General features: G+C 35.3%; 1 protein-coding gene across 1 annotated transcript; it reads left to right on the forward strand.

Moving 5' to 3' along the window:
• The first annotated feature begins 954 nt into the window (after positions 1–954).
• On the forward strand, positions 955–49,106 carry LOC150103141 (peptidyl-prolyl cis-trans isomerase B-like). Its single transcript, XM_090398344.1, has 4 exons — positions 955–1,049; positions 12,442–12,646; positions 21,053–21,175; positions 47,931–49,106. Exons 1-4 carry the CDS (start codon positions 996–998, stop codon positions 48,152–48,154), a joined length of 606 nt encoding a protein of 201 aa, XP_090254470.1. The 5' UTR covers positions 955–995; the 3' UTR covers positions 48,155–49,106.
• Positions 49,107–69,197: the final 20,091 nt, after the last annotated feature.

The following is a 69,197-nucleotide window of genomic DNA, read 5'->3' on the forward strand; positions in this document are numbered from 1 at the left end:
GCTTCTTTGTATATTCTCCTCTGTAGTCTGCATGATCCATTTGGACTACTTTTCGGATTCCGCTTCATATTTAATGCTTCACTTCTGCAGTCATCCTTACACATACTTAATTTATCCGAACGGGACGAACACATAATGATCTTTTCACCATAATCATATCCATTATCGATCATATTTGTATCAATAATATACTTGAATTACTTAGTCACCCTTACACAGCGATTTTCACCATTCTTCCCATTATAATCTAGTTTACCTGACTAGATTATAATGTTATCATAATTAGTTTTCATACCAATAAATAAGTTCTCGAGACTCCTTATACCAAACGCATTTGAGTGCAGATCGTCCTTCTTATATAAATCCTGTCTTTCTTCAGATTCATTCCACATATCCAAAAAATTCACAACAATTATTTTACACAGCCTGTACAATGAATCGTTTCCTATCATAGCCATTCTTCTTCTTAACTCCGTGTTATCATATCATACCCAATAGGGCTTTCATATATTCTCTCAAACTGTAATTATGACGTGTACTCTATATTCTAAAACAAAATTTTTCCCAAAAAATAAAAAATCATATTGGAAATAATTCAAATCAAATAAATATATTATATATAAACGTGACAGATTATATACAATTATGGATAATATGAAACGACCACAGTCTGGATGGTTCATGATGTGTGATCATTCCCTATAGTTAAACCACGATTAACATGGTTAGTAACAGAAACAAGCACTAACTTTGTAATTCAAAAGATGATGCTAGATTTTGTGCAAGTTAGGATAAAGTGGCGAATCATCATTCATGAGAAGCTGAACCTCTTGTAGAATGGAACAGATAACAATATGAAATCTGCTCACCACCTAGTGGATATTTTAAATAATTATCTTGTTATTTGGTTATTATTATTAGTTTTTTAACGGTAGGTGGTGTGATACTGTGCCATCTGTCGCTTGTCATCTTTGTGTGTGTTATCTTCCACGTTCATGATGATTTGTGAGAAATTTATAGTATTGTTTGCAGTTTTTACATTTTCTCAGGTTAGATTTTTTCAAGTAATGCATGCTATACTTTAAACTCATATTGGTAGTTCATTTACTGCATACGATGCTGTAGACGTTAAGTGCTTATCTCTAGATGATAAAGGGTGTATCCTGCTTTCAAGTATCAAATTTCATATCTAGGTTAACTGCTTTAGCGAATAAGTAGTGGGTGGTTCATCTTTTTTTTTTTTTTTAACGCCATCTTGAGCTTTTTGTCTGAGCAACTGTAATTAGCACCTCAGCTATGGAAATCTGTGATGATAATCCGTAATGGAAATCTTCGTTTAACAAAAATTTAATATAATTATATGATTTATCAGTGCAGAAAAGAACAATACCTTGGAAATTTCAGAATTTCCAAAAGAATCAATTGCAGACTGGCTTTTCAGTTTAGCAGTTATGCTGGTTATTACAGATTGGCTGGAAAGACCTGGGTTGGAATTCCATTATTATTATTATTTTGGTAACCTCCATGGAGTCATTAGACCCTTGGGGAAACCTCACTCAATCAAAAAATGTCTGTCATAATGAACTTAAAAATTCATTATGACAGATTTGCACTCCTTTCATTCACAATGCACTCTGACACTGCATGCCACTCACCAACAACTCTCCGTGTAAAAAATCTACTTCTCACACCCTTCTTCACCACATATTTATACAACTTCCAGGGATGGCCTCTCATTCTCCCCATCTTAACAGCCACTCTCTTTATAATCCTTCTGTGTTAATCTGATAGAATCCCTTAACTAATTTGAGGGTCTCTATCATGAGAACGAGTGAATGGTTTAATGGATAGTAAAAATGATGAGTTAGTTCCAATGAGTGAGATAGCACGGTTGTGCAGAGTGATACATAGGGCAAAGCCGAAGCTGGAGGGTTTGCAAAATTGTTTACCGAATCATTTTGATGTGCGGAGACTTGAAAAAGTGTTGTTGAATGGAGTGGAAGTGGATGTGCAGAATCAGGGAAACTAGAGTTATTAGGGGTGGGGGGGAGTAGATATGCAGACTTTAGGGAGGCAGTTGAGTGTATGAATGTGTATGTGCCTGAGCAAGTACGAAGGAAAACAAATCAGAATGGGATAGTTAGTATAAGGCATCAAAACAGGGGTGGGACTAACAGGCTTCTGCAATTTATGTATACTAATGCTAGGAGCTTTAGGACCAAGAAGGAAGAATTTTTGGCCTTGGTTGGCTCTTCCAGGCCACAGGTTATTGGCATTATTGAAACATGGCTGACAGAATATGATATAGCTAGTGGGATTGAATGTTAGGGGTATAATGTGCTCAGGAGTGACAGGGAGAATAAAATTGGGGGAGGGGGAGTGTTATTGATGATAGCTGATGAACTGCAGCCAAGGTTGAACTACAGGACAGAAAAGAGCACATTTGAGGCTATTTGGTGTGAGATTGAGGCTAGCAGAACAAAATATTCAATTGGGTGCTGCTATAGACCAGGTGATGGAATAGATGGTGGAGATAGTATGCATAAACAAATAGAAGCAATGAGTGGAGGGAGGGTAATTATGGGGGATTTCAACTATGGTAACATTGATTGAAAGGAGGAGAGGAAAAATGGGAGGAAGGAATTGGATTTTATGCAGTTATTAAGGGATAACTATCTGCGACAGCATGTAATGGAAAATACTAGGGGTCAGAGAGTGCTTGACCTAGTAATTACATCTGAGATAGCTGTAACGAATATGACCATGTTGCCACCAATTGGTGAGAGTGATCATAGGGTCTTGACTTGGGAGGTGGCTAAATGTGTGGAATTTTCAATTAAGGCAGGGTACATGTGGAATTACCAGGCTGGTAAATGTGACAAGCTTAGGAGTTTCCTTGGTTCAGTGCCATGGCATCTCAAACTGCAAGGGCTTGATGTTGATGGTGCATGGGAGGTGGTTAAGGAGTGTTTGCAGGAGGCAATGGCTGACTGTATACCTAGAGTCTGATTAGTAAATCAAGTAGGGGTTAAATGGATGAATAACATCATTAAGCTTGAGCTGCAAAAAAAAAAAAAAAAGAAACAACCACGGAGGGAATTTAAGGAGAAAGGTGACCTGCAGGCACATGAACGGCATAAAGTGCAAGCCAGAAGGGTAACGAGTGTGGTAAGAAAAGCAAAAGCGGATTATGAAAGAAAATTAGCCATGCAGGCTAAAGAGAATCCCAAACAATTTTTTTGATATGTTTCAAGTAAAAGAAAAAATGTATACAGCAGAATGATTTTAAAGAATGCCGATGATAGGGAGGTAACTGAATCAGTTGATATAGTAGAATTACTGAGCGAGCACTATGCAAGAGTATATCATTCAGGTGGTGACATTAGGAATGAAGGAACCAATAGCTTATAAGGGAATTGTGGTGAATGAAGTAGAGGTGAATTGTCTATTACAAAACCTCAATGTCAATACATCTGTGGGAATGGATGGTATACCAGCTCGTGTCGTACTTGAAACGGCTAAAGAATTGTCAGTGCCCTTGACCATTTTGTTTAATTTGAGTCTCGGGTCTAGGTTAGTCCCGAGCGGGTGGAAAGAGGGGAAAATAGTTCCACTGCATAAAGGCGGTTCCAAGACTGCTGTTGTAAATTACCTACCAATCAGCATATCAGGAATCGTTGTCAAGGTCTTGGAGAAAATAGTCAAGAGGAAAATACAAGAATGGATAGATGAAAATGGGATACTGTATGGGGGACAGCATGGTTTTTTGAAGGGCAGATCATGCCTCAGTAACTTGCTCATGTTTTATAACAGTGACAGCTGAACTGGATAGGGGTAATGGGTTTACAGTGATTCTACTGGACTTTGCTAAGGCCTTTGACAGGTTACCACATGGAATTCTAATCAGTAAACTGCAGCATATAGGGATTGATATAGGGTTGGTGAGATGGATAGAAGGGTGGTTGATGGAGAGATATCAGAGAGTGGTTTATTCAGGAGTAAAGTCCAAAAGATGGCCTGTGACTAGTGGTGTGCTGCAGTGTTCTGTTCTTGGACCAGTACTGTTTAATTTGTTCATTAACGATATAGGAAAGGATCTGAGAGGAACTGTTCATTTGTTTTCTGATGATGCAAAGTTGGATAAAGCAATAGTGAATGCACAGGATTCAAAATTTTGCATGATGATTTGGATAGATTGGAGAATGGATGTCAATTTAATGTGGCAAAATGTAAGGTTATGCATTTTGGGGTGAAAAGGTTAGCAGCAGTATACCACATTGGTGACATCTGTACTCCAGGAGATTGACGAGGCCAGGGATTTGGGAGTGTTGGTGGATAGGGAGTTGAAGTTTAGGGGGGAATATCACAAAAGCTGCTAAATCAGCTCATCACATCACTTGGTTGCTGTAAAATACTTTGACGAGCAGAGACAAACAGGTTATTGTTCCTCTGTATCGAGCCTTGATAAGACCCCATATAGATTACTGTGCCCAGATTTGGGTGCCAGGGTTTCTTCTTGATGGAGAGGAGGTGGAGAGGATTCAGAGACGACCAAGATGATAGCAGGTCTATGGAATGAACCTTATGAGAACAGGTTGAAGATTTGTGGGTTGCAGAAATTGGTTGACAGGTGGATAAGAGGTGATATGATTGAGGCATTCAAATTACTGATGTGCTTCTATAAGATTAATTCAGAAGATATTTTTGAGAATAGGACTGGTGGTGGAAAGACAAGGGAGCCATCCATTTAAGCTGGGCAAGAATGTGGTTAGCAAGGGTGTTAGAGCTAGGTTTTTCACTTGGGGAGTGGTGAATGAGTGGAATAAGCTGCCAGAGTCTGTTGTGGTTGCCATGACTGTAAATGAGTTCAAGGCAGAGTATGATAGATACTGTGTGAATGTTAAATAGTTGTTCTTGACATGATGTTAGGGCCTCCCTTGAGTCTACGGACTCCTTGGAGTTGCCGTAATAATAATAATAATATCTTCTCTTTTCTCCTATTCACCAACCTCTGTAATCCACATTCTCTCAAACACTTCATAACTAACACTCCAGAGGCTTGATATTACTTTGGTTATTCATCTTTAACTCTTTCTAGTGTTTCCCACATCACAGTGAAAATTAGATGACTAAATTTGATCACAATCCATGAGTGGTCTGACCAATGCCTTATATAGAGGCATCACCACCTCCTTATCCCTACATGTCAGTCTACTTTTTATCATAGCAGTAATATGATGTGCAGTCTTTGCAATACTTGCGATGTGCCCTCAGAACTTCAATCCACTCGCTACCATCATTCCAAGATCCTGAGTCTCATCCACTTCCTGAAGTACAGCTCCACAAATACAGTACATAGCCTTACATCTCTGTACCCCAAAATGCAAAGTACATGAAAAACCTTGCATTTATTAATATTAAAACTGCAACCCCACTCATTTTTCCAAGCTAAAAGTCTATTCAAATTTCCCTGTAGAAAATTAACATCAGCACTAATGATAATTCTAACTAACTTTGCATCATCAGCAATCATTTGAAGATCCCCAGTCAATCCACATGAAATATCATTAACAAATAAGTTAAACAGTAGGAGTTCCGTCCTTGAGCCCATACTGTTTAACTTATTTGTTAATGATGTTAAGGCACACCACTGATCACCTTCTTTTTCCAAGACTTCTCCATCATACATAACTTGCCTTGCTGGTATCTTTCAGAAAGCCAATCTTCAATTCATCTAACCAGTCTGTTATCTAATTTCACACACCTGCTATGTGGTAATGTATCAAATGCCTTTGCAAAGTCAATCATTGTACACACATGGGCAAAGAAATTAACACACCAAGAAGGAAGCATAGGATTCAACTGAAATTTTATTGGTGTAATGATACAGGTGAGTGATGCACATGATGTCAAAAATAAGAGCTGAAAGACAATTACAAAGGGATCTGTGGTACACAATCCGGTCATCATCAATAGCACGTTGCACCACCTCGTGCAGCATTACATTCTGCAATACGGTCCGGCATGGTGGCGAACAGACGCCTGATGTTGTCCTGCGGCAGACTGGCCCACATGTGTTGGACGTTGTGCTTCAAATCCCGGATATTGCGGCACGGTGGGAGCTAGCGTTTCAGCTGTTCCCAAACATACTCGATAGGGGGACAAGTCTGGGGAGTGGGCAGGCCATGGAAGTATCTGTACATGATGTAGGTAGGCCCGGACAACCCGAGCCATGTGGGGACGGGCATTATCCTGCTGATATAGCGCTCCTGGTATCCTGGCCAGGAATGGGAGAACGTGGGGCTGTAGGATGTCATCCACATACCGCTGCCCCGTCAATGCACCACGTACCACTACAAGGGATGGTCAGCTATCATAGGCTATGGCTCCCCAGACCATAATGCCTGCATTATGGTCTGGGGAGCCATTTCCTGAGGCGGTGGGAAATGGCTCATGGGCACACGAGTCCCTACATCTGTCTGTATAGTGGACTGGATCACTGTGGGATCGCTCCGTGCTTGCTGCACAATCCGTTGATCCTTTCTAGCATTGGTCCTCCTGATCTGACCGGTGCCACTCTGACGTGTGGCTGTGCTGGAACGTGTTTACAGCTCCCGACACTGTCGGACGGTATGGTCAGAATGGTTCATGTGCACGCCTATGCGGTGCGTTGACCAACCTCCAGTTTTCAGGCCGATGATCATGCCTATGTCGTAGTCTGTAAGTTGCTTAAATCGACATCTCTGGCGTCTACCTGGCATTATTGTCACTCTGAACTCTAGCTTGCGTTGGCTGGTGCTTTTCGCTTTAATTGGCTATCGACCACACTTCAGCTTTATAAGGCTGTCAGCTCATGCTTGCAGTGCCACTGCAGGGTGTGTGGGCATGCACTATCGCACCAAACTTGGATCATTTGCATACCACCCCGCACTAGCTATTTGCTTAGTTTAGCCGTTGTACCATGTTTTCTTCCAGGTGCACTAATTTCTTTGTCCATGTGTGTATATGAATCTCTTTTATTCAACACATTCGTCACCTTATTGTAAAACATAAGCAGATTGCTGAAACAAGACTTCACAAACCCATGCTGACCATCATAGAGAATCTTATGTCCATCAACCCAATCCTGTATTCTATTTCTAATCAATGTTTCCAACACCTTGATTGGAAATGGAAATTACAGAAATGAATCTTTTCTGGACCTTTTTTTTTTTCAGTATACAGTGAACAGATTTTGAACAGAGATATGAAAATTTATTTTATTCCAGAAACACTGAAGATTTTTCTCTCACAAAACAGATCAGGAGATTAACACAGCAGATAGTACACTCGTTTCATGGTTTTAGCTGCCTCAGCCTAACTCTAAACAAACTTAGAAGCAAAAAGATTGCCTCCATGCCAGTAGTAGTCATAAATTGGAGCACAATTCAGTTCTAAAGACATGAGCCGAATCTTCTGTCTAGACTGAGAAACCTATATGGATTTTCATTTGAATGTTTAGTTAATTGGTCATACAGAAGTGGCAGGAGTTTTCTTTTCAGGAACTGTTTTTTGATAATGCAAACCAGCTTGGGAACACAAATTAACAAGATGTTTATATTTTTAGATTCAGCCATAATTCCAACAGACCCTTCAGTTATAAACATATCAAGAAAAATAACTATTTTTTAATATATATTATAAACAAGTTCAGTAACAAACTCCTAATATATGGGGAAAATCTCAATGTGTAATGTGCAAATAATATTAATATTTCTACAGGTAAGTATATCAGCTAATTAAACTTGAACTATATATAATGAAAAAATTTTAATAATAACCCAGGCTTGTTTCAGATGGTTTCATTTACTAATATTCTTAATTTGAGCCAAAGAAGGAATGTTGCCTTAGTCTTCAGAATTGTCAGTCTCATAGAGAATGATATGTATACAGAAATACATGAAACAAGTGAAAAAAAAAGAAGTAAATATAGGTAATGAGAATTAGAAGTTTACTTTAATGGTAAACTCACAGGAAAGGTCTTTATTAGAACATTTGGAGGTGTCTGGCAGTATATCACAGTAGAGTGAAAATGAGGTAAGGAAGAGAGAGTAAGGAGATAATATCGTATAGCATTTTCATGATTAGAGGTGTGCTTGATGACTGTGTGATAAATTAGGCTTTCCTAGTGCAAAGATTAAAGCTAGTAATGAAACCATCAAATTTCAAGAAAGGGGAAAGAAAACAGTTGATAACTTTGGCTGGAATAAATGATTTAAAAGATAAAATTATGAAAAGTTACAAAAAATGAATACAAAAAGAGAGTGAAGTTTATGAGTTGCTTGCAAAGGTATGGTAAGAGTGTATTGAGAAGAAAGGCCATGATTGCAGATGAATCAATTGTGTAAGAAGAATGGTGTAAAGTTTTTAGATGTTTGAAGTGAATTTGATGGACAAACAGACTTGTGTATGCTTGACAGATTCCACTTGAATGGATTTGGAGTTGTTTGAAGAAAGTTTTATTCAATGAGAAAGTGGATGTACAAAATCATAAACTAAGGTTATTGGGGATGATGCATGTGAATGTGTGTAGGCTCCCTTTTGAGGCAAGTGAATAAGATTCAGAAAGATCATAGAATATTGAATGAAGTTTCAATATTTTTAAAATCTTAATGAAATACTCATTAAATGATTCAGGGGCGTGTGGCCCAAGGAGATTTGTACACATGTATACCAGCGCTAGAAGTGTAGGAATAAAGGTTAGAAGTTTTGGGCATTGGTTAGCTTGTATTAGCCAAAAATTATAAGCATTAATGAGACTAGATTAACAGAAAGATAGTGGCACAGGATAGAATGTATGTAAGGGATACTTTTTTTTTCAGGGAGGATAGAACAGGACTGGAGCAGGGATCTTGCAACTGATAGCAGAAGAATTATAAACAAAAGTAAGTTTAAAAAAAAGAAAGCAGAGTTGAAGGAAGTAATATATTTAAAACTATTTGGTGTTAGTTAAAAGCTAATAGGAAAAAATACTCTGCTTGAAAAGAAGTCAACAGACATCATAGTGTGAGGAACAAATAGCCATTGCACCCACCTTAAGATATAGGATCTCCTTTCGCTGCGACAACTTTATCAACCTATGGGGAATATTTCCAAGCATGCAGTAGTAATCAATGGGAATTTCGGACCAGTATTCCTGTAGGCATGTAATGAGGTCCTGGGCTGTTGTAGGATGGATGTTAATTGACCTCACCCAACACTCCAGTTCACCCCCCCCCCACAGGTAGGGTTGAGATCAGGGCTCTGTGGAGGTCAGTCAAATGTGGTGATGATCATGTCTACATACCACACAGTTACAGCAGCAGCCTTATGACATGGTGCATTGCATTATCCAGAATGTTCAGATACTTCTCGGAGTTCAATGTTCGTTGCATCACTAACAGAGATGTGAGGACAAACTAGGAAAAACAAGACCATACCATCACACTGCTACCTTCAAATTTCATAGTTGGAGTTAAATCTGGTAAGAGATGATCATCAGGCATCCACCACACTCACACCCATCCATCTGCTCAGTAGAGTAGCGTGATTCATTGCTCTACAATGCAGCTTTAAAGCTTCCATGCCCCACTATACATGCTCTTTGCACCAATGAAGGCAATGTTGCATGTTGGTTCAGGTAATATGGCACTTGCATATCGCAGCAATTCTATGGGAGCCCATGTTATGAGCCTCGGTCTGAATGTTTTTTGTGCAGATTCTTGTTCCAGTCAATGCCTGAAACTCCACATTCAACACGTTGGCTGACAAATGGCAATTTTTACATGTAGAATTATAGAACCACGTGATCGTGTTTGGTGATTCGTGAATTGTTCACTGCAGGTAGCAGTTGCAGTTGACCCCCTGTGCCTCCATCTCAGTATGATATCACTGATTGTTGACCTGGGATGGCCCAATTTTTTAACAATTTGCCAAACAGCCTGCAACATGGCATCTTATCACAACTCCTTTCAAACTCCATCATTTCTCTTCTTGCAGCCATTTCATCTGGACACAGTTGCACTGATTTTGGAGTATCACATTCCTTCAATGTATACCAGCTACAAACAGCTTGTTACATGGCAAGATGCTTTCCCATGAGTGTGTCTGACTTCTTTCCAAGCAGTGTATATAGTTAGGTTGCTGATATAGGCTGGGGTAAGCAAAAGGGGACATGAATAATATGCATTGACAGATTAGTTCACGAAGCACAGGATGAGTAATTATGGAGGGCATCAATTATGGGAACATAGATTTGGAAGGAGGGAAAAAAATTGAATTTATTCAGCTTGTGTGAAATAATTACCTGAAACATCATGTGATGGAAAGTATCAGTGATCTGAGCATATTGGATCTGGTGATAGCATCAGAAAAGTTTTCCATAATTGTGGTAACCACTTTGTCTCAGATTGGAGAGTGGTCAGGAAGCAGTTGCTGGGCATGTGGATTTTCAATTAAGAAGGGTTATATGTGGAACCACAAACTGGTGATTATGACAAATGCAGGAGACATCTTTGTTTAGTGCCATGGGTTGAAGAAACTGCAAGGGAAGGATGTTAGTGCTGCATAATGCATGGGCAAGGGTTAAGAGGTATTTTAGGAAAGCACTATCAAATTACATACCTTTGTTGAATAAACTAGTTTGGAATTAAAGGGAAGAGTAACATCATTAAGGAGCTACAAAGGAAGAATGTTGTATATAAGGAAAGTGGTCATGTCCATGAGCAATACAAGCACAATCATAAAGGTTGAAAGGCAAACTCAAATTATGAGAGAAAGTTAGCTGAAGTCCAGGGAAATCCCAAAGAGTTCTTTCACTATCTGGTGAGTAAACAGAAGATTAACTTTAATGAATGTTGATGGAAAGGAGATGACAGAAGCAGAAGAAACAGTTGAATTATTTAGTGATCACTTCAGTTGTGTATTATCCAAGTGAATAATGTACACTTCCATTGTCTGCAGTGATCAATGTTATAGAGTGAGATAAGAGAGGTAGGTGAACTCAGTGTTTCACATACATTTCATATATAGCAGATTCTGGTTAATTGGCCTTGGTTTTTTTTTTCGGTGTCTGTTTTATTGGGACAAGTCTTGAAAGAACAAAAACAAAATGAGAATATAACAAGAATTTGCTTTATTTAATTGGGTCAACCAGTGACCTCTACCATGTGGAGTGTTAGAAAAATTATGTAATCTTGATTCAGTAACTTAGTGATGATTACATCCTCAATGTTGATGAATTCATCACTAAGTTACAGCTATTTTATCATGCCATATTGGTTGGTTCTCAGTGTTATGAACACACTACACTCTTTAGATCATTGAAAGCAGTGGATAACAGTATTATGCTGTTCAAGTATGTCAGGAACTGATAAACAAATGCTGTTATTGGAAAACAGTCCTGGATTCGATGCATTAAAGAGATAGAATAGAGAGTACTAGTTGAGTACCGTGTGAACAAAAATGTGTGAATGATATCAGAATTTTTTAAGAGTTGGCTTATGATTTGGGATATGGAATTACAATATAACAGAACTCAAGAAATATTTTACTGGTTCTTTTTTATGATTTAGGAGGTCAGTGCAAAAGTTAATCTTTTACAAACAATACAGTTTATACTGATAGTGAGAAGTATGCAACAAGACCAAAACTCTTTTGCGCACTGATTTTAAGCATTCAATCATGGATATGTACCAGATACAGCCAATAGTGAAAATAAAGTCCCATTAGAAATGAACCACATCAGAAACTATGAAGCAGTTGCGTCCATTGATGGTTATTTTTTGGTTTGCTGGTTCTTGAAGATATTTCCCACATAGGCATAAATGCTGTACATGCAACATATGGTACATTGTATATATATCTATGCTCCCACATTATGTAAGTGTATGTTATAACAACAAGTGCATGTAAATTACAGTTAGTTGCATGTTCTTGAATCAAGAACACTGAACTCATAACTTAAAACATAAGATTTTATTTTTACTCAGCAATGAGTAAAAAGTAAGAACTTAAGTCTTAGAGAACAAGTTGCTCTTACCAAGGGTTTTGTTAGTAACTGTCATACAGTGAAATAGTAAAATATGGAATATCCACAAGTGTTACAAATCAGTTGACTTACTGTATTTTATATTTATTGTAAAGAGTTTGCATTTTTGTGTTTTCCTCAGGAAACAAAAAATACATGAAAATTTATTTGTTTATGCTATAAATTTATTAATATATCATTACATAAACAAACCATTATATTCATGCTTATGGAAGATATTCATACTATCAACATGTATGAATATCTTCCATGTTGCATATGGAGAACATAATCCTGAAATACATTTTATGACCTCCAGTATATCTAAATGAAATATTTTCTAATCTTGTTTTTATATAAAGCTAGTTTGCTGTCATTAAACTTTTTTTTTTTAGGCTAAAGGTACTACAGTTGACTATAAAGTACACTTTGAGATATCTATTGGTGGCAAGCATGAAGGAGATATTGTCCTTGGATTGTTTGGAAAAACAGTACCAAAAACTGTGAAAAACTTCTTAGCTTTTGCTGGAGAAGGATATCAAGGTTACAAGTATGAAAAGTCTAAATTCCATAGAATTATTAAAGATTTCATGATTCAGGGTAAGTTTGTAACCACTTTGCAGAATTCATGCCTTAAAAAAATTCTTTGGTAATAACTTTGAATTGTAATATCTGGCTGGTGCTGAATGTCTCACAAATATATAAAATACTGTAAATACACAATTACTGTAAAGTACACAATTTTCTAGTTATATTTTAATTTGGTTCCGTCTGCCATGCATGCTAGAACAATGGTAAAATGCGTTTTTTTCATGTCCTGTTTTTATGAGGATACTCTTTTCACCAACTGAGTTTACTGTTCGATTCCCACGCATATCAAAGTGTTAGATCCTGAATGGAGAACTTTACAAGTAAATTCTTTATTCAGGATTTAACATGACAAATATTACTAATTAAGGAGATACCTGCACATCAGCTAATAATTATGAAAAATTTCTTTATGTTATGTGATAATGTGTAGTCCATATGTGCCATATATTGAAATTTATTCCTGTATAACTGAAATGAATGCAAGTTGTGTATAATAACATTGATTAGACTTTATGTACTATAAGAAATTTCTGAGTAGGAGTTTGGAAAGGATGTTAGATGAGAAATTGAAAGTTTGGAGACATATTGCCTTTTTGCACAGAAAAGTATAATAGATCACTTGAATGTTGAAATGCACACTGATGTGTTTTCCAGCATGTAAAGTTTGAATTTGATTGTCTAGGCATCTTGTCTGTGACCTGAAGTAGCAGAGAGGATCCAGAGGTGAGTAAGCAAGGTACCGACAGTTGTGAATTTTCCCTATAAGGATAGAGTGAAGGTTTTGGGTTACCAAATTTGGTTGATATGCAGAAAAGAGAGGATAATTATAGACAAATGTTATTAAGTGTGTGTGGGAAGATCACAGGATAAATGCAGAAGAAATTTTTGTACAGAAAGAAGTGGAGAGAACAAGGGGTCACCAATGTAAGTAAGAATGTATTAGTAAGGATGTTTGATACTTACAGAGCAATGATTGAATAGAATGTGTTATTAGAGATAGTTATGAGTACATTACCTAAAAGTTATTTTAAGAAGAGATATAATAGCCATTGTGTGAATAATTGTTATGATGGGCCTCTAACAATGAATCTTTTCCATGAAACTGCATGAATAAAAAATATTAGAAGACTGAGATGAGGGCAATAAGTCATAGCTTAATGATGGCAGACTTTTTTTGGAGTGGACTGAGTGTAAGCTTGCTTCTGTACTATATGAGTAAATGCCAGTGTAGAGACAATATAAGATGGGTATTAGTTCCAACCTTTAGATGTTTGTATTAATAAACTATTTAAGGGATTTATGAACAGTTGGTTGCAGTCTTCAGATTTTGACGTTATGCCATCAGGAAGAAGGAAGAGGCCTAGCATTTCGCAAGTTTGTGAGTTGGTCAAAGCTTCATGAGATGCTGTGAAAACTGAGACAGTAGTTAAATCATTTAAGAAGTGTGACATTATTCTTTCTGTCAGAAGATTAGGAGGCATAGTGTACTCTGGTTCTTCCAGTGGCTGTTGTATCACTGGGAATAGAAGGCATGATTGCCAAATCCACTTAAGATAAAATGATTTTTTTTTCCCCTTGAACTGCCATGCACACCCATTGTTAAATTGTGGCTTGGATAGTTAGTGGGTGGGAATTTTGAAAAAAGTGGAGAATGAAGACCTTCATTCTATCAAGGATAATTTATTTAAGTTGTCCAGCAGGTATTTGATTAGACAAATATAAATAGTCTTAAAGGAAAAGAAGAGTAGAAGTTCTGGAAGTCATTTCATTTGTAACTTTGATACCAGAGGAGGACATAGAAGTGAGAATGGTTAAGGAGAAGGGTGTTTCAATAGAAGAGAAGACAACCACATGGGTGTCCCAGAGCTTGGGTATATCCTGTTCCTATATCTTCTTTCTCATATACATCAGTAATCTCTTACTGATCTGAAGCATTACTCATTTTACAAATTAAAATGCTCAAATGTCCTTTTCATATTCAGTGCTAACAAAATCAATCCTGTTTTCTTTCTTGCAAAAAAAAAAAAAAAAAAAAGCACCACTATTTCACTTCTCACCTTTAATAAGACCATATCATCAAGCAAAATCAGATCTCTTTTCTTGGATTGGCATTCTATTTTCTAGGCTTTCTAGGCACAAACACAGCTTTCTCACCTTTCAAAAAAAAAAAAATTGGTACTGTTTTCTGCTCAAGACATCACTTTTCACCTATCCAGCTACTAACTGCAAATCCCAATCTTAAAATACAGTTATCAAATTTTGGGTAAGTGCACCAAAATACCTCTCAAAAAATTGTTGATGCATTTTGAGTAATTGTGAGGATCCTTCTCCACTCACACACATTCTCCAGCTGTTGCGTTATTGGTATTCTGTTTCTGCATTTTCACAAGAATTGTAAATAAAGTAGTCGTAACATGTGCGCTAAATGTAAAATAGTTTATTTATCAAGTCTATACAATAATAACTAATAACTTCTAATAACTTTACTATTTCCAATTGAAATAGTAAAGTTATTAGAAGGTGACAACATTAACATATTAGTAAAGCTATTTAATAAGATCTACGATACAGGCATAATCCCTCAAGACTGGTTACAGTCGACCTTCATCATGCTACCTAAAAAAGTAAATGCGAAAACTTGTAATGACTATAGAATGATCAGCCTAATGAGTCACGTTCTCAAAATGTTTCTGAATATAATTCAAAAAAGAATATACAGAAAATGTGAAGACACCATCAGTGATACCCAATTCGGCTTTAGAAACGGCTTGGGAACAAGAGAGGCCCTTTTCTGTTCTCAGATCTTATTTCAAAAATGTGTTGACCAAAACAAGGTAATATTCATTTGCTTCAACTTCGAGAAAGCATTTGACAAAGTCCAACATGCTAAAATGATTGTACTATTAAAAAGAATTGGATTAGATGGTAAAGACATCAGGATCATTGAAAACTTATATTGGAACCAAAAGACATCTGTTCAAGTTGATGACATTATTACAGACTCCATTAACATCAAACGAGGAGTAAGGCAAGGATGTGTGCTGTCACCTCTTCTTTTTAACATCTACTCAGAAGCCATATTTCAAAAAGTCTTGGAAGGAAGAAAGGAAGGGATTAGTGTAAATGGTGAAATCATCAGTAACATCCGATATGCCGATGATACAGCTCTTCTGGCTGACAATATTCAGGATCTTCAAAATCTTTTGGAACTAATAAATGCAGAGAATGAAAAAATGGGATTAAAAATAAATATCACCAAAACTAAATTCATGGTCATAAGTAAGAAACCAATTCTTAATTTAGCACTTTCTTTAAATAGGAAACAAATAGAAAGAGTGGCAAAGTTTAAATATCTTGGATGCTGGTTAAATGAAGATTGCAATCCAGAAATGGAAATAAAAGTTAGAATTGAAATGGCAAGAAAAAATTTTTCTCTTGATGAAATCAACACTGTGTAACCGCAGTTTAAACTTAGAGCTTAGAGTACGCATGGTTAAATGCTATGTATGGTCTGTACTGCTGTACGGTACAGAAACTTGGACCTTGAAGACAACATCAATAAAAAGACTTGAAGCCTTTGAGATGTGGTTATACAGACGAATGTTAAAAATCCCATAGACAGCAAAAACGTCCAATCAGGAAGTACTGGAACAAATGGGGAAATCATGTGAACTTTTAGATACCATAAAAAGAAGGAAAACTGCATATCTTGGTCACCTACTTCGTAATGAAAAATATAAGATACTTCAATTGATTATAAAAGGGAAGATAAATGGAAGAAGAGGACAAGGAAGATGAAGGAAATCTTGGCTGGCAGATATCAGACAGTGGACTGGTATGGAGAGCCTGCTCAGAATACCTGAGAATCGCTCAAAATTTGCCAAGGTGGTCGCCGACCTCCGATAGGAGATGGCGCTCAAAGAAGAAGATACAATTACATTCCTTCAGTGTAATCTCCCATGTTCTGCACCTGTTTCCTAATTTGTGGGAGTTTCTGTATCCAGCTGCTGATGGTATCCATCAGCAGAGTGATAGTGTGACCTACTGCTCGAAGAACTTCTTGCATATCATGAAACTGCGAATGTCTGACGGGTTCTTTCATTTTGGGGAATGAGACGAAGGTGAAAGGACTCGTGTGAGGTGAATATGGAGGATGTTCCAATACTTCTCATTGCCACTGTCCAATATCCTTGTTACCAATTGTGACATATGACATCATGCATTGTAATGCAACAAACACATTGGAGAACTATGAAAAAATGGTTGCCTTCTCCTTAAAGCCAGACACAAATTTGTCAATAATACTGTATGTTAACAGTTTGCCTTTGGGGCACAACATGATGAAGAATGACACCTTGAACGTCATAAGTGACTATCAGCAAGACTAACCTTGCTGGGTTCCTGGTGAAGTTTATTCATTCGGGATAATCCTGAATGGCACCATTCATTGGATTGTCTCTTCAGTTCAGGCTCATAAGCCCTTACCCAAGTTTCATCAGTGGCTACAATACAATTCAGAAATACATCCCCCTTCATTTTTGTATCATTCCAGATGGAGACCAGCACCCACATATTTATGCATCTCATTCAAGTGATGCAGAACCTAATCAGCTGAAATTTTGCACATACTGAACCTCTCTTTGATGTGCCAAACACTTTGGTGGTTTATCCCAATTTCCTGGGCCAACTTGTGTACAGTTCATTGCCGATCAACTGTGAGGAGTCCTCTCACACAAGCCCAACATGTTCATCTGAAATGGCCCATCTTGCGACAATCCTGTATGGTTGGGCACTGTCATCACAGGCTTCCCTAAGGCCATGATAACAGTCACTCACAGTTTTGTCTCATAATCATTCTAATTTTGTGAACATACTTTAGAGTGTTGCATACTGAGATGTTGACTTTAACCACTTCTCCACACAAGGATACTTAGAATGGATTGTGTCACCTTGTATACATGCACTGCACATACAGCTAGCACCTCTATCTGTCAAGAGTAACATTTGAGTTACCAACTACATCTCTTGACAGTGTTCCACTACTTTATTTATAACCCTCATATGTAAATAAAGAAAAATCTTCATGGACACTGAGCTGGCATCCATTTATCTCAACTTTCTGCTTGGCATTCTTTTAGAGTCCAGCTGCAGAAATTGAATCTGCTTCTCTTTCATTTCATCTACTTTTGTCTTTTGGAACAATTTTGCTCATAATTTGTTCTCTTTCTACTCCAGCCATTCAAAAAAGAATATCAGTAAGTTTCTTCTCATTTAACCACTTCATACATATGCCTAATATGATATAAAAAAAAGTACTATCTGCTTTTATTTTAAAGATACATCTCAGTGAAAAAATCTTGAAAGAGTTCCACTCCTTGACAGAATTACACTCTCATCCACTTAGGCAGACTTGCCCAATTATTAAACCACATTAGTCCTATGCCTGGATAAAAACGTATATATAAAAGAGGAGGAAGGGTCACAGAAGATGGTACTAATCAAAATTTTAAACGAAAGATTTCTTAACTAATTATGATTCATTAATTTTTGAATACTGGTGAGATGAGAAATATTCTAAATAAATCACAGAAAAGAAAAAAGAAATTGGCTTTTGTTGCTATTGTGACAGTTGGTGCTCCTGATAGTACCAAGAGGTTCTTGGATAGAATTATAGATATCAATGGAGGAGTGAAGAAGACTAGAATGAAAGATGGCCCTGTGAAAGAAGTAACAAATGATTTCAAGAGTGGCTCTTCTTTATGGGATTCATTTAGTGAATGGGAACATAAGGTTTGTTTTCTTGGTAGTGGAATGAGCAGAGGGATTGAAGCATTGCATATGAGGAGTAAGCAAGCAAAAGAGTTGATAGTTCTAATAGAAACAAATGATTTCATCTGCATATCACCATGCAGATGATGCAAAGTTGGGAAGAACTTTGAGGAATGGAAATGATGTAGCTTTGCAAGAGAATTTGAATAGACTTGATGAATGGGCAACTGAGTGAGGATTAACAGTTCATTACAAAGTGTAAGGTTTTAAATTTGGGAAGCAGAGTTTAAGATTGCTGAGGATATCTTAGAGGAAGTGGAGGAAACTGATAGGTGGTGATATGATAGCAACCTAAAATTTTAGGGACAGTTTTATTAAAATTGTATCATCATCAAATTCCTGCCATGTACTCTCAAGGAGCGTACAAGATATGATAGATACAAGAGTACAAGATACACGAAAAATTTACATCATTACTAACTTCCTATCTACAATTTTCCTCCAAATCAGTCTGTTACTTGTCAAGACTCTAACATTATCAGATCTTATATTTCTTTCTTCTAAGGCACTTTTTATCATATCAATCCACCTATATCTTGGTCTTCCTCTGGGTCGTTTTCCTGCCAACCTGGAGATTAGCAAAACAGAGAACACTTGTTTTGCTAATCTTTCCTTGCCTATTCTGTTAAAGTGACCATACCACCTGAGATTAGCTCTGCTAATGCATTCCTGGATGCTGACAATGTCTAGTTCTTTCCTGATATCCTCGTTTTTAATATGATATTGCCATTGATGCCATCGTTCACGACTCTAATCTTTCTCAGGACTTGCATATCTGCAGTCTCTAGTCTTTGGTCAAGTGTTTTACTTCTGACCCAGCTCTTAGATCCATAAGTTAAAACTGGTTTGAACACCGTCTTGTATACAGTTAATTTAGTGTTGCAACTAATTTCTCTCTTATTTCATATGAATTTATTCAATTGACTTCCTACCATACCAGCTTTGTTGATTCTGTTGTCTATTTCCATATTTAATTTACCATCTTCACTAAAAATCGTGCCTGAGTAGCTGAAATGTTTACTTGTTCCACAGGTTCTCCGTTCACAACACAGTTGACATTTTCAATGCTTCTGCCTATTTTCATTGTCTTTGTCTTGTTATTGCTGACCTTCATACCATATCTATTACAACTGTTATTCAATTTAGTCACAGAAACTTATAGACTTGTAGTGGATTTATTTAGAAGTATAACATCATCTGCATAAAGCAAAGAGCTGACATTAACATCTCCAATTTTGATATCAGGTTTAATACCACTTTTCTTCATAATGTGATCCATATAGATAATGAATGATAATGTACATCCTTGTCTGACACCAGATTTAACATTAAACCATATTCCTGTACTTCTTTCACTTCTAACTGCTGACTTACAACTCAAATAAAGACTAAGTATTGCTTAATATAATGCCCCATTGACACCATATAACTGTAGCATATTGAATAGCTTCTCTCCTGGCACCTTGTCATATGCCTTTTCCAGATCTACAAAATTTAAATACAGATCTTTGTTATATACCCATGATTTCTCAACTATTTGTCGAAAAGTGAAGATCTGGTCCTGACAGTCTCTGTTTGGCCTGATCCAGCTTGTTCTTCACCAAGCTTTTCTTTCACAATTCTTCTCAACCGTTTCTCAAGTGTACTAGCGTAAATCTTACCAGGAACACTCAGTAGGGAAGTACCTCTATAATTCTCACATTCAGTTTTATTTCCCTTTTATATATATATATATGGGTACTATGGGAGCTCTACTCCAATCATCGGGAATTCGTCCCTCTGTCCAGGCCTTCTGAAGTGCATCCACTGTAAGACTTATACCTCCATACTTCAGCATTTCTTGTCAAATATCATCTGCTGCTGCTGCCTGGCCACATTTCAAGCCTTTGATGGCTTTTTTCTACTTCAATTATGGATATGTATTCCTGTATGCTTGTTGAGTGTTTTTTTTACCACTGTTCTATCACTGTTAGTTTCATTTAGCAATTTTTCAAAGTAATTACTCCATACTTCAAGGATGGACTCCCTGAAGTTGTCACACACATAATAATAACAATAAATGTCAGCTTTATCATCTCTAATTCCTTTTACAACACTCTTTCCTCCATTTCTGAGCTTCTTCAACAACCTCCAGAATATCTTGCTACCTTCTTGATATTTATTCTCTATGCTCTTACCAAAGTCTTCTCATGACTTTTGTTTACCTAGTTTTACACAGTGTTTAGCTTTCTTACATTTATCTCTGTATTCTCTAAGAACACAAGCTGACTTATTTGCTAGGAACGTTTGATATGCATTCTTCTTTTCCTTCACTGTCTCTTTAACTTCCTGTGTCTGCCATGGAGGTCTGATTTTTCTATCCTTGCGGCTTGCTACTGAATGTCCAAGGTTTGGTTCCTGTTCTCAAACTCTCATTTTTTCTTCAATAATCTTTGTGTATTTCAATCAGTTCACATCTGAGAGCTGATTTGCTTTAAAACTTTTTTACATGTCCTTCTTTTCAAAATTTTACTAAAATTGTAAGGGCAGCTAATTATTAATAATTGACAAGAATCTTATAAGTATTTTATATTTTTTTTTATACAGGAGGTGATATTACAAAAGGTGATGGAAGTGGTACCATATCTATATTCCATGAAAAATATTTTCCAGATGAAAATTTTGTGCTTAAACATGTAGGACCTGGAGTGCTCAGTATGGCTAATGCAGGTAAGATATGAAAAGGTTGAAGTTATCAACTTTTTACAATGTAATTATGTTTTGAATCTGTCAGTTTCACTTGTTTTTAATTATAGCAAGATAACAATTTAGTTAAAACCTCTTGTCCGGAAAGCAGTTAAAATTCATTTTGTTGTATTTCACAAATAATTTTTACAAGAAGGACACTTTTATTTGTTTATCAAAATTGAAAAGTTTGATAAACAAATAAAATTCTGTATTCAGTAAAAAGATACAAGAAAATAATTTAGACATCACATACAGAGGGAAAAAAATATAAAATTTCTTTATTTTATTTATATACATTAACTCAACACAATAGGTCACAACATAAAACCTATAACAGTGTCATGTACAGGTAAGTGGTTAAGGGGAGAGAAGGAATCTATTGACTGGTTTCTTGAAAAGTTGTGTGTGTATAGGGGAGTTATACTTGTTGGGAAAACTAAGGAATTTCTGGGTATCATCCCAAATGGGGGAACATTTGGGATGATTCTAATAGTGGTCAGATAGTGTTTGGAGTTGAGCAAGAGAGAGAGTTTTGAATGAAAAAGAATATCAAGTTTTTGGAGGCTATGTAGCCTGATGCAATATGTTTATGCCATGATAAGCTAGTTCTGAAAATCAGCACAAGAAGAGAAGACTGATTTTGACTGGAAATCTGAATATTATCAAAAGTAAGAGGGAATGAAGTATGATATTTTTACTCAATAATGACTTTTGGTAGCATTGAAATTCATTAGATTATTTTTGCCCACTTGGTATTGGTTATGGAATCTTGAAGCTTCAATCACTTGAGTACTACACTCAATGGACAGAACATTAGAGATACCTACCTAATAGTGTGTCAGTCCTCCTCTAACACAATTAACAGATGATTCTACCAGATGCTGGAGGGTTGCCAGATGTAATTCCAGCCATGCCTGTTGCAGCATTGTCCATAACTGCATCTTAGAAGTTGATCCTGGATACACGGATTTGATATCTCACTCTACAGCATCCCAGAGAGATTTGATCGGATTTAAATCCAGGTACCTTGGGGACCACTGGATGGTCTCAAACTCAGGTGAATGTTCCTCGAGCCATGCCTAATTGCAGCCCATTGGAGCAGTGCATTGGTCCTGCTGAAACAGACCATCAGCTGTACAATTTGCAGAGGCCATGAAAATGTGTAGGTGATCAGCCAGTACATTCTGGTAGCTTGCAGCATTTAAGGACCTCTACAGACACTAAGGAAGCACTTCCCAAACTGTGGGCTGCCCCCCCCCTTGGGGGCCTTTAGTTTTATTGAGGGGCCCGTGAAATAATGAAAACAAATTTTAAATGTTTTAAGACTAAGTGTGACATGTAAAATGTGTATATAAGATGCTAAAAATGTAATATTTGCATTTGATTTTTGCGATATTCACTGTGTATGTTTTGTCTTGAATATAAATACAATAAATATTATAATAATATGTCTGTATTGCGAATTTTTTTTCGATGGGGCTGTGAAATATTTTAATTTTTCCAAGGGGGCCTTTACATCCATAAGTTTGGGAAGCACTGCACTAAGGGACCTAATTCATTACATGAGAAGGCTCCCCAAACCATCAGAGCCACTACCTCATGCTGTCGACCCCACACCCACATCCTCCTTCAGCTCAGTACCACTGATAACAGGATTCATCACGCCATATGACTCTGGTCCAGTTTCGATGGTTCCGACACCAGGTGAGGCACAATGCCCGATGACGAGCTGTTATTCTGTTATTCAGTGGTACACAATTAGGGAGTTGTTGGCTCCCATAGCACATGGTATGCAGGGTATGCCATGCTGTTTGCTCCCTGACACTGCTTGGACCTCTGCCTTTGTCCTGTATGGTTGGTCTGTATGAACCTGGACAGTCTACATAGACCCCAGTCATCAATGGCTTGTGGTCAGCCATCGCTTTTTTATATATATATATTTTTTTATTTTAGTTAGTGTGTTCAATATTTATCCTTTATTTTTCTTATATATTTATTTAACTCAACTCACTTAACTTAACAGTCATAACTCTGAGTTGTTGTAATCTTCTCATTGCTTGAATTAGTCTATCACCTTTATTTCCTTTCAGTCTATCAATTCAACCCCTCCCCTTCTCAAGGTCATGACTATGCTTCTTGACGTGTATGTATTTTAGAAACAAGGAATTGCCTCTGGCTTGAGCCAATTCCATTGTCTAAATAGCTGGCTTTTTCTCACACTGATCTCTGAAAATTTATTTCTATTTACGACTGCACCATCAGAGATCGCATAGAGGAATTGTATATCTTTCCTATACATGCAAGAATAACACCCAGTACAACACGGAAATATCTCCAATAATTATCTCTAAGTCAAGCAATGGTAAAATCTACTATTTGTTAGTCGTGGCTACTTTTATTCTTAAGGTCACGCAGGTTCTATCTTTTTATGAGAAGTGCATTGGTAAGGCAGAATCAGGCACGTTTACTTGACAAACAAAACAATGTATTCATGCTAAATCAAGGTACATAAAAAAGTTAATACTACACATACAAAATTCTTCAGGCTTTAATTCACTCTAAAAAATTTAACATGGAAATACTATAAATCCTCGTGTCTGGTTCTCCACTAGATTAATTAAACAATTCTCACTTAAGCTAAAAGACTAGTGCAATAAATACTCTCACATATAGATCAGACACGGGAACAGACCTGTTCACACTTTGCATAATTTTTACTCAGACTATTAATATCATTAAGCATACTAAAGCTTTCATATATATATATATATATATATATATATATAACGTTAGCTAATTCCTCAAAACTCTGCAAACTACTTCACAATTGTTTCAACAAATTGCCTTGTCCTTACTACAGCTCTTAATGTTAACAAACTATAAAATCAGCATCTTTGCCATAAATTTCACATCTAGGAAAGTCCCATACAAAAGGTCTTACTTGTTACTTAGTCATCCAGTCATCCACATTGCTGCCACCATAGGAATCGTCACCGACTTCCAACATCAAGTTCCCCCACATATCCTGATAAGCTCAGTTCGCAGCTATCTACAAGATCCTAGAGATCATTGACACCTTCTACTTTCCGGTAAAATTCACACACGAACACATTTTATGACATTGATGATACTTCATGCGTGGAGATTGTCAAGGAACTTAGCGGTGGGAATTCTGGAATAGACTATCATCGTCGGACTTCTGTTGGTGAGACGTGGATCCCGTCTTTGGAACGGCAGTACACATTGAAACTCCTTGTAGCGAGAGCAGGAACAAAAAGCCTCGACCTGGAACCAAAAAGCCTAGCACCTTTTCCTTCGATTCTCCCCCCCCCTTTATTCTGCTCTCCCAACCTTGGAACTCCTACAGATTGAATCGCCTGGATTTTCTTGAAGGGGGTCTTCTCAGCCACCCGGCAGTTGCTGAGTTCAGACGGGAAACCCCTGAACTCAGTAGCTGCCGGGAAAACCCGAGTTGTGATAGCCTCAGGTCTTACATTTTTAATCCCTTCTGAGTTATTTCTTTGTCTGTACAATTTTCTTATTACAATTTATTCTAACATTTTTTTCAGGTTTATTACAGCAAAATTGAGTTAAATATTAATCACTACAAACTTGTCAAATTTTACCCTTTAATTTTTTTCTCTTGCCCCTGAGTTGTACCTCGTTTCAATATATGCTCTACTCTCATGATTATACCTATTCCCCTTGCTATCTTCTAAAGTTTTGAACCTACATAAATTTCCATTAAATTCACTCATAAAACTTGCACAATCAGTTAAGAAAGTGTGCAGTCTTTGTAGCAATAGCTAAATTCCAACCTAATAATCCCCCTTACTGTTTTTCTGATCATGAAAAGAAAACAGAGGAAGTTGGCATAATTGAACTGCCGATGGGTTTGTACATCAACTTCAATTTTTCTTTGCCTGTTCCACCTTGGTTTGTTATAGGAACTTCTGTATCTTTTAGGTTTCTCAATGATGTTTACTTCTATTACCTTTTGATTACCCTCCCCTAATTTTTCTTCCGTTTCGCCTTGATCATTTACTAATTTTATGCTTGGATATGTGGTAGGTCTCAGATTGACTGTTCCTTTCGGATGCTCAAGCTATTGAACAATCAGTCTGGTTATTTCGATATTCTTCATTACCTCTTTCAGTCAGTTCGGTTGGCCTGACCTTATTTACATTTTGCATTCTCTCTTCACGTGATTTTTCAACTCTATCTCTAAAATTATGGTTCCCTTTTCCTGAACGTTTATTACCCATTAGGAACATCTCATTTCTGGAGAAGTCACAAGAGAACTTGTACCTCTCCAGAAAGTTAGTTCCTAAAATAATCTGCATTCTTGGATGAGATGTCCTAGTGAGGACCAACAATTCTTGCCAAACACACAAATTAAATTCCGTCAAGTATATTTTAACTCTTACTTTCTTGGTCGCATAAATCTCGGATGTTGAAATTCCCGATAATCTGATAGGTTTCTTCAGTTTAGAGATGCCCCTCCATACACGGATTTTATTCCTTGAAAATAATCTCCTGTTATGACAGAGGCCTGGGAACCAGTATCAAGTAATATGTCACAAGGCAATCCTTGTATACCTTTCCTTCTTTGATCATATTAGACTTCCTTTGGAGATCACGATTCTTGTGCTCTCTCTCCTCCATGGTTTATTTGCATAATTATGAGGAGTGTGCACAAGATTCGACTCATATCTAACATTTCCATTGGAGGGTCTCTTGTTTCTAAAACAGTTGTAAGCCATGTGCCCTCTTTACTGCAAACAAAGCATTGGGAAGCTCCCTTCTGTCTTTTACCTCATTATTCCTCTCTGTTTGAGGTAGAGTTAATTCAGAGGTCATTGCCACCAACTGCTGTATAACAGCATCAAGTCGGTCCATCATATGCTGTTGTAGCCTTTCTACCTCCTGTTTTATTATTGTATGTAAGTCTTCCATATTTGTAGGTCCTACTTCTTTCAGGACGTTTATTGTATTGTCAGTTACTTGATTAATGCTGACTGATCTTTCTCTTTCTCCCTCTCTTTCATTTTGATCCTTATTTGACTTATTTGACTTGCCCTTTTCACTCTTGCTTTCACAAGAGGAGTCATTAGCCTTTTTGATAACATTAATGTGATGACTGCTTGTAGAGGCAGGACAAATGTCTCCAAGCCTCTCCTCTTTTTCCTTCACAGCGATGAAACATTGCCCAATATTTGTGATTTTCTTTTTGTAGGTGGTCTCTTTCAGTTCTGCTTTGACCCCTAACCTAAATTGATGAAACACTGCCAGTCGAGGTGAGGTTTATCCTCTATTGAGACAGACCATTGGCAGTTGTCAGTAACTCATTATAGTACTCTTGTCACATTCTCCTTTTTCTCTTGAGCACATCTCTAATTTCCAGAGATTTGGACCTAGACTTCTTACTCTGGAGAACTGGGAAATCGAGGTTTCCTTAAACTTCGAGTATTCTTAGGTAGCCTTCGGTATTGAGGATGAATACAAGAAGCTTTTGGCCTTTCTGACCAGTTTGCTCCTGAACAAGATAAGTACAGGTAATTCTCATATAATGCAGATGTTAGGTTCCACAAAAATGCCGTGTTATATAAATCTCATTATGCGAGTCTCAGATCACATAGAAAAAGTAGGGTTAGTTTCTGAAATTTTTTTTTTTTAACATTATATAAACAATGACATATCCTACAAAAAAATTTTTATTTAATTCAGGTAATTCATGCAAGTTAAGAAAACAAATAAACTATGAAACAAATACATAGTATAAAATTATAAAAAATTATAAATTGTACATAAACTTCATTGCACTTAATATATAAATGTTTTAGGCAAAATAAAATAAAGTGTATATTTTAAACGTCATCACTCTCTTCAAAACTAACATTTCATAGATGTTCTTTATTTACAAGTGGCCGGACGTCGTCATCTCTTGGACATCATTTGTATAATTCTCATTGCATACTTCAGTTGGTTTAGTTATCAAGAAGTCCGTAATAAGATCTTGCTTACCACTATGCTGCAATTTTTTTATTAAGTTCATAATACGGAGCTAAACAAATATTCAATTGTCTCGTGAACTTTCCGGAGCGCTCCATTGGGAGATCATTATCCATAAAATAACTTTCTTGCCAAGTCCAATCCTTCTGCTAATTTCTTTAATGGATTCATCACAATCAGAATCTTCGGCAGAACTTTCCCCACCATTTGGTTCAACGTCATCTATTAATTGTACCAGTTCCTCCTCATTTACATCTATTTCTCCATCAATTAATTCACAAATTTCGTTTTCAACCATATCGCAAAAGCTCTCTAAATGGCAATTACTATAAAAAAAAGCGTTACATATTCTATGTAACTCACCAAAAAATGAAGTGCTCAGCTTGAGATTAACACACTTATGATTTTTAATGCACTTCCCTGGCAGAAAAAGAAGACAATTTTCAACAATAAATACTATATATACGGTAAACAATTGACGTACATGTTAAGGGGTATTTCCCCTAATATAAATTCACTACTTATAACTACATGCGTGATACGGGCAGACGCAAATTTAAAGAAGTTAAAATTTAATTTTTAAGTCACTTGTTGAAAAATATATGAAAAGATAAAGGGTTGCTACAGTTTGTAGACCGACTTATATCGAAACTGCATTGTATAAGTACCGCATCATACGAAGGTTACCTGTAATTAGAAGTCTGACCACCTTCCAACCTTTCTCAGCTTTTCGACGAAGCTAAAACGTCATCGTCATTTTCTTCACCAGAAAATTGTGGAATGACAATTTGAGGATTTATGGTTCGAAAGAATTCTACGTTGTCCATTGTAGTACTATTAGTTTGATTAATATTTGTAATTTCACACTCCATACTAAAACTTAATTCTCAAAGTAACTTTTTTTTTTTTTTTTTTTCCGTAACTGCCTGATTTGTTATCAGAACTTTCTCATATAGCCCACACTTTGACTAATTAATTAACGTGGATTAAATCCTACCAGCTGCACCATTGTAAAAATAATATGTTATTTTTATATGTACTTTAGAATGTTTGTACAGTGATACCTTGGCTAACGAAGATAATTTGTTCCGGAATCACATTCGTTAGCCGAAACGTGATTTCCCATTGGTTTCTATAGAAAATTGTTTCATTCGTTCTGTATGCTGCCTACTATTTAAAGATAAGTTTTATAAAATAGTAAAAAGCACACTATAAAAGGGCAAAAACTCACCAAAGGCTGAGATGAACAGCTACCCAATTAGATCAAGGAGAATGGAAAGTAGAATGAAAAACTGACGATCTTTACACTATTATATACGCTTTATTAAACTGAAAATATGTACACAACGTTTTTACTATTCTTCTTCCAAATTTTCAAAGTTTATTCAAGGTAAGTCTCCTCTTCTTCAGTAACTGGCCTCCGTCTCTTTGCTCTAAAGGAGAAGCCAAAAATCTGTCCAAAGTTGATTGGAACTTCTCTTTTTTTTTTTCAGAATATTTTTAAAGTGATTTAGACATTTGTCTTCAACCAAGGCACAAAGTCTGTTCATTTCAGCTTTGTTGGGATGCCACTTTGTAGCCAAAGACTGAAACTCTTCCCAGTAGCGCAGCAATTTTTTAATGTCACCTGTTGGCATTCTTCCCTTTTTATTGCTGTCCTCCTCCTCTGATGAGCACTCTTTATCTTCCTTGTCTCTTTCCTGATTCAGTTGCTTTTTCAACTCTGCAAGATCATCTGTTGTCAGATCTTTTGAATGTTCTTCAACTAATTCTTCTACATCTTCATTTACCTCCAAATGTAATGCTTTGCCCAAGGAGACTATCTTATCTACAATGTCAGCATCTTCAGCATCTTGAACACTGGAAATAGCACTTCTTATCTTGCAGCAGTCTGGCCATAACTTTTTCCAGGCAGCATTAAGTGTCCTAACTGACACTTTGTCCCATGCCATGGCAATGACTTGAATAGCATGAAGGATATGATAATGATCCTTCCAGAATTCCCTCAGAGTCAGGCTGGTAAATGAAGTTGCATCAAAACATCTTTGGAACATGTGTTTTGTATACAATTTCTTAAAGTTTGATATGACCTGTTGGTCCATGTGTTGCAAAATAGATGTGGTGTTTGCAGGAAGAAATTTTATCTTGATGAAGTTAAATTCTGCCTCCAAATCTTCTTCCAAGCCAGGTGGATGCCCTGGAGCATTGTCCAGAAGCACAGCCTTTTCAGGCAAGTTTTCTTCTATCAGGTACTTTTTCATCGTGAGCCCAAACACCTCCACGATCCACTCTGTGAATATGCTTCTTGTTATCCATGCCTTGGTGTTTGGTTTCTAACAAACACTAAGCAAGAGCTTGCAAACATTCTCCTTCTTGAAAATTCTTGGTGTCTCAGAGTGGTAGACCAACATTGGTTTAATTTTGAGATCACCATTTGCATTAGCACAAAATAAAAGAGTTATTCTATCTTTCATAGGTTTGTACCCTGGAATACACTTCTTTTGTGATGAAAGTTCTTTTGGGCATTTGCTTCCAGAACAACCCAGTTTCATCACAATTAAATACTTGTTTTGGCTTGTATTCATGAATGATGGTCCACTCCTGAAATTCTCTAACAGACTTCTCAGCCTCCTCTTTATTTGCACTGGCTCATTCTCCATGTCTAATTACACTATGGATCCCTGACCTTCTCTTGAACTTCTCAAACCATCTGCTTCTGCTATACTGTGTCCTGCCACATTTTTCTTCAAATTTTCATAAATCATTCTGGCTTTGCAGCAGATCACCTCTTGTCATAGTGCCACCAGCCATTTGATGCTCATTTATCCAGATCATTAGAAGCTTTTCCATTTCTTCATTCAGAGAACTTTGGGATTGAGAGGCCAAGGTCTTCACGCTAGGTGCAACCGAAGCTGCCTTAATCTCCTCCTTCTAAATTTTAGCTATTGATGATGATGCTATTCCATGCTTGACTGCTAAATCCACAATTCTGACTCCTCTTTCTTTTGCTCAATTGTGAGCAACTTTCTGCTTCCCTTGAGTTTGTCGCTTACTTTTTTTGGACCCATTGTCAAGAAAATTTGTTTCACTTTTTAAATTTTTTTCTGAAAAATATAAAAGAAATATGACATATAGCATATTATTTATTTAATTAGATAAGAATAGAATTTACTAATTATAAATTAGTAAATTCTATTCTTATCTAGAATTTAGTAGAATTTAGCCAAGTAAAGAATAAATGCTATCACACTTACCTCTTGCATTCACAGCCACACAGAGCGTGCACCCTACTGACACTGGTATGAGGCTTCTCGCTGTCTCGAACGTAAATAACTAAGTCGGGTTGGTCGGTCTCCCCTATGTGATGTGGTCAGCTCATTTCTTTGTCACACACATATAGATGGAAAAGATAAACTCCTGGAATGGCCCGAACGTTCATGTTTGCTGCTTTATGTTAGCGCCCGCATCCACTAAAACATTCGTTAGCCGAGTCCAAAAAACAGCAAAAACACTTCGTTAGCAGGGTCACTTGTTAGCCGAGGTATCACTGTACTTCAATATGATTTTACACTGGTATGTCTGTTGATGATATACTTGTGGTAGACCCTTGATACAGTTGCCTTCAAGAACCCTAGGATTCTTTACCATTTGGGTAATAGAATGACCCATCTGTCTTGCACTGATAATACGTCCCTGATCAAGTTGCTAAAATTGCCACATTTGGCCATGTTCGTTGATTGTGATAAACTGTTGGGAAGCCTTAATGTCTGTCTATTTACCATCTGCGTTCGGTTTTTGGGTACATTTCACTCTGTGCAGGGGATGCCATTGTAACTTCCCATCACTCCTATCTTTGATGTTTTTGTCCATTGAGTGTACATGGTCTCTTGAATGAAGAGAGTACTATCGTCAGCAAGGCTATAGATAAAATTTGAAGTAATAAAGAGTCATTGATGTGTAGGAGGAAGAGTGTGGGCAAGAGTACAGAGTCCTGGAATATTCTAGCATTGATAAAGAAATCTGATAGGAAGTCATCCACCATAACATACAATGAACAACCAGAGAGGAAACTGGCAGTCGAAAATCACAAAGGGGGCAGGAATGAGCCCATAAGACAGTACTTAGTGAGAAGACCCTGATAATCAAATGCTTTGGAAATATCAGGAGTGACCACATAAGTTTCTCCAAATCTTTCCATGGCCTGTACCCAAAGGTGAGTAAGGTTAGTGAGAATGGCAGAATCCATATTGGCGATCACTATTTAACTGATGGATCTCAAGGTAGTGAATAAGCTGGTTTCTAGAGTATAAAGCTGAGGGCAATGGAATGATAATTTGATAGGTGACTTACTCCTTTTTTAGGAACATCTGGATAAAGGCTTTCTTCCATGCTGTTGAGTATTGCAGCTTATATAGGTGATATATAGTATGGGTGTTAATTCTGGATCACAAATTTTTAATACAACTGAAGGGATACCATCTGGATGAGGAGACTTATTAGTATCAATGCTCTTGAATATTTTTCTAATGTTTTCTGATAAAAGAGAAAACTTAATGTGAGAATTAGGGGAATTTCCCTGCCAAGTGTCCCAGGTAAAATTTAAGTAAGCATACTTAAGGAACTAAGAGAAACTTGAAGAACTGGACTTAGGTCAAATAGGAATTGTTGGGATCAGATTTTAATTTTGAAAAATCGTGAGGAATCTACTTAAATTTTGTAGATCTGGAAGAAGCATGTAACAAGGTGCTCAAGAGAAACGCTATTCAAAAAGCTACAATTATATCGGGTTAGTTGAGCAATATATAGTCAAGTTATAGGTCAGCAGTTAGAATTGAAGGAAGTATAGGAAGATGGTTTGATGTAAAACCAGATGTAAGAAAAGAGTTCACAATATCTTCATTCAATGTGTATACATTATGAAAGAAAATATTAAATTAAGTTATATTGGGTAAACAGCCCCACCTACTCCCTATATGGGAACAAATAGGCATTAGCTGATAGCTGAGAAAATTATGTCAAACCTGATATCAGAATCAGACTTCGAAGTAAGCTCTGTTCTTTATATAGGTGAATTGTACTCCGAAACAATTTCAATATAAGTGTCTAGCTAGTTTTGAGGAAAACTTGTGCCATAGTATTATAAATTATCTACATGTAAACACAAGGTAAAGTATTATTTATTAAATATACTCATCAGTGGCCTGAACAACATTTTTTACAAGGTAGAATGCAAACAATTGATTTATTTGTCACGCAGCTTGTACTGTTTTCAAGGAACCTGTGAAGTGTTCTGATCTGTGTATTGGTATGATCATAGTCTAAAGAAAGGCAGATTGAGCAATCTTTAAGCAAAGAGGTAAGATTACATGTATAATCTTGGTGGTTTAAAACTACATTCCCCTTATTTGCTTTTTCATTACTATTCTATTGTTCTTCATTTTCAATAGTGCTTCATATTCTTTCCGAGAGAGTTACTTTTCCATAGTTTTGCTTGTGTAAGTAAACTGGCTACATCCAGTCTGATGTTCAATATAGGATAGGAAGGCCAAGAATACCTCATTCTATTTGAATCATTTCTTCTGCAGGGATTTTTTTAGGTGTGAGTGCACTAATTGTTACTTAAGAGTGATAGATTTAGTACCATGTTTTCCTGAGGTTGTTGAGGCTTGAAAGCTGAGTTTCTTATTAGATTAGCAATCTTGTTTATGTGCTAACACTTCATTTTCTGAAATTCTTTGGCTGCTGAAGCATTGGAGACTTTTGAAAGGATTGTCCACAGGTTAGCATTCGTTAATTCACACAAGGCTTTCTCTGCATATTATAGACACACTAGCTTCACTCTTTTATGTGAAGAGATTGTGGACTATTCAGGACTTTACCCTCAACTTAGGTTGCCATGCTTCAGCCTCATCTATCCAGCTTTAGTGCTTGCGTGCACATATCATATTGTATTCTGGTAATGGCAATTTAATTTTGCCAAAATATTGAAAATATTAATTAGGTATTGTAATTAATATTCAGTGTATGCTGTAATTTCCTTAACCCATTAACATACAAAGACGTCTGTGACAAGTCTTTTGTTTATTGCCCCAAAATTGATTTTGATATATCGCAGACGTTACGAAGTTCGCGTCAATTTCATACAAAGATGTCTGTGACACGTATTTTGTTTATTGCACCAAAATTGATTTTGACATATCGCAGACGTTACGAAGTTCGCGTCAATTTCAAGCGAATTTAGAGTTGACATATACAAAAACGTCTGTGACACGTATTTTGTTTATTGCACCAAAATTCATTTTGACATATCGCAGACGTTATGAAGTTCGTGTCAATTTCAAACGAATTTAGGGTGTTAGGCAGTGAATATATATGCATATAAACTCTATTCACTAGTTACTTTTGTGTTGCAATTTATTATCGTCCCTAATATGTCTGCAAATATTTATATGTTAGCCGAAAGTGATATTGAAAGTGGAGAGGACAGTTTGGATAAAAACAGCGAGACAAATTTATATCATCAAAGTGTTGGCATTTTTGACTTGTCAAGTGACAATAGCGACAGTAGCAGTGGAAGTTCAGTTCGAGGCAATGTTTGTAAACTTTTGAGACTGATATCGTCTAGTAGCGATGATTCCGATGTAACAGAAAATGAATGAAATTGGCAAGAAAAGGAAAATATTCCTATGATAAAACCATTTATGGAAATTCCCGGCATCAATGCAATTGCTTTGCTAAGATTTGGTGCAAATCTGACACCTCTTTCTGTTTTGAAAAACAAATACTTCGTGATTTCTTTGACATGATAGTTACAGAAACTAATAGATATGCGGCTCAAGCAATAAACGAGGAAATTACTAAAAAGATTGAAGAATGGTATCTAATAACAAGTGACGAATTGCAGGCATATTTTGCATTATGTATAATTATGTCACAGGTAAAAAAATCTAATATAGACATGTATTGGTCAAAGAGGGCTGTGGTCAAGACAACTATATATTCAAAAATTATGCCTCGTAAATGCTTCTTGGCTATATCTCATTTTCTCCATTTCGTGGATAATGAAACAATAAAGAAAGACGACAAAATATGTAAAGTGCGAAATATAGTCAACTACCTGAATAATGTTTCATCAATTATATACACCAGATAAAAATGTAGTAATTGATGAATCCCTTATGAAATATACAGGTCGACTGAATTATGTACAGTTCATTGTTAGCAAATGAGCACGATTTGGGATAAAATTTTACAAGCTATGTAAATCAGACTCTGGATATTGTTCAAAATTAAAAAATTTATACAGGAAAGGATAAAATTCCGGGAAGTGATACACCTGCATCTCAAAATGTCATGGAGTTGGCCGAACCTATTTTAGGAAAAGGATATACGTTATTCTTAGATAATTGGTATTCGTCACCAGAATTACTTTATTTCTTGAGAAAAAATAGTACAAATGTTGTGGAGACAGTTAGAAAAAATCGCAAGAATATGCCTAAGAAATTGACGACATATAAAATAAAAAAAAGGGGAATCAAAAACTTTATCTTGTCGAGGAATTTTGTCATTACATTGGTGCGATAAGAAGGATGTTTACATGATAAGCACAAAGCATTCGAAAGAAGAAACGGTAGATATAGGAAAAGTAAGGAGAAGTAAGAGGGGCGATGAAAAAAAAGTAATAAAACCTAAATGTGTTCTTGAATACAATTGTGGAATGGGCGGTGTCGATAGGCAAGACCAACTAGCTTGTTTTCCAATTATGCGAAAATGCGTCAAAGGTTACAAGAAAATATTTTTCTATTTGATGGATATCGCTATTTACAATGCTTATGTTTTATATTCCAAACTACCCAATACATCAAAACTAACAATAGTCAATTTCCGTTTGAACATAGCAAAAGATATGTTGTCAAATATATCTTTACCTAATTATAGTACCTGTGGACGTGCATCGCAAAAGGACTGCCCAGTTAGACTGCAGGCAAAAAATTGGGCACATTTCCCTGAACATATACTCCCTACTGATAAAAAGCAACATCCAGCAAAGAGATGCCATGTATATGCCAAGCATAATGTAAGAAGTGAGACTACATGGCAATGTAAAAAATGTTTGATACCGTTACATTTACCTAAGTGCTTCGAAAAGTATCATACCTTGCAAAATTATTAAGATTCTTTATAATAAGGTAACAATTCACGAAATAAATCGCATGAATTAAATAAATAGTAGTTTTATCTGTTCCAACTTTAAAAATAATTTATATCTCAAAGGGTTAAAAAGTACACTACTAAACTAGCAATATATAGATGGTATTTGAACCAATTTTCACTTGTTGGATTTGAGAATTGAGTTAGAAATCAAACTACAGACCATATATATAACAGTTCTGAGGAAAATTAAAGTGAACAGGTTGTATCAGTGGCAGAATCATATTAAAACTGAAGATAGTAGGAAGGAGCTTGACATTGTTAACATTCAGGAATGTGTGAGCAGAACGAATTCCTGGTGCTATTACTATTTAAATGGACTGGAAGAGAAAAGGCTAGCAAAACATATGTTTGATCCAAGATGGCAGAAAAAGACCTAGTGCAAGACCAAGATTTTGTTTAAAAGTGTCCTAGAAGGCAGAAATGGAAGATATGACATTATTAGAGTGTTGACAAGTGATAGACTAATTTGGAGGAAGATTGTTGATAAGAGATTAGTAATAATAGTTTACATTATTACTAATCTTCTCAGTCATGTAGTATGGTCATAGTATCCTATATATCCCTCGAGGATCAGAAAATTGATGTTACTTGTGGTAGAGGTTAGTATTGTACAGTTGTAGATTCATTACAATTCATTGTGTAGAATTTATGGATACAAAAACATGCATGTTACTGTAATCACTTTAGTTATAATTAAGAAAAGGGTGCTTAAGGGTCAAAGCTGTATAACTGAGAGGAGACCTCCACATAGCCTTTAAAGGAATGCGGAGAACCGACCAGGGCTTCTGACCTAACGTCCAATCCTCACCTTCTCATGGTGCACCCTGTTGGGTATCTACCTGGATACTGAACGAACGACGATGGGCTGGCAATTTGGGATTTAGCCGACCAAATTGTATTCCTATTGATTAAACCAAAATACAAAATGATGGTACAACATGACAAAATTTCATGCCAGCTGGGACATCGCCCAGTTAAACAAGGCACCCATTGTTTTTGCCAGGAAACCAGGGCAAACAGCGAAAAGTCAGCTACTGGAACAAATCCTGAAACACACTCAAACTCAACATCACCAGAGTTAAAGATCGGTACTATCAACATAAGAAGCCTGAATGGCAAAGAAATGGAGCTAGCTGAGGAATTAGATAAGTACCAGATCAACATAATAGGAATGACTGAAACAAAAAAGACAAAAACTGGTGAGATCTTTCTGAGCAATAAATACAAAATGTTATATTCAGGCAATGACAATCAAGGAAAAGAAGGAGTAGCCATAGTATTCAACACTAAATACGAGGCTAATCTTCTTGAATGGCAGGCAGTCTCAAGTAGAGTGGTGTGGGCAAATATCAGAATGGAGAATTGAACAATGAGACTTATTTGTGCCTATGATCCCACAAAAGGTTCTACTAAGGTAGAGGAATTTTTTGAGGCTTTAGAGAAGGCAATTGACATAACAATGAAAAAGGAAAGGTTGGTCCTTGTTGGGGATGTAAAGAGCAGAGTAGGAAATGATTGTCAGACATACAAAAATGTTTTGGGGAAATTTGGAGAAAAGAGCAAAGCTAATAATAATGGCAAATACCTGTTGGATTTCTGCTCAGGACATGGACTGGTTATTACTAACACCATGTTCCAACATAAAAATGTGCACACATTCACATGTCAAGGAATAAGAAAAGTCTCATTGACTATGTTATTGTTGATAGTGATGTTTTCTCCCTGGTGCAGGAAACCAGAGTGTACAGAGGAATTGGAAGTGATCACTATTTAGTCTTGAGCAGGATAAAATTGAATTTCATATTGAAAAGAATAACATGTAAGAAAGTTTTAAAGCAAATAAAGGTTGAGCATCTCTCAGATGTGAACTGTAGACTAAAATACACAAAGATTATTGAAGGAAAAATGAAAGAGTGTGAGAACAGGAACCAAACCTTGGAGATTCAGTGGTAAGCCTTGAAGAAAACCCTGATTGATTCAGCTAGAGAGGCAAGTTGTCTGCAAGGATAGAAAAATTAAAGCTCCGTGGCAGACACAGGAAATTAAAGAGGCAGTGAAGGAAAAGAAGAAAGCATATCAAAAGTTCCTGGCAAATAAGTCAGTCAGCTTGTGCTCTTAGAGAATACAGAGACAAATATAAGAAAGCTGAACAGTGTGTAAAACTAGCTAAATAAAAGTCATGGGAGGACTTTGGCAAGAACATAGAAAATAAATATCAAGAAGGTGGCAAAAGCTTAGGAATGGAGGAAAGAGTGCTGTAAAAGGAGTTAGAGATGATAAAGGTGACATGAAAACGGGGAGAAAAGATATCCTTGAAGTATGGAGTAATTACTTTGGAAAATTGCTAAATGACACAAGCAGTGATAGCACAATGGTTAAAAAAACACTCAACAGGAATACATATCCATACTTGAAGTAGAAAAAGCCATCAAAGACTTGAAATGTGGAAACGCAGCAGGAGTAGATGATATTCGGCCATAAATGCTGAAGTATGGTGGTGGTGTAAAAGTCTTACAGTGGCTGCACTGCATAGTTCAGATGGCCTGGACAGAGGAATAAATTCTCGATGATTGGAGCAGAGCTCTCATAGTACCCATATATAAAAAGGGAAATAAAACTGAATGTGAGAATTACAGAGGTATATCCCTATTGAGTGTTCCTGGCAAGATATATGCAAGTATACTTGAGAAACGGTTGGGAAGAATTGTGGAAGGAAAGTTTGGTGAAGAACAAGCTGGATTCAGGCAAAATAGAGGCTGTCAGGATCAGATCTTCACTTTACGACAAATAGTGGAGAAATCATGGGAATATAACAAAGATCTGTATTTAAGTTTTGTCGATTTGGAAAAGGCAGCATATGACAAGGTACCAGGAGAGAAGCTATTCAGTATGCTACAGTTATATGGTATCAATGGGGCATTATATCAAGCAATATTTAGTCTTTATTTGAGTTGTAAGTCAGCAGTTAGAAGTGAAAGAAGTACAGGAATATGGTTTAATGTTAAATCTGGTGTCAGACAAGGATGTACATTATCTATATGGATCACATTATGAAGTAAAGTGGTATTAAACATGATATCAAAATTGGAGATGTTAATGTCAGCTCTTTGCTTTATGCAGATGATGTTAAACTTCTAAATAAATCTGCTACAAGTCTATAAGTTTCCCTGACTAAATTGAATAACAGTTGTAATAGATAAGGTATGAAGGTCAGCAATAAAAAGACAATGACAATGAAAATAAGCAGAATCATTGAAAATGTCAACTGTGTTGTGAACGGAGAACCTGTGGAACAAATAAAACATTTCAGCTACTTAGGCACGATTTTTAATGAAGATGGTAAATTAAAATGGAAATAGACAACAGAATCAACAAAGCTGGTATGGTAGGAAGTCAATTGAATAAATTCATATGGAATAAGAGAGAAATTAGTCGGAACACTAAATTAGCTGTATACAAGACAGCGTTCAAACCAGTTTTAACTTATGGATCTAAGAGCTCGGTCAGTAGTAAAATACTTGATCAAAGACTAGAGACCACAGATATGAAAGTCCTGAGAAAGATTAGAGTCGTGAACGATGGCATCAATGGCAATATCATATTAAAAACGAGGATATCAGGAAAGAACTTGACATTGTCAGCATCCAGGAATGTGTTAGCAGAGCTAATCTCAGGTGGTATGGTTACTTAAACAGAATGGGCAAGGAAAGATTAGCAAAACAAGTGTTCTCTGCCAGGTTGGCAAAAAAACTACCCAGAGGAAGACCAAAATATTGGTGAATTGATACTGTATAAAGTGCCTTAGACAATAGAAATATTAAGATCCGATAATGTTGGTGTCTTGACAAGTAACAGACTGATTTTGAGGAAAATTGTAGATAGGAACTTAGTAATGACGTAAATTTTTCACGTAGTACTATCATATCCTGTACACCCCCTTGAGGGTACATGGCAGGAATTTGATGATGATGACAATTAAGAAAATAATACTTGACGTTTTGACCTCTATATCAAGGTCGTCATCAGGAAAACATGAATAAGACACAAGCTCCATTACACTACACAAAAGTAACTGCTTTGTTGCTTTTGTGTATTGTAATTGATACAATTTTCCTGATAAGTCAAAATGTTGAGTGTTATTTTCGTAATTGTAAGTAAAGTAATTGCTTTAACACGTGTTTTTTATCTCCTTATATTCTGAACAATGAATGCTGATCGTCTAACCTTGGAAGAAAGAAGATTTGTTACAAGTTTGCTGGTTCCAGGGCAGTTTTTAGCTCTGTATATTAGTTCACCTGCACTTTTGCTTCACTTCAGACATTTTTTTTCCTATACTCTTTTTTCTTGAATTTTTATTCATACTTTCCCTTAACAATGTGAAAAATTATCCATGGCATTTAAATGGCCATATGTCCTTAGATTACTCTTTTTTGGTTATCAACAATTCCAAGTGACAGTTTTGATATCTTCATTTTCAAATGATCATTATCCCATTAATTAGTTCATTGCCGCCTCAGTTGCAAGGACACAACATTTTTTTTTTTTATGGTGAAAAGATCTTTGTTCAGATCTTGTCTAGGACACCTTTTTAAGGACTTCATTTGTAGGTGAATTAGCATGGCTCAGCTGAGGTGATGGATTTTTCCTTCCAAAACGTTTACATCCTTGGGAGAAAAAAAAAAAAAAAAAAAGCCAGAGAACATACATAATTAACAGATATAATGTATTGGTCATATGGTCTTAGTCCCTAAAATGTAATTCCAACCCAAAACAATCATTTAGCTCCATTCATGTTGTTTACACTTCTAATAAGTCTCCAGTCTTTATTATCTCTCAGATCTATATATTGAAATTACTTTGAATACTTAGTCTTTATATAACTTAGGTATAACTTCTCTTTTGATTTTATACATATTTATCTTTCAACCATAATAGCCTTGTTATATATTCTGTGTTTACATAATTTTCCCTCTTCATTATCATTGTTCATGAATAGCTAAAATATGTTATCTGTTGGTTTATGATTGTGATGCACTTGATTATTTTCTCTTTCTCTGTCTATTTTGATACATTTGGTCTTTATTTCTGATATTTTTTATTCTTAATTTGTTGTAACAGTTTGGTTTTTAACAAATTCTATTTTAATTTTTTTAAGTTAATTTTCAAACTTTTCTTTAATTTAGCTAGGTTAATGAGTCTTTAGAAACTTGTAAAGATAATGAATAATGCATTTTGAATAAATTTTTCTAATATTCTAATGAATTTTGTTGTTTATCATTATTTAACAGTATTGAGTACTTGATAGTCTGGAGACAGGAGAGATCCCAGATGACTGAAAACAGGAAAGATCATCCCATTATACAAGAAAGGAAACAAAAGAGACTGCAGAAATTAATCAGTTTACTCTCCCACACCTATAAGATATTCATAAGAATTATACAAAATAGATTAAAAAAAATCCAAGAAGAACTGATAGGCATAGAACAAGCTGGTTTCCAAGGAAACTATTCAACAATAGACCAGATTTTCACATTGCACCAACTAGCAGAGCTGAGTTGGGAAGACCATAAAGAACTATATTGTAGTTTTGTGGACTTTAAACATTCGATAGCATCAATAGAGAAATCCTTCTTAAAGTTCTACTAGAAAAAGCAATAGATAAATATATAATGCAGTTTCTGATAAAATATTACTCTAAGACAAATGCAATAATTAAAAAGGACACACTCACAACAGAACCATAGAGATCCAAAAAGGAGTAATGCAAGGATGCTCATTATTCCCCATGGCTATTAAACATATATCTAGACGGAGTTGTAAACCAGTGTCAATGGTTTAAACATAAATATCAAATATGAGGATGATCTCATCCTTATTGCAAGAACCCCAAATGAACTACAAAGATTGATAAACAAGCTAAACGAAACCTGTAAAACATATGACATGACAATAAATATACAAAAGACAAAAGTGATGAAAATAGGGAGGAACAGAACTACCATCTCAGCCACCCTAAACGGAGAACAAGTAGATAACTTCATATATCTTGGATCAAAATTAACAGAAACAATAGATGAACTTGAAACAATCAAACACAGAATAGCGATAGGATGGACCACCATGGGAAAATTACAGAAAATCTGGAAAACAAGATATCTAAGGAAACCAAAATCAAATTATATGAATCAATAATTATACCAACAGTCATCTATGCAGCAGAAGCATGGACAGTTAAGAAAAGAGAGGAGAAAAAACTGCTGGCATTTGAAATGAAATGCTTAAGAAAAATAAATAGAACAAGTTGGATAGAAAAGAAAACAAACAGCACAGTCAGACAAGAATTATTTTATAAAAAGACAGTAATAGAAAAAATTAGAAAACAACAACTAAGATGGTTTGGCCACACTGTACTCATGGATGCAGACAGATTTCCTAACATCCTAATCAATACTTTTCCAACTGAAAAAAAAGAAGACCCAGAAGACCAAGAATTACCTGGCTGAAATCAATAAAGAACATCATCCCGAAATGTTCTTTAATGATTTGCCAGCAAGGAATAGAAAAGACTGGAAGATCCTGCTCAAGGGAAGACTCAACCCGTCTTAGACAGAAGAGAAGAAGAGAGAGAGAGATGGTCTGGATGGCCTTTAGATTTAAATCCTGCTGCAATGTGGATGTTTTTGTACAAGTTTTTAGAGTAGATGCTATTTTCATTGCTGGGTGCAACATGACTCATTAATGAAATTTTGAATTGTAGCCCATATTTTTCATTCAGTATTCAGGAAGATATTAATGAAGCATTCCATGAGAAGGTGAGGGCTGGATATAGCTCAGAAGCCCTGGTAAGTTCCTCACATTTTTCAGTGTATTTGGGGGTTTCTTCCCAGTTTTCTAGCATTGGCCTTTAAAAAAATTACCCTTGTGTGTGACAAACCCATCAAGGGTTCCAAACTTTGGAAGAAGGCTTATTAGATAAACAAAACTCTCTTTGGAGACCAAATATACGTCATGCCTTCCATCAAAGCTAAGAACCCTTGATGGCTTTAAATACACACACATGCACAGTAGGATATTGTTTAAGGGCCAGTGCTAGATAACTGGGAAGAAATCTCCACATAGCCTCTGAAAAATGTGAGGAGCTTGCCAGGGCTTCTTGAGCTATATCCATCCTCACCTTCACATGGAATGCCACGTTAGCTAGGGCAATCAGGTTCAATATCTACCTGGATATTGAATGAAAAATATGAGCTGCCATTTGGAACTTAGTCAGCCAAATGGTGTTCTATATTGGCTCAGATTTAAAAAAAATAATAATAATAATAATAATTATGGTATTACATGATATCATGCTGGTATTGGCATCGTCTGTTTAAATGAAGACTAATTTTGTCAAAGAACCAAGACAGTGAAATAAACAGAAGAATTATACCATCAGTACGAAAAATGGAAAACAAGTGGAAGTCACAGAAGAATTCAAGTGTTATGTCAACATGTTGCCAAAATGAAGAATAAAACCACACAGTACTACTAAATAACTGAGTTGTTGTAAGATGTTATAGTGTGCCCATTAAATAATGAGACAAAACTGTATAAAGAAAGAGCAAGTGCAGGAAGATGAATAATTTATTTTCAATATAATCTTCTCTTAACTCAATTTACCATTTACATTATCCATAGAAAATTTCAAAACCCCGCTGGTGGGTGCCTAAAGGTATAGCATTGTATTCGGTGGTCACATTGACCTCCACTGAATGAAATCACAGTCCTTTGAATTTTGTTTTCGATTAACAAAAAAGGCCACTGCTGCCAAATCTGGAAAATGCTGCTGTTCAAGCGCTGGTAGATTTGGAAGCTAGAAACTACACGTTTAATGCAAAACATGCATGTTCATTGTTTAAGGGCCTAAACAGTACTAAACAAGTCTGCTATTTGTTTAGTACTGCTCTCTCATTAATCTTATGGATTGATTCAGATGTTGCACAACACTGAGTACTAACTGTTAACCATTTGGCTCTCCTGGAACAGATTCCTTATGAACAATTCTGTGAATGTCAAAAAATAAATAAATAAATAAAAATAAACAGTTGGCACTGATTTGAGATGTCTGTATTCAAAACTTTTGCTGTCTTGGAGATGTTGGCAATTGCCATTCCATGCTGTGTCATTCTATTTCTGGATCATATTGAAAGCAACATGCCATCTTTCTCTCTTGCTGTTTAGGGGTCAAAGAATGTGATACAAATTGCAAACAATTTTTTTTTTTTCCTAAATTTTCCAGTAAAATTTCATGGGTTGCTTCCTTTCCAATATTCAGTTTCTGTGCAACTGTCTGAATGGTGATTTGAAAATTGCTGTTGATGAGCTTCATGAATTTTTCCACATTTTCATTAATCCAAACCATGATAGGCTTTCCTGATCATGGATCATCTTTTGAATCTTTACCATCTCAAAATTGTGCACCCCACTCAAATGCTTTGTGCACATAATAGGCAGTCATCCTTGTACACTTATTTTAAGATCATTAAATGTACCTGAGGTAGAATTGCACAGTTTAAAATTTATCACTGCTCATTCCATTTTTGAATTTTTGACACAAAGCATCGGTGTATTTGCACAGTAAGGATGGTGAATGAGTAGCTTTTATATGTCATATGTCTTTATATGAGAAATTGGAATTTTGTGGACCTCTTCCCTTGGAGGATACTGAGGGGAACTGTCAGTGACTTCATGTAATTATTGGGTTATAACTGTTTAATAGATTGTTTCATAGTTTCCAATTCTTGAAGAGTTAAGGAGCAAATTTTATGTACTCTAGATACCAAAGATTTTATAATTTCATATTTTTGAGATAGGTGTGCAGATGAAATAGGATAAGTGTTAAGGTAAATTTGATTCAAGGTGCCACTCCAAATAGTAAAAAAAAATCCTTTCTTTTCTATATAAAATTAAAATGATAATGTATATCTGGTTTAATTTTAAGAATTTGCATTTCGTATTTACAGTAGGTGCTCAAGAATATTCTTTAGTCTCACTACATAATGCAGTGCATCCATGTAGTTCACCACCTTGAAACTAAAAGTTGATATTTTGTATAATGAGTCAGTATATATTCTGTTTTTTAACATGCTAACATAATGTGTATAGATTTTGTGGAATGAAAATGCTGCCATCAAACTGAAGAATTGAGTCAGTTTTTTAAAATTGTAAGTGCAGAACATTTTTGTATTTCATTTCACTGTGAGTTGAGCAAGATGTTGCCGAGAGAAACCCATTATTTCATCAGTAGTCTACATAGGTATGGAAAGAATTATCAATGATACAGCCACTTATTAAAAAATATAAAAAATCCCATAAATTAAAGATGCCAAGGAATTATGTTGGAAGTTTTTTCCCACTTGGTTAGACTGTAATAAATTTAGTTTAATCTTTTATTCAAATGTAAGCAAACAAAGTTTGCACCTGAAGTATCTTCAGGACTGAGGCAATTTGTGATAAAGGTGGACCAAGCTCTCATCACTCCTTGTCTTAGTATCTCCCATAATGCAAAGCACATCTCCTTGCGGACATGTCTAATGCTATGCATTAAGGGAAGGGCCACTACCCAGACCGGTTTCGACCTTTGAGGTCTCGTCAGTGGGAGCAATGGAGAAGTCATCTTTACAATAAAGATCGAAACCGGTCTGGGTAGTGGCCCTTCCCTTAATGCATAGCCTTAATACATGTCTGCAAGGAGATGTGCTTTGCATTATGGGAAATACTAAGACAAGGAGTGATGAGAGTTTGGTCCACCTTTACCACAACTTGCCTTAGTCCTGAAGATATTTCAGGTGCAAACTTTGTTTGCTTACACTTGGATAGAGGATTAAACTAAATTTATTATAGCCAAGAAATTATATTCTTGGTTTAATCCTTTATTCAAGTGTAAGCAAACAGTTTGTGCATGAAGTATCTTCATGATGGGGTCACTTGTAGTATCACATAATGCAAAGCGCACGCGCGCACACACACACACACACACACCTCCTTTTGGGTGTGTATAATGCTATGCTATGCATTATGAGAAGGGCCACTACCCAGACCAGTTTCAATCTTTATTTTGAGGTACCATCAGTGGGAGCCATGTATGCTCTGAAAGGTGTTTCACATTATGGGATACTAAGATAGTGGATGTGAAGTCATTAGCCTATATAAAAGTAGCTCAGAATAGACTCTAGTCTTTCATCAGTTTTATTTATAATCCAACTCACAAATTCATAAGTTAAAATTGTTTGGGTTTTGTACTGCTGGTTTAGAGAAAGGGAGAAAATTCTGTTGGCTCTCTTGCAAATATTATAGTGAACTCATTCACTATAACTACCAAAAATGTTCCAAGGCCATAAAGCTATTTTAAAAAATTCTATGGCAAACCTCTCGCTATAAATTAACATCTTTTCATCCCTATAGTTCACTGCGATGAGAGTTGATTTTACTCACCATATTGCTTTTAGTGTTCAGTACAATCTGGAATCACAAACATTAATTGATATTATGATGTCTGAATTATAATGTCTAAGACATTTGATATGGTTATTTCTCGACTTCATGTCACAGGAATCCATTTCTTGGTGTTATAATAATTATTATTACAAGCAACTCCAAGGAGTCCTTAGACTTACTGAGGGAGGCCTAAACACCATGTCAAGAACTATCCAACATTTGCACAATATTTATCATACTTTGCTTTGAACTCATTCACAGTCATGGTGCCTACACAGACTCTGGCAACCTAGTTCTAACACCCTTGCTAAATACACTCTTACTCAGTTTCCATGGATGGCCTCTAGTGTTCTCCCACCACCATACCTGTTCTTAAAAATTTCCTCTGAATTAATCTTGTAAAAACCCTTCAGTAATTTGTATGTCTCAATTATATCACCCCTTTCCCGCACATCAACCAGTTTTTGTAATCCACAAATCTTCAACCTGTTCTCGTAAAGTTCATATAGGCCTGCTATCATCTTGGTCACTTATCTCTGGATCCTCTCCACCTCCTCATCACCAAGAAACCCTGGTGCCCAGATCTGCATACAGTAGTCAAGATGGAGTCTTGTCAAGGCTTGATAAAAAGAAACAGTAGCCTGTTTGTCTCTGCTCGTCAAAGTATTCTTCAGTAACCAAGCGATCTGATGAGCTTCTTTAGCCACTTTTGCTATGTGCACCCTAAACTTTAATTCCTTATCCACTAACACTCCCAAGTCTCTGGCTTTATCAATTTCCAGGGGTACAGTTCCATCAATTTGGTATACAACTGGTAATCTTTTCACCCCAACAATCTATCCAACATTTGCACAGTATCTATCATACTTTGCTTTGAATTCATTCACAGTCATGGCACCCACAACAGATTCTGGCAACCTAATGCATAAGCTTACACTTTCCAACATTAAACTGACACCTATTCTCCTTTGCCCAGTCTGCCAATCTATTCAAATCATCCTGCAAAATTTTGACATCATCTGTATTAACTATTGCTCTACCCAACTTTGCATCATTGGCAAATAACTCAACAGTTCCACTCAGATCCTTTCCTGTATCGTTAATGAATAAATTAAACAGTAGTAGTCCTAGAACAGAACCCCGTGGCACATCACTATTTACAGGCCTTCATTTGGACTCTACTCCTGAATAAACTACTCTCTCTGATATCTCTCCGTCAACTTCCCTCCTATATCCATCTTCATGTGCTGCAGTTTACTGATTAGAATTCCTTGTGGTATCCTGTCAAAGGCTTTTGCAAAGTCCAGCAGTATCACTGTAAACCCATTACTTTTATCCAACTCAGCTGTCACTGCATTATAAAACATGAGCAAGTTACTGAGGCATGACCTACCCTTCACAAAACCATGCTGCACCCCATATAGTCTCCCATTTCTATCTATCCATTCCTGTATTTTGCTCTTGACCAACTTCTCCAATACTCTGACAATAACTCCTGATATGCTGATTGGTCAGTAATTTGCTACATCAGTCTTGGAGCCTCCTTTATGCAATGGAACTATTTTCCCTTCTTTCCATTCCCTTGGGACTAACCCACAGCTGAGACTTAAATTAAACAATATGGTCAAGGGCACTGACAATTCCCTCGCTGCTTCACTTAAAACTCGAGCTGGTATACCATCCAATCCCACAGCTGTATTCACATTAAGGTTCTGTAATATGCTCTGCACCTCCATTTCATTTACCTCAGTTCCCATAAAAAATATTATGTAGGATTCCAGGTTGCTTCCCTCTCCATCCATTGCCCCTTATGTTTCATATCGACTCCATTAGGGTAACAAATGAAATATGAAATGCTCTTGAAAAAACTTAGAAGAGATCTCAGTTAGAATATTTTATTTTAAGTCATTTTTTATTACTAAATTATTAATTAATATAAAACAAAAAAAAAATCTTTCACTTAAATTTTTTTTTGTATATAATGTTCTCTTTTAATAATATTGTTAATAATCCTTTCTATTTGCTTTGATAACAGGTAAGGATACTAATGGCTCCCAGTTTTTTATTACTACCGTAGCTACTCCATGGTTAGATGGTCACCATGTTGTGTTTGGTAAAGTTATTGAGGGAATGGATATTGTCCGTAAAATTGAAAATCTTAAAACCAGCGATGAAGACAAACCATTACAAGATGTCGTCATTGAAAAATCACGTATTGAAGAAGTTGCAATTCCATTTGATGTCTCTCTTGCCAATTAATTTTTTCTAATGTATGCCATCATGTATGTATATATGTATATATACATGTTTAGGTCTTTGTATATGAAACATGTCAGGAACAACTAGTGATATGTAACATATCTATAACAATGTAAGATAGAGGGCTCTTGAGTAGAGGGGGATTTATAATTTGCTGAAATAACTATTTATAGTATTAGCATACAAATTTGAAATTATGAAGAATTTTTTTAGTAAACTTGATGTGTTTTAATTGTAGCCTCTTGAGCAACTGGATTAGTAATTTTTTTTTTAATTTGTGATAGTGCTGATTGAATTAAAGGGGAAAAACAAAAAAGGAAGTGCTATGGACTTAAAAGTAACTCCTTCAGATTAATATAAGCATTCCCTGTCTTGTGTAAGCTTCTGATATTATGAGTGAATTCTGTGGTAATTAGGAATACAGAATTTCTTTTCAAAAAAAAAAAAAGTACTGTCCCTCTTCCCTTCACTACATGCTCGTTTTAACCACTAGTTATCAAAATTATCTTTATCTTTATGTATTTGTTTTACATTTGTTGTTAAAAAGTAATGTAACAAGCAAAATATAAAGTTTAACAGAAAATGTTTTATTGCAATTAGGTTGATAAATCTGTTTTTTAAATGTTTGAGTTGCTAAACTGAAAAATGCCACGTCATTCAAATTTTACACACACACACACACATTTCTTTATCTGCTAACCAGTGGACAAGATTTGTTGAGCATGGGGATTGGTAATTTAGTGAGAAATAATTTAATGAAATGTATTTGTGAATACAGGTCAATATGAAGTAGTTTACTGTGAAGCAATATCTCCAAAGTTATACTTTAAATTTTGAGGTATCATACTAGTTAAGACTAATTTTGTAGCCAACTAATTTTTATCGTTAGAAATACACTTTTATTAATACAGACCAGTATTTTACAAATAAACATTTATTAAAACCTACCAGTTTCGCCAGCAAACTGTCTGGCTTTTTCAAGGTATTACGGAGATATGAAAGTAAATGCAAATTAAAAGGAACATGAACAATTAAAATGTTCCTTTTAATTTGCATTTACTTTCATATCTCCGTAATACCTTGAAAAAGCCAGACAGTTTGCTGGCGAAACTGGTAGGTTTTAATAAATGTTTATTTGTAAAATACTGGTCTGTATTAATAAAAGTGTATTTCTATCTATAAAAACGACCAAAAATGTATACCTTTAATTTTTATCGTCTTAAAAAATGTAATTCTAATATTTAAAATAATTGAAGTAAAATTCAAACATTTTTTGTGGATATTTTCTCTATACTAGATATTAATCAGAAGGTGGTAGGTGATTTTCATTGGTGTTAGACCACCACATTGCATATTGGAGGCCTGAATTATCTTGAAAAAGTTTGGTTTCTAGTGCAGTATTCTCAGATCATTTAACCTTATCAACTGTATCAAAAATGTGCTATAAGTTTTCATCCCTTTAGGTAAGATTGATATGGGGGGGGGGAAGATTACCGAAATGTTATTTCATTTAAGCAATTGCATAAAATGTTCAAGGTATGGCTAAAATTGCTTTAAACTAGAAATTTGAAAATAAACTTTGTGTTGAAGTGCTTTATACAGGCATACTACATATAACACCACTGAAGCATCTACTTTGATTCTATCTAGCAGTCTGTATAAAACTGTAAATGCATAATAAATCATGTTTCCTACTTGGAAGCAGATTTGCAATGGTAGAAAAACTTACTACTGCTAGTATCTACCAACATATTTAGATTAATGAATACCATATGAATTCCAGAAATTTGAAGTAAGACTAATTATAATTAGTCTTACTTCAAATCTTTGAAGTAAAACTAGCAAAAAGTGTATTTTCCCTTGTTTTTTTCTTTTTTCCATTTCTTTTAAATGAAAATTCTTATTATAATATATTTTTATATTGAAGTAGGTCTATAAATACTGTTATTAATTTTAGTATTTTCAGGCCTCTGTGAAGTAAGGGGGATTACAAATTTAATTACCATATGAAACTGCATAGTATATATAAAATGATCATTTTATATATATCAGTGTTTTATAATAGACAAATTAAAGTTGTACCAGTTTAAAAATTACCCAGAATTCCACTTCCAGTAACATTCCTTAATTGATCTTTACTGTATAATTTATTTTAATTTTATTTTTTACTGCCATTCTAGTCTAATTGAGTTCCAAAGTAATATTAGATTTAATGTTTAATAAATTATGTTTTACTGTTTTCTTTCTGTTAACAAGAAGCTAACATTCTGATGCTGAAGAGTATGAAAAAAAAATTTATTATAAATATCAGAACAGCAAGCATTTTATTTTTATTGCTCACTTACTTATATTTCTGTGGATTATTTTCTTTTACGACAGTAGCAGTGACTACAAATTCTTATTTTCAAGTTTTTTAAGAGATAAAAAAACTATTTAAAATTTTCTCAGAGATGCTTACATATTTCTTCTGTTAAATGAATATATAAATTTATATAATCTTATATATAAACGTTTTTCTTTTTTTTTACATTATGTTTAAAAATATACAATTGCTGGATTTATAAAAGAACAAAAATTGCTTTATTTGTAATTGAATGCTTAACCTCATCTAGAAGATTTATTGATGGAAGGAAAAGGATTTTGTGTTTGTTGGCAAACATTCTTCTATTTATGGGTATGAGTATTAAAAGATTTTCTATTATAAACATTTTGTATATTTATCTCTAGTCTTCCAAGTTAGAAAAGTCTGGCAATATTTTTCTCAGAGCAGCTCAAAACTTTGTTAATCTTAAGTTAAGAACATGATTTATTTTTCCATATTGGTTGTTAAACAAATCAGTTTGTTTCCACCATTACCAGTAAGAAAGATGTAAACAAGAAGTTACTTTAGTTTTTGTATATTCATAGTGAGACTTTAAAGGCAGCTAGAAATACAGTGGTGTCAAATTAACTTGTACTGTAATGGACTCATGCTTCAAATAATATCAAGGCCTTTTTTTGCCAACCAAATTTTGCTAAAACAGGAAGTAAGTTGGTTAATTTTATGTAGTCACATAGCAATGAGTAAATAAGTGGTGTGTAATAAGTAAATATACATGATAAAAAAAATTAGTGTTGTGTAAATAGCATTTCACGGTTGAAACATATGTACTATATATACACACTAGGGGGGGGGGGGTTATGGTGCCTAACCCCCCACCCGGAGTTCCTGGCTGGTAAGCCAGTTCTCCATCGATTCTGATGACTTGAGAATGAGACAACAATGTGTCTGTCTCATGAAGGCAAACACATTGTTGGACATTTAAAAACAATGAAGAGAGAAAAAATGTGGCATAAAAACATTTCAAATTTTGGCTTATCTTTATATATATATATATATATATATATATATATATATATAAATGAATTTAAATAACTCTATACCGAGAAAGAAAAGTTTAATGTTAAGATACCACTAGTTTTGTTGAAATACAACTTTTTCAGGTATCACAGACAAAGAATTAAATAAAAAATAACAGACATGATAAAATACATTAACAGATCTAGTATAAAACACACAAGTACATTTAAAAACAGGAATGCGTGCTTGAGTTCCAACTGAAGTTGACTACGTGCATGAGCTGACACGAGACTGCAAGTACTGGATAGTGGCAATGTGTGCATCAGAAATATTGTAGCTAAGGCTGTTATTAATATGAGATGAATCAAGCAATATTTCTCTAGATTCAATTATTCTTCTTTCAAGTTCATCATAGCACACATGGATATTAGAAGTTTGTGGCCAGTCTACAAGGTATTGGCAGCCTTCATCCAAGTTGATAGAGAAGAGAACATGGCTAGAGAGAGTGCTGGCTCTGGTTCTGTTGTAAGAAATGTCTCTTAGGTGTTCTTCCATGCGTAAAAGGATGGATTTAGTTGTCTGGCCGTAGGTTTGCCACAATCACACAAAATCTTGTAGACTCCTGGATACTGAGTAGGAAGATGTTTCATTTTAGGTCTACTTAGTGTGGAGCGAAGTTTAGGACACGTAGTGAAGCAAGTTCTAATGTTGAATTTCTGAAGCATTTTGGGTAGTTTTGGGGAGAGAGAGCTGGTCGAGAAGAATCTTCAAAAGCAATTGAGCGGTGGATAGAGAGAAATCTATTAATCTTTTTAAGAGAGAATCCATTGTTAACAAAAGACTTTTTAAGAAAATTGATTTCATATTCAATTTCTGTTTCACCTGTTAATAAAGATCTGGCTCGATGTGCCAGGGTTGAAATAATACCAAACTTTTGTGGAGGATAGTGATGGGAAGAAGCATGAAGGTCTGTGTGAGTGGGTTTTCTAAAAATGGAGATTTTGATATTTTCATCGTATCTCGTAAAAGTCCAGAAAGGGAAGACAGTCGTCGGATTCCAGTTCACAGGTGAAATTGATTTTCTGATGAAACTTGTTCAGGGTTGTCCGGAAAAAAGTTGAGGTTGTTGACACTGTGTTCCCAGATGAAAAATACATCATCATTATAACGATACCATACTTTAGGTTTAAGAGTTGAGGAATTAATTGTTTTTTCTTCAAAATCGTTAAGAAATAAGTCAGCAAGAATCGGAGAGAGCGGACTGCCCATAGCTAAACCTGAGTTTTGTTTATAAATCTTATCGTATTTGAAGTATCCTGAGTTCATACAGTGAGAAAGTAAGGAAAAAAATTTCTTAGATAGTTTCTTCTGGAGAAGATTTAGAACTTCTTGAGGTAGGTACATTCGTGAAGAGGGAAACAATATCGAAACTTGCCATTAAATCTGATGTGTTGAGTTTGATGTCTTTTATTTTGGAGACAAAATCAGCTGAATTTTTTACATGAAAAAAGGAAGTGCCACAAAGATTTTTTAAAAAGGATGCAAGGTATTTTGAAAGGTTGTAAGTAAGGGAGTTTATGCCCTCAACGATAGGTCTTAGTGGAGAGTTTAATTTATGGATCTTAGGGAGTCCATATAACCTAGGGATTAGAGGATGAATTGACCTAAGGGAAAGACGGATGTTTCTTGGTAACTCTGAAGTGGTTTTCAGTAAATTGTTGGTCCTATTGTGTAGTTCTTTTGTAGGATCATTATTTAGTTCAGAGTAAGTGTCAGTGTTTAGTAGTTCCAAAATTTTGTTATGGTAATCCGATCTATTTAAGATGACAGTAGCATTCCATTTGTCTGCAGGGAGAATAATGATGTCATTATTGTATCTCAAACTTTTAATAGCTGATCTCTCAGAATGAGAAATGTTATCAGAAGGCGGTCTTGCATGATTTATGGTGAAAATAGCTTCCATATGAAGAAGGTTTGCCTCTTGGATTGGTAATAATGATGCTTCTTTTTCTATCTTCATTAAGAATAGTTCTTTAGGTATTGAAGTAGGAGCTATAACAAAATTGAGACCTTTAGCAAGTTCACTTTCTTCTGCCGTTGAAAGTGGATGGGAAGAATTATTTATTACAACTTTTTTTAAATAGGCAGAATTAAGATTGGAAGTGTGACGATCCTGCATATATTTTAGAGAATTAAATTTTCTGATGAGATTAATTTTATTAGTATTCTGGACATTAGAAGCTCTTAGAGCACTAATATCTTTTAAATTGTTCCAAGATGAGTCAAGAGAAGTAGATAAACGGACTTCAAGACCGGTCTTCTTAGAAAAATTATTGATGAACTTGAAAGAAGAATAATTGAATTAGAGAAATATTGCTTGATTCATCTCATATTAATAACAGCCTTAGTTACAATATATCTGATGCACACATTGCCACTATCCAGTACTGCCGCTCTCGTATCAGCTCACGTACGTAGTCAACTTCAGTTGGAACTCAAGCACGCATTCCTGTTTTTAAATGTACTTGTGTGTTTTATACTAGATCTGCTAATGTATTTTATCATGTCTCTGTTATTTTTTATTTAATTCTTTGCCTGTGATACCTGAAGAAGTTGTATTTCAACAAAACTAGTTGTATCTTAACATTAAACTTTTCTTTCTCGGTATAGAGTCATTTAAATTCATTTTTATATTCATTTATATACCGAGTAAATTATGATCAATAATAGAATATATATATATATATATATATATATATATGAATCAGGTTAAAAAGAAAACATGAAATGAGATTAAATTTGCATCCAAAAAAATTCAGGGAACAAAATCATGATTTATATTATCATGCTCACACCTGTTGGGTAAATATTGCATGCAAACGAATTTGTGTGTGTTTTACAGTCATGTAAGATTGTTTTTCTACATAAGAAATTCGCTTTGTTAATAAAGAACTTCAGATAGTTGTATAATTGGTCTGTAAAAAAAAAATCAGGTATCCAATTTTATACTTAGTAGATGAATTTTGCCGCTGTTGTTACCCCTTTGGTATTGACTACTCATTTGGAAGAGAAATGTTTTGTTTATATAGTGTCTCCCTACAGTTTACTTTATCCCTTTAGATAAGTCAGAATATTCTTGTCAGCAAGGTCAGAATTATGGTGGTCATCATAATTTGTGGTTATTTCATTACATTTTAACATTGCCTAACAAATGAGTTAGTATTAAGGGAGATTTTCTTTTCAAAATGTAGTTTTGAGAATTTTGCCATGCTATTAAACATAATTATCTTAAAACATCAAAAGATGATAAATATTTGATTTGGCTTTTGGAAAAATTTAAATAGTTAGAATAGTTTTCCTACAACATTGTTTACTAACTTTGCTTTGTATTGTAGATATACATATTTTGTGGTTAATATCTTGATTTAAATCAAAATATGAAAAATTATCCAAATATTTATAAATGTATTGATTTTCTTACCTTGTCCAGACATCTATAATATCCTTATCTTTTAGAGATTTTATCTCTTCTATATCATCTTGAATTCTTTTATTGGTACTCTTTCCTCTATTTTGAAGATTTTTTAGTAGCATTTTGAATATTTTTGCCACCATGATATTTATTGTTACTTTGGGAGGTCTTCCAGTGGCTTTTGTTTATCTTCTTCTACTAACTTAGCTTTCTTACATTAAATAATCAACAAACTTAAATAATTTGAGTTGGAAAATGTAAAGTTGGATACTCTGTGAGACAAGCAAGCCTTTTAGTCTCAGAAATGGGTGGTCTTTGCATAAGTTAAAAATTATAACTAACATAAAGGTTATTTAATTTTGTCCCATGCATACACAAATATATTAGGCAACAATCGTTATGATGTAAATAAACAGGACAAGAACTCGGGTGCTTCCCATTTCTATGTATTCACTATATAAACAATTACATCTTGCCTACTCCACCTAAGAGTAAATTTTGTGAGATCTATTAATAGGTAAAGAAGCTTGTTAAAGACTGTGTACAACAGATTTTATTCTTAGATGAGAAAAGAGTTAATGCAAAATATGCTTATGAACCATAGCTAGACTGCATTACTATTCTAGGGAGTAAACCCAAGGAAATCTATTGTTTGGTATCAGAGATAAAAACTTATAAATGACCAATGCCTTCCACAAGTTGGTTCTAGCAGGTCTGCATCAAGTTGTTTGCTTTGTGGACATATGCACATGTGCAACTACTCACATAAACATTTTCATGCAGGCTTCCTAATGTTTTTAAGAATATGGTTATGAACTTTGACATTTTGTAACCATAATCACTTAATCTGAAACAAAGGATATGTTTTGTCTTAGGTGTCTTCATATTCCAGTTAAAACAACCATATTCCTGGGATGCAAGAAATGTTTCTGAATGTATATTCAATCATAATGTACGTTGCCTTAGTTACTTTGGTGGATTGCATTCATAAGCAACAATGCTATTATTTTAATGAAATCTGAAATTAAAAAAATAATAATAAAAGAAACCCATACACAGAAGGCCTGAAGAAAAATATTCAAATGATATTCTGTATGAATTACTGCCAGAACAGCACCCATCCACCTACACCACACACATACATGGTATGAATAGTACCCAAAAGCTATAATTACCATTTTCAGCACTGTCTTTAAATTAAGATGACAGAATTTAGTTTAGAAACATATTCTTTTAATATATAGACTGCAGTTAAATGAAAAGCATCATTCTGTATGTAATGTTTGTTAATATTCAGGGATTAATTTTTTTTTTTGATATGGTATTAACACATACTTATTATGATACTATTTCTTATCTTATTTAAATTCACATAATAGTATCAAGGAATGTGTTATGAAACAGTTTCTATTAACAGTTAAGTGACAGGATGTTAACAACTGCAGCTTTCACAATAGTCACTGTTAATAACACTAATGCAGTGCTCATATAACATTGCAATGTATGATTATTTCACAATAGCAAGTCTCTTATTGTCTTCATCATGCTTGTTGTTACTGATGCAAGTTTTTAGATGTCAGCAAATTTTGTAGGTCCCTAAAAGAAAGAAAAATTGCATTTCTTCATATATTATCTAATAGTATAGTGATATGTTAAAGGTATCATGCATGATGAAAAAAAAATTCAGAAGCAGATATTGCACTCTAAAAATTTTCATTTCAAGAATATGTTGAGAATGGCAATATTGTATAATACTGCATAATTTATCACAGTATTCATTGTATTGCAAGTACAGTAGAATCTTTTTTTTTGCAGTTGGAGGCACATATGCTCATGATAAAAAATTACAAATGTGATGAGTGGTAAATTGTCTTGGTGACACTCTTTTTACCAAGAGTATCTATTATTGCCATGGTAACATTTAACATTTAATAGATAAGGCTAAGAATACATGATACATGTATTCATTTCTAAAATGGACATTCAAGTATATTCATTTCATAGAATTGCATCTTCTTTGATAAGTGTAATCTGAACCATTCTTGACCATCAACACAATGGTAAATACATCAACAGTACTGTGAGTGGGTTAAAGATTTTTTGTCATTTTTTTAAGTTTTGATTTTTTTACATAGTCTTGAAATCCTGTTATAGAGACCAAACATGAAACATTTTCGAGCCACTTCAGGTCTCCAATAAGTGGAGCTGTGGTCTCACTGAGAGATGAAATTCATCTACCAGCTAATGACAATCACAAATCACATTCCATGCTCACAGTCGGATTTGAACCCACAGTCTGTGGTTGAGGAGTGGATACATTATCCATTCAGCCAACCAGACCATCAACATATTGTGACATTTGATAAAAACATGAAAGCATTGCCATTTAATAATGCACAATCAAAATTATTATATAGCATTTTCAGACAAGCTGCAATTTTCATTTCCTGACCATTTTAATTTATCAAAACTCAAACTGGAGTGGATTGCATTTCATCCAAGCAGTTGCTAGGACAACTTGCTGGATTTATCATTAGTTAAGTTGGTTATCCCTTACATAATTGTTACTTCCAGATACTTTAGTTCTGACCAAGTTTTGCAGATGGTTTTCAAAGAAATCCATCTACTTGACTTAGAACTTGATAAATTTAATAAATGATAACTATCACTCTATTCTAATCTCTTCAACTGTTAATAATGCTTGCAACTCTTGCCCTTTGTTACAAGGCAAAAACAATTTAATTGCACCTAGTCTTCCTTTACAGACTCTCCATAGAGTGAATGTTTACTTCATCTTGTCATTACTCTTTGCAAAAGACATCACACAGTCTTAAAAAAAGGAAGCCATTTTTGCTGAATAAATTTGCACTAAGAATTGCTATATTATCCATTTCATCACATGTTGATGGTTATAAAAAAAAAAAAAAAAAAAAAAAAAAAAATGTAAAAACTTAATTCAACTAGATTTCAGCATAGCCTTTTTCACAGACATTGGCTACCTCAGCAGACATGCATTTGTGTACCACTCACTTATAAGGTTGCAGTTATTGATAATCCTGTCACATATAACTTACAAGGGAGTTACAAACTGGGGATGAAAAAAAGTGAAACAATATCTTAAGTTACATAAGTTAATACTCTGGGAAAAAGTTTAATGAACACATGAAAATTTTATAGACAAGTGATATTGCTTTAGAAAGTTTTATCTATAATATGTATTTATATTCATATCAAAATTGAAAATTTGCTCCCATGAAATTTCAACTTTAAATTTGAAGATAATGAGTGAAACTGGAGATTATCTTTGTTAGAAGCTATTTTGCTACATAACTTTGGACAAACAAACATATTATACTATGGAAAGGGGAAAAAATTAATGTAACTTTAAAAAATGGAAGCATTTTATATTGGAAGGACAAAGAAATTTAACTTGTTTCATATGATCTGACCAAAAATGTGCATTTATGTTGCTCTACGAGTATCTGTTTTTTTCAAAATATATGTGCTGAAATACTTTAAGTGTGCCTGAAACTTAAGTATAAGATAAAAACCTTAAATGAATTCCATTTATTTCTTTCATTCCTTAATTGCATTAGAATGTATTTTTACATGAGCTATATTTGGACTTCTTTTGAAGTGGTACTTTTATCCTCTGGAATATTTATATGAATTTAAGCAATGTATAGTGTATATTGCAAAAGTTTTTTAATGACAATGTTCCTGTGTAAAGTTAACTATACTATTTGTAACTCATTAATATAGTGCCAAATAAATACCGTTTTCATCAAATTTTCATGTGTAGAGTTCATTTTTATGCACTTTCTTTTTGTTCCATATGATTAATTTAAAATCACATAATATATGAAAAGTGCAATATCTGTGGCTGGACATTTAAGAATAAGTAAGAAATAAAAAAAAAACAGCAAATTTTAACAAATTTACAAGAGTATTTCATGGATTAAACATATAATAGTTGATAGGTCCAGTAGAGAAAATTTTTAAAAAGTTGGTTTCATTCAACTCCTCTTGATCGGTTATTGGAATTTTCTCTCTTGAGGGAGCTAAAATCTGTAGGCCTTAGATCACTGATTATTTCATAGTTTAAAAAAAAAATCAATCTGGTCATCCTTTACTATAGTAAGTACCATTATAATAAACAAGTTCACCATTTTGTACTAAAATTTCTCATAAGTTAAAAACTACTGAAAAGCTCTTAATAATAATTCTATTTTGAAGGAAATTTTTGCTGTAGCAGACTTGTCTCCATTACTTTTTCATTGGTTGATTTCTGAGTTCATTATATTGAGAGAGTCAGCTGCATGTGTTAAATATCTTCCTATTCTAAAACTTTTAGCCTTGGATCTGCTGAAAAATATTAGAATCCTAAAAGTATTCTTTTCATAAATCATTTTATACATATATATTTTGCTACTATTAAAGTTTTACAGTGCGTAATTCAGAAGGCCTGGTCACAGGGTTGAATTCTAGATGATGGGGATACACTTCTCAATAGTACCCATCTTTAAAAATATATATATATATTTTTTGTAAGCATTTTATTTTATTTTTTTCATTAAAAAAAGTTGACTGCAATTTTAATGTGTCGCAGCCCATCTTGAACTGACCAAACCTATATACTACTCTGTCATCTCAAGGCTAAAGAACAATTAATATTAATCTTAGATGAGAAATGTGTACATTCTATCTCAATCAGAAAAAGTAATTCTCATATTAGGGTTATTTTGGATAAGTACTGATGTGGATGGTTGTTATTGGAAGCTTTTTCAACCATACAGCATGAAGGCAAAATCCCAAAACATTTACAGATATTTTGTACTAGGTTATAAAATAATAAATTCTTAGTTTATTGTAGATTCACTTTATGTAAACATTTCTTATTTTGGACATCAGTGATCAGGGAAAGGAAGTAGCAATAGTTTATCTTTGCTATAAACACAAAGATAAACTTCCTAAATTTTTCTATTTCTTCCTTAGGGAATAAATGGAAGAATTTTTCAAGCAAGCCTTTACAGAAGGCAGCTGAAATAAAAAGAGAAAAGGGTCTCTGTTGAACTAAATGATATGAATTCAAAACACACACAAGTGTTTTTGAGAAAATTGGGAGAAAGGGGTAAAGCTGATAATAATAGTAAATGTCTGCTGGATTTCGGTTCAGGATATGGACTAGTCATCACTAACATCATTTTTCAACATAGATGCATAAATTCACATGAAAAAATACAAAAAAAAAAGAGACTATATTATCACTGATAGAAATATTTTCACACTGGTTCAGAATACAAGTATATATAGGGGATTTGAAACCGGAAGTTGTCATCACTTAGTTTTAAGCCAAATAAAAGTGAATATCATGGTAAAGGTAAACTGTTGATCAACTATACAAACATTATTTGAGAAAAAAATGAGACTATTCAAAACCAAGATCAAAACCCTAGAATCTTGGTGGTAAACTCTCAAGAAGACACTTTGATTCAGCCAGAGAAGTGTAGCAAAGTTGACTACAATGATAGAAAAAAAATCAGAACTCTGTGCTAGACTCACAAAGTTTAAGAGCAGTCAAGGAAAAGAAGAAACCATACTGAACATACCTAACAAATAAGTCAGTAGATGCCCTAAAAGAATGCAGAGAAAAACATAAGAACTAAACTTTGTGTAAAAGTAGCTACAGAAGTCATGGGAAGCTTTTGGTAAGAACATAGGAGATTCAATATAGAATATCAAGAAGGTGGCAAAATGTTCAGGATGTTATTCAGAAAGTTTAGAAATGGAGGAAAGGGTACAGTGAAAAGAATCAGTGATGATGAAGGTAACATGAAAGTTGAAACTAAAGATATTCTAGATATCTGGAGTGATTATTTAAATTATAGAAAATATAAGTATTTTTAAGTATGAAAAAAAGTTTTTTAGGTATGAAAAAATAATCCTGAAATGAAAAGCAACAAGTAAATTCCACCAGAAATGTTCAAATAGGATGGTATGAAATTTTAAAGTGGCTGCAGTGCATAATTCACAGGGTCTGGTAAGAAAGATCAAATTCTGGATGATTGCAATAGAACTCATAGCTTCCATCTATAAACAAAGGGTGAAAAAAATTAAAGGAATTCCTCAAGTAATGGTTCCAGATGAGATTTAAACAAGCATACTTGAGAACAGGCTAAGAAAAAGTGTGGAAGAGAAACTTGGAGAAGAACAAAGTGGGTTAAGGCAAAATAAAGACTGCTAGATCAGATTTTTCATTTTAAAACCAGTTTGTGGACTCAGTGGCCAAGCATATCTGCTCTCCAACCAGCTGCTGTAGACATGAATGTGTGTAATTATCTTTATTTATGTGATAGATGAAGTTTATCACACAGTGTGGGACCATTGCTCTACTAATCTGAAAGCAAGAAGTGGCTTGAAATGTTCCATATTTAGTCTCTAGAGTGGGGTTTGTGAACCAAATGAAAAATGAATAAAAAATAGAAAATTTTGAAAATTAATAAGAAATAAGGAAAAAAATCTTTAGCTTGCACTATTTGAATTAATGTACTGTAGGTTCTAGAACCATTTGTGGGTAGAGTAAAAAAAAAAAAAAAAAAAAAAAAATGACAAGGGTCTGTTCGTAAGTTTTGTAGAACTGAAAAAAATCTGCAAAATTTCTTTTTTCTTCTGACATGGTGCCAAAAGAAAAGCTATTCAGAATGTTAGAATTATATAGGATAAATGTAACATTATACAGATATAGTGTACATTTAAGTTAGTCAGCAGTATTAGAATAGAACATCGGTTCCTAACTGGTGGTATGCATACCCACGGGGGGGTACGTGCTGGGCCGTTCATGGGTACATGAAAAATAATCAGTAATGGCGGAAAAACAAAGTAAATAAAATGCAAGTAGCTTCCCATGTACCATGGAGTGTCAGTATTTAAAAACAGCTATTTTAAAAACAAGGGGTACAATTTATAGAAATGGTTTTAAAAGGTGTACACAAGTGGAAAAAGGTTGGGAATAGAAGGAAGGCAATTTAAATAAAATCAGGTGTAAGATAAGGGTATACACTATCTCCGCTCTTATGCAACAAACATAAGATCACAATATGCAAGTGGTATTAAAACTTGATATCAGAATCAGAGATATTGAATTTAGCTCTTTACTTTATGCAGATGATGATGTGCTTCTAAACAAATCCAATAAAGAGACCAAAACTAAAAATAGGCAGCAAAATGTGGAAAACTTTAACAGCATTTTCAAGAACCCACAGAATGTGAAATATTTTAGCTGATTAGGCACTTTTTAGTGAAGATGGCAAATTAAATATGGAAACAGACAATGTAATCAGGAAAACTTAAGCAATCATGGCAGAAGCAGATGAGTTTGCGTGAAGGCACCCATGAGGTGAGTGAGAATGACCAAGTGAAGAATCTAGTTTCTCGAGCAAAAATATTGAATAGGGTAGTCAATTCAGGAAGGAAAGGTGGGTGGGGGCCTAAATGGATGCTGCAGTTTCTACATACTAAGTCCAGAAGTATCAGGAACAAGAGGGAGGAGTTTTTGCCATTGGTTATTAGTCAACTTTGGCAATAGTTAAACGCATTAGTAAGCTAACAGCAGTTGTAGTTACAGGAATAGAATGTGAAGGATTTAGTATTTTCAGATAGGATGGGGGGGGGTACTGCTGACAGCAGATAAATTATAGCCAGAAACATTAGGAGATAGGTGGGAGGATGGTTGTTCATTTGAAGCAGTCTGGTGTGAGATTAAGACCAGTAAGACAAAATATACAGTTGGTTGTTGCTATATGCCAGGGAATTTCATGAATGATCTAGAAGACATTCATTAGCAAATTAGCACAATGAGCATAGGTCGAGTGATTATTATGTGGGACTTCAACTAGGGAGATATAGACTGGAAGGAAGAAAGATCAGGCAGGAAGGAAACAGAATTTATACACCTACTAAGAGATAATTACTTGAGGCAGCATGTGATGGAGGGGACTAGGGTATTGGACCTGGTCATAGGATCAGAAGAGCTATCCATAACCGAGGTTAGGTTAGACTACATTACCTCTGATTGGTGAAAGTGACCATGCAGTCTTGACTGCGAGATTGTAAAACATGAAGAATATTGTCAAGAAGGGGCAGAGGCATAGCTAGAGGGGGGGGTGGAGGCAGTCTGCCCCGGGCAGCACTTTGAACCTTTTTGAACTTTGTAGTTAATTCTAAACTACAGTCTCGAGAACTCAATTCCAGATATTGTAATACTACTGCGAATTTTCCTCACAATTGCTGTAAGTGTTGCTAGTTGTGAGAGGAGTTTTTCTAAATTAAAATTAATTAAGAATTGCCTACATTACTATGAAATAGACTTCGCCAATGTCATCGTTGATTTTGCTAACAGAAAACCAAGAAAAATGACATTTTAGAATGTTGGAATTAAAGTTTTACTTCAAAAATAAATATAGCGTTTTAATTTATTTCCCAATATGTGGTTTTGACTTTTTGTAGTATTTTTGATGTGTATTGAGAGGTTAGCAAACTCAGGGACTGCCCCGGGCAGCAAAAGCTCTAGCTACACCACCGAGAAGGGGTATATGTGAAACTAGAAGGCAGGTGATTATGACAAGCTTAGGAAGAAGCTTAAATCTGTGCCATGGCATAAAACATTGCAGGGTAAGGACGTTAGTAGTGCATGGGAGATAGTTAAGAGTCATTAGAGAAAACAATATTAAATTGTATACCTAAGGTGTTAATCAGGTAGGAGTTTTATGTATAGATGAGTAATATCGTTAAGCACAAGCTGCAGAAGAAGAAATGCTGTGGAGGGTATATATAAAGAGAAAGGTGACCAACAAGGCTCAGGAAAGAAAGGTGACTAGCATGGTAAGGCAGGCAAAATCAGATTATGAGAAGAATTTAGCCAAGCAGACCAAAGGAAATCCTAAAGAGTTCTTTTGTTATGTGGCAAGTATGAGGAAGAATGACTAGGGAAGATTAACCTTGATGAGTGATGATAGTCACGAGGTGACAGAAGAAGATAAAATAAAGATGCCAAGAAATTATATTCTTGGTTTAATCCTCTATCCAAGTGAAAGCAAACAAAGTTTGTGTCTGAAATATTTTCAGGTAAGGTAAATATAATTTCAGGACAAGGCAACTTATATATAAAGGCTTATGACTTTACATTACTTGCCTTAGTACCCCATACCATAATACACTTGCCTTAGTACCCCATACCATAATACACTTGCCTTAGTACCCCATACCATAATACACAGCATTATGGGGTACTGTATAATGCATATAATATAACATGTATAATGCTATGCATTATGGGAAGGGTCACTACTAGGGTGACCAACTTTTGAACATAAAAATAAGGGGGATTGGGTCTAAAATTAGCTAAAATACAGGAAAGTCACCTTAAGTTGCAATTGAAAAAAAGTTGCTGTTTTTGAAGGATCTTTTAAAACATCGACAAAGTCCTGCACACTTCTTGGAGCAGAACATTTTTCACAATTGCTTCTACCTTTATTCAACCACAGGGGCGGCTCGTGCATAGGCACTGCGGAACTGCACCCCGATTTTTCTCGACACATAAATAAAATAAATCAGCTAACGCCTTTTATTCCCTTATAGGGAGTAGGCGACAATCCTATACAATTCTCTTATTTTGTATAAAAAAATAATAAAAATCCATATTGTACCACTTAGGAGGGCGAAGGACGGTAGCATCACTGTGTTTACCACAGTGCCATATTGCTATGTGTGCAAGCATATGCACTTCATAGTGAGATGCCAGCTATTAGCATAATGCGGCACTGTCCGTCGCGCAGTTCCACTGTTGTTTATATGCAGTTTGCGCCAGTAGTAGAGTGTTCGTAGTGCTCATCGTGTTTGCTCTGTCTCTTTAAATATTTGGACATTACAATTAAAGACATAACATTTGTTATAGTTTTTATTTTAGAACATTATTGGGGTTATGATAATAGAGTTTATTTTTAAGTAATTTTGAATTATACCAAACTATCATTTTATCGATAATAAACAATATTTTTTCTTTAATTTTCATGTTTAATGTTTTTTTAAATTTTTACCGTAATTTTGATATTTTATCCAAACACGTATATATTGTACTTACAGTGTGTATGTATATTTCGAAAGTTTCAGCAGCACCCCCACGATTTCAAGCCACGAGCCGCCACTGATATATATATATAATTGAAATATATATGTTGATATAAATACAATTTATATATACAATTAATATATACAATTGAAATATATATACATACATACATCTTCAAGGCCCACCTTTCCTAATTGGATTGTGGGGGCAATAGCTGCAAGAGGAACTTCCAATGGTCACGATCTTCTGCCACCAAGTTCAGGTGTTCTGGTGGGATTCCCAAACGTGTCCACCCAAGGTTTTGGATATAATCTATCCAGCGATTGGCCTCCTACTGGCTTGGCAAAGAGGGCCTGCTGAGGGAGCCTCTCTTGTGGCATTCTGACCAGGTGTCCATACCAATGTAACTGTGATCTCTCAACACGGAGAAGCAGCGGTTGAATATTGAGGGTTTCCTGAATTGCAGAGCTTCTGACTCTGTCGGGACTTGTCAGCCCTGCAACCCCTCGAAGGAACCTCATTTCAGCTGCTTGGATTCGTGTCTGCACTCTATTGGTCATTACCCAACTTTCATGACCATAGGTGAGGATGAGGACATAGACTGTATTGAAGACAGCCAGCTTTGCCTTCTGGCTTGACTCCTGCTTCAATACTACCGAACGGCCAAGCTCCCACAATATTGAGCTTGCTAAGCCAATTCACGTATCTAGCTCTATGTCCTATTTTCCATCATTCGTGAATATGGATCCAAGGTATTTAAACTTCTCCACCTGCCTCATTGGGACTCTACTTACATGTAGAGTGCACTGGGATGGTTGTCTTGAGACCACAAATGTTTCAGTTTTGGCCACACTGATCTTCATTCCGGCATCTGCACAAACAGCTACAAACCTATCCAGGGTCTGCTGGAGGTCATCTGTGGAAGAGCTAAGCAGAACTAAGTCATTCTGCAAAAAGCAGACATCTAATGCTACATCTTCCAATTCTGACACACTCACTGCCTCGGCTGTGCCTATCAATCCAGCCCATAAATATTATGAAAAGGGGGGGTGACAGAACACACCCTTGGCAGAGGCCAATGGAGACTGTGAAAGGTTCAGACTTTGTGCTGTTTACCCTGACACAAAACTCTGGGCATTCATACAGGGACTTGATGGCAGCTAATAATTGGCCATCCACTCCATACTCCTGTGCCACTTGCCAAAGCTTATCCCGAGGAACTCGGTCATATGCCTTCTCCAAGTCCACTAAACATGTGTAGACATTCTTGGCATATTCCCAAGATCCCAAGATTTCTCAAAGACTTGCCTTAAAGTGAAGATTTGGTCAGTTGTGCTTCTACCAGGACGAAAGCCGCATTGTTCTTACTGGAACTTTGACTCAACTATGCTCCTGCACCGTCTTTCCAAGCACCTAGCATACACTTTCCCAGGCAGGCTGAGCAGAGAGATGCCACAATAATTACTGCAATCCTTCTGGTCTCCCTTCTTGAAGACTGGTATTATTATGCCTGTCTGCCATTGCTTTGGTGCTCGCCCAGATATCCAAACAGCCTGACACACTCGAGTCAGCCAGAGAACACCGTCTCGATTTAAGGCTTTTAGCATTTCTTGCCGATTTCATCATCGCCAGCAGCCTTGCCCGGTTTTAGCGATTTTATTGCTAAATGGATCTCTTCTGCTGTGAGACTAGTCATTGCCCCAATCAACACCTCTTGGATGTCCACAACTGTTGGGCTACCCGGGTTAAGAAGGCTCTCAAAGTATTCCCTCCATCTGTGGAGGATATACTTCTCGGTTGTTAAAAGTGCACCATCAGAGGCCTTAATTGCCCTTGCTGTGCACGATTTCCTCCCTCGAAGGCGGCGAATGGTCTGCCAGAATACTTTGTTTGTATTTGCATAGGATGAGTCTAATCTTTCTCCAAAGGATTCCCAAGCCTTCTGCTTTGCTGTCTTTACTGCCTCAGCAGCAGCTTTTCGTGCCTCAACATACCGCAAACGCATCTCACGTGAAAATAATTGAAATATATATATATATATATATTTCAATCATTTTCTATCGATTAAAGGCTATATTTTTGGAACTATTGGTATTATGGCCGAAGCAGTTAAGGCTAGGAGGCCGATGTACTATGTTTACAAATTGTGTTTTTCTGACCCGTTTGTCTGTTTGTTTTTTCGCTTTTAGATGCATGTAATAGTTTAATAACATATTTTTAAGCGGTCATATATGCACGTAACTGGCGTAAATAAGTCAGTTATTTACGTCGGTTACGCAAATAAAATAGAATAATTTTCGCAAACTAAAAATTTCAATTCCAGCAGTACGAATTGCCACTTTTATGGACAACGATGTCATTAACTGGTGTAGCACCTTTCTCTTCACTAAGAACTTTGTTTTTTTAACAACTGTAACAATAATAGTGCCACGTAAGTTCCCGTGGCATATCTGTAATCCATGCCCCCATCGACATGCATCTTCAAGAAGTCCAAGGACTCATCTCGAGAGGGCGCTCTACTCCACTCCGCTACCTACACAATCTCACCATCTCTCCCCCCCTTCTGCTTAATTCTCTCACTACACACACCCGCCATCTATCGCCCATCACCACCACCAACAGTATTTTTTTGTCGGTAAATTGCGTGTTGCTTCATCCATAATTACAACCGAACCGAAGTACACTTCTACCTGAAACTCTCTAACTTGAATTCTTATGAAGATAACCATAAAATGATTCTTATGTCATTGACATTCGAACCAATGTCTTTATCTTTTGGTTGGGATCAGCACAATAACGACCACGCCATAGTTAAGTTTAATACCAAGAGATATTTGTTCAGTAATTTTTACTGATTGGGGAATTAATGAATGTATATTATGTCTGTAAATTTTATGTGTTCTGAGGCTAGGTTTGTGGAGGGAGAAAATTGCATCTCCATTCTATTTTATTAATTTGATCTACGATCAGGTGGTAGATGAAACTACGGATGGGGGAGGGTGGGGAGAAGAGAGCCTTACGAAATATTCCCAGACGATCAAAAAATTCGTTGTTTACTATGAAACAACCTCATTTCATAATAAACAGAAATCGTTTGCTTGTGGGAACGAACTGCCATAATGGCATTTCCGTAGTCGGTTATGCTAAAGGAGCTTTTGTGGTTAGCGTTGCATTAAATGCTCACGGTCGCTCGCGTGCTTGTCAATGGCACGTGAAATTATCGGTAAGTCCACTGCTGCACCAGATGCGTAAAGAACGGAGTTCTCTGTTTACGGGAAAAGAGCATGAGCGAATTAAAAAAGGAAGTAAGTAGACATAATAACAAAGTTCGGTGTTTTAAGTGAAGGTGGCTTTCTTTATCGGGTTTTCGGAACCTCCGAGACGGTTTAGTCACGCACCTGTGAGAAGCACATGTGGGTTGCATGTGCGCGATACAATTACGGATTGTATGAGATTATCAAAATGGAGATTCAGGAGAAAAGCAGACGAGCTGTTCGTCTAAGTAGTAAGACAAAGTTTTCTCGCAAAGAACATGTTCAAAAATAAATAAATAAATAAAAAATAAAATAAATAAAATACGGCATTATTAATTATCTTGTCTGAAAAAAAAAAATGCAGTTTATCCAAATGTTTAACGTCATTGCTTTTGAAAGATCCAACGTTTTCTTGACTGCTAAAACCTCTGTAAGATAGAAATTTGTTTTGTCTTTTGACTGATTTGTGTGTGTGTGTGTGTGTGTGTGTGTGTGAGAGAGAGAGAGAGAGAGAGAGAGATGATAGCATTTATAGACGAACAAGAAGACATAGTGTTCTCGATATATGACAATATCCAGAACTTTCGAAGGCACTAATTATCTCCACATTGTTTTATTTATTTTTAGATTTTTTTTTTTAACTTCGCTAATCCTTAGGTGGAAATATGTTGGACAACAATCTCGCTAAAACGTTATTCATTTATTAGAAAATTTATGGTAGTATACTTTAACTTACGCATTAATATTGGAATGAAATTATGTAAATGCCTAATTTATTAAACAGAAATTACAATGAAAGCAGACGAAAATTTTTAAATACATCAGTCATAGGCAGTGGTTGAGACGGAGAG

This window comes from Typopeltis vanoorti, chromosome 9, assembly GCF_054136105.1.
Source record: "Typopeltis vanoorti isolate ZY-2024b chromosome 9, IOZ_Tvanoo_1.0, whole genome shotgun sequence".
In the NCBI taxonomy this organism is placed as follows: domain Eukaryota; kingdom Metazoa; phylum Arthropoda; class Arachnida; order Uropygi; family Thelyphonidae; genus Typopeltis; species Typopeltis vanoorti.

What these genes read in the sequence shown, in the direction of transcription:
- LOC150103141 (XM_090398344.1), top strand. Translation starts at nt 996, where the DNA reads ATGATGATTTGTGAGAAATTTATAGTATTGTTTGCAGTTTTTACATTT. An exon ending in CAGTTTTTACATTTTCTCAG is followed by an intron (nt 1,050 to 12,441) that starts GTTAGATTTTTT and finishes TTTTTTTTTTAG; the next exon opens with GCTAAAGGTACTACAGTTGA. An exon ending in GCTCAGTATGGCTAATGCAG is followed by an intron (nt 21,176 to 47,930) that starts GTAAGATATGAA and finishes CTTTGATAACAG; the next exon opens with GTAAGGATACTAATGGCTCC.